We start from the raw sequence: 64,445 nt of genomic DNA, 5'->3' as shown, positions 1-64,445 counted from the left end.
GTCAAAAGAGGACAATGATGTTTGTGTCCTTCAAGGGAGAGGGAAACTTTAATAAACAATGTTCTTTGGCATACACAGGAAGGGCCCTTCCGGGATATCAGTGCAATTTCCAGCTTGACAGATTTTAAACAATTTAACTTTCCACTATTTTCCCACTTGGGATGATTGGGTGGGTGCAAACAGTTTCACAGAGTGGTTAAAAGTAACCTAAGCCATGCTTTGAGAAAGCATGAATGTGTCCCTCTTAGAAGTGCAGCAAAATACCGGACTAACAGAGTTGGCAGGGACTTTGGAGGTCTTCTAGTCCAGCTCCCTGCTCAGGCAGGAAAAACTATACTATTTCTGACAAATGATTATCCAACATCTTCTTAAAAACTTCCAGTGTTGCAGCATTCGCAACTTCTGGAGGCAAGTTGTTCCACTGATTCATTGTTCTCACTGTCAGGAAATTTCTCCTTAATTCCAGGTTGCTTCTCTCCTTGACTAGTTTCCATCCGCTGCTTCTTGTTCTGCCTTTGGGTGCTTTGGAGAATAAGTTGACCCCTTCTCCTTTGTGACAGCCCCTCAAATACTGGAAGACTGCTATCATGTGACCCTTAATCCTTCTTTTTTCTAGACTAGACATACTCAATTGCTGCAACCATTCTTCATATGTTTTGGCCTCCCTAATCATCCTAGTTGCTCTTCTCTGCACTCTTTTAGAAGACCTCACTTCTAAAAGCATCTCCTTTGAGGATTCTTGTTAAGAGAATGAAATGTACTATTTTTAAAAAACATCTTGGTCAGACATTGCATTTATGAGCTAGGCAGGCCTATCAATCAATTCAAATTAATAAATGCATCAATCAATAAATTTGGAAGAGGCACATGCATGTGATAGCTGCCTGACATGGGAAACACACAAACAAGCTATAAATTGAGAAACGTGGTTCAGAAAAACAAACTCTCTTTACTGCTCCCCACAAAATGAGGATAAAATGCAAGCAGTCCTTGACATATGACTACAGGTAAGCCTTGACTTACAGCTGTTCATTTTGTGACCAAAGTTAGAATGGCACTGAAAAGAGGGACAGATGACCATTTTTCACACTTACGACCATTGCAGCATCCCTGGGGTCATGTGATCAAAATTCGGATGCTCAGCAACTGATTCATATTAATGATGGTTGTAGCGTCCCCGGGGTCAACCTCCTGGCAAACAAAGTCAACGGGGAAATCAGATTCACTGAACAACCGTGGGACTAACGTAACAATTGCAGTGATTCACTTAACAACAGTGGCAAGAAAGATCATAAAGTGGGGCAAAACTCATTTAACAACTGTCTTGCTTAGCCACAAAAATTTGGGGCACAATTGTAACTGTAAGTCGAGGACTACCTGTATATCAGTCTTCATTCAAGAAACAACAGAGGGAAACTGATCAAGGAGAGAAGCAACCTGGAATTAAGGAGAAACTCCCCGACAGTGAGGACAATTGACCAGTGGAACTACCTGCCACCAGAAGTTGTAAGTGTTTCATTACTGGAGGTTTTTTAAGGAGAGACTGGACAGCTTCTTGTCTGAAATGGAATAGGGTCTCCTGATTGAGCAGGGGGCTAGACTAGAAGACCTCCAAGGTTCCTTCCAGCATTATTCTGATTGATTTTGCTACCAAATATCTATACAATAGGAGCTTCAATGCAGTAAGCAGAGCCTTACAGTTTTGATGTTCTTCCTCTGCTTCCTCTGATCTTCTTCCTCTGGTGATGATAGGATTTTATTTCCAATGCAGGGAATTTAAGCCCAGTTCTGACACCGGACAAAGGGTCCTAATCCCTCCGTGATGGCAGTGAGATTCTTCTACTTACTTCTACATGGCTGGGTCAGAAAATGCCTAGAAATTTGGGGGGATTAGTAGAACATTCAGAGATAATTCAAAGTGTCAGTGAATGCAACGGAAAATAATCTATTGGCCAAAGCCGAAACCATTGACCAAGTCAGAATATTCAGGGTCACCATTTGGTATTTGTCTCTGAAATAACTCCACTTGCAAATAGTTCCACAAAACTGAATGGGGCTATCGGCTCGCAAAGCAAGGATTCAAAATCCGGGTAGCCCTGGATTTACGACTCCAACTGAGTCCAGAGTTTTCTAACCAAGATGGTTGTTAAGTGAGTTTGGACCCATTTTACGACCTTTCTTGCCCTGCAGTTGTTAAGTGAGTAACCCGGTTGTGAAGTGAACCCAGCTTCTTTGTCAACTTTGCTTGTCAGAAGGGGATCACGTGACCCCCCCAGGGGACATTGTAACTGTCATAAATAGGAGCCAGTTGCCAAGCGCCCAAATTTTGATCATGTGACCATGGGAATGTCATAATGGTCGTTAAGTGTGAAAAACAGCCATAAATCACTTTTTTTCAGTGCCGTTGCAACTTCAAATGGACACTAAACGAACTGTTGTATGTCAAGGATAGCCTGTGGTTTACAAATTAAAAACATTTGCAGTAGAGATGCATCTTTGCCATTTTCTCCAATTCCGGATTAGTGGAAGCCAAAAGCCCCTTCTTAGGAGAGGATTCCCCAAATTGGGAACCCCACCGAGAAGGGTTAAGTAGCTAAGTTTTGGCAAGCTGTCTATTTTTTCAGATCAGCTCTCCTGCTGACCTAAGCAACCCAGGAATATCCTCAGTGTGAATCCAATATCTCCAATCAACTGGGCTGCAGATGTCCCAAGCGTTGCCATATGCTTAGCCAATGACCCCTCTGCAAAATGGTCACACCCCTCCCCCCAAATCATGGACGTTTGCAGTTCTCAACTGAATAAATAAATCCACCCCACTGCTTCCCCCCCCCCCCCGCCTCTGCTCCTGTTGGTGGCAAAAACAACATGGAAGTGAGATAATCATGAACCAAAGAGGTGTGTTCCTCTCCAGCCAATTACTCGGGGAATAAACCCTGCTTGGGAGGTGGGAGGAAATGGAAAGAAACGGTTGGACTGCTTCTCGCCAAACATTCCTGGGGGGCGAGGTTTCGAGTCCAAGAATTGTTTGACATCAGATTTATTTCAGTGCTTTGCTGCCGGACCCGTTTCACTTTTCACCCCGGCTGTTTCTTCCTCCATCAGTCAAAGCTTCTGCATTCCAATTGGACATTTATGGCCCAAGCAGATGCCGAACTACTGTGGCATTTTACTTAGGAAGGATCTTTGACAGGAGAGGAAGGAGATCTATGTCTATGGAGACTCTCAGCCAATGGTGCTTTTTCAAGGCAACTGGGCTTGCTTGGTTTTTCCTTGAAAACAGTTGGCTTCTCATCCAAGAAGAACTGAAGAAGCTTCTTGGATGAGAAGCAAAATGACTTCAAGGGAAAAATCAAGAAAGTCCAGTTGCCTCTTGAAAAAAAAGCACCTTTGAGACAACTATGACCTGAATAGAATAGAATAGAATTCTTTATTGACCAAGTGTGATTGGACACACAAAGAATTTGTCTTGGTGCATACACTCTCAGTGTACATAAAAGAAAAGATACACTCATCAAGAATCATAAGGTACAACACTTAATGATAGTCATAGGGTACAAATAAGCAATCAAAACCTATTAGGAAACAGTCAATATAAATTGTAAGGATACCAGCAACAAGGTTACAGTCATACAGTCATACACTTATGGGTGGTGGGAACGATGAGAAGATTAATAGTAGTGGAGACTTAGTAAATAGTTCAACAGTGTTAAGGGAATTATTTGTTTAGCAGAGTGATGGCGTTTGGGAAAAAACTGTGCTTGTATCTAGTTGTTCTGGTGTGCAGTGCTCTATAGCATCGTTTTGAGGGTAGGAGTTGAAACAGTTTATGTTTTTGCTCTTTTTCCAAAGTCTCAACATCTTTTTTTGTATTGTTGTGGCCAGAACTGGATGCAGTATTCCAAGTATTAAGGCTTTGAAAAGTGGTACTAGAACTTCATTCTGTGATCTTGATTCTATCCCTCTGTTAATGCAGCCTAGGACTGCATTGGCTTTTTTGGCAGCTGCAGCACGTTGCTGGCTCATACTTAAGTGATTGTCCACTAGGACAATTTCCCCCAATCTTTTGGGCACCAGGGACCAGTTCCATGGAGAGAGGTTTTTCCGTGGACTGGAGGGGGTGAAAGATATCTTGCAAGCTTTTCAACATGAATTAAATAATATGCTGAATGAACATGAAATCATTTCAGGTTTTTCCACTTTTGCTTCTCTTTGGAAAGGGAGGCACATTCCAGACCCATCTTGTCTGGTCTCCTGTGATACTAGATGTGATTTAATCCTTTTCTTCATGATAAGTATCTGGGAAAAGTTACAAGGGCCTCGATTGGACAGAGAAAATGTTACGAGGTAGGGTTGAATTTCTGCGGAATGCAGTCAAACTGAATTTTTAAGGTAGGAGTTTGTCATTTTTCTCTGGACCCTGAGTCACTCTGGAGTAGAAGTTGTGATCAGAGCATAAAATAAATTAAATATCCCTGTCTTTGTCTTTCCTAAGTGCAACTAGGCACCTTAGCACTTAGAAATGTTAGAGTCCCCATTCAATTGAATTTCAGTGACAGCCCCAAAGCTGCCCAAAAGGTTACAAATAAATTCTAAACCTGGCATTAATTAAAAATTGCTATTCCTTTCCATCAGTGTCCCTTAGGTGAGCTTTCAGTGATGTTGAAAAGTCAGAATAAAAGTTATATGTCAATAGAAGAGAATATTTGTAGCATAAAGTTGAATTATGGTGTTCTTGTTGCTCTCTGAGTTTGGTGGTTTTCTTGCAGATGTTTTATTATTCAACTAGGGAACATCATCAGTGCTAGAAGGGAGGGGGGTTGTGGATTGGAAGAAGGAGAAGAGGAGGAGGACAAGGAAGAGGAGAAGGGGAAAGGAGGAAGAGGAGGAGAAGAATCAGAATAGAGCTGGAAGTGACTTTGGAGGTCTTCTAGTCCAGCCCCCTGCTCAAGCAGGACATTCTATACCATTTCAGACAAGTGACTGTCCAGTGTCTTCTTAAAAACCTCCAGTGATGAAGGAAGAGGAGGAGGAGGACTGTGGGGTCCTTGGTGCTCCCTGAACTTGGCTGTTTCCTTGCAGACATTTCGTGGCCCAACTAGGTAACGTCATCAGTGCTAAAAGGGAGTGGAGTTGTATAAATCGTTAATAAAACCATTTGGCTTATCTGAATTCTCTTTGCCCTGTATTTCCTAATTTCCTAAGATTTATGAATGCATTCGTTTGTAGCTTGGGTTTTCCTCCCTTTGGGTTTGCCAAAAAGGGCAAATTCGTGAGAGGGACGTTTGGAGGAAAACTAATCCAGACAACATTCGAATCGTGCTCTTCTACTGCATCTGCTCCTTGGAATTAAAACCAGAGACCTTCATATTCTAAACTCTGTCAAAGTGAGAAAGAAACACACGACTCCCTAACTTCAGGGCCATCCCATCTTGCGTCCCTAAAACCTACACACCCAGATCCTTGAACTTTGCGCTGCCCCACTTGGGCCGTCCGTGATTTTGCAGCTCAGTTTTCCCCAGTTGCATCAGCCGGGCGCCTTAAACGAAAAAGAACCAAGCCATTAGCTCCATTTAATCCGGATCCTTATACAAACACAACACAAACTCGCGGACCTGAGGGTGGCGAGAGAGAGCAGGATTCCTTCCTCACTTTTCGCCCTCCTCCAAGGAGGGGAGGGGGGGGCTGTTCGGAGCTTGGCCGCATCCTTGCTCCTTTAACAAAAAAAAAAATCCCTCCCGGGGGCAGAGACAGGAGCGCAAGGCTGGGCGAAATTTTGGTGCCAGGGGAACGCTCGGCTGCCGCTTGCTTTTTTTTCCTCTTCTCCCCCACGCGTGGCCTGCTTCCCCCTCATCCTGCCAGGGAATGGGCTCTTCCGTGCTCCTCACATGATGAGCGAGGCACTTTCGCTTTTCCATATATAGAGGCCAGGCGGCGTGACAGCTCCCGAGAGGGAGAAAGCAGGCGAAGGTGGTTGCGACGCGCTTTTACGCAGCCAGCTGGAACCTGGAAGACTCTGCGCCTCTAGCCAAGAGACCGCGCCGCTCGCCTGCTCTGCCTTGAGAGCGGGAAATCGCCCACCTCCCCGAGAGTTTCTTTTCTCCGAGAACCAGCCGCCTCTCCCCCCCCCTCCTGCCCCAAAGAAATTCGTCCGAATCCATCATGAACGGGACTTTAGATTGCCTGCAGGACCATACGCTGAACGAAGAACAAGGGGCGTTCATGTTCACGTCGGAATCAGTCGGAGAAGGACATCCAGGTAAGGCTTGGACAAGGGCCCCGTTGGAAGTCGTTCCAGGTAGATCCGAGGAAGTCAGAGATCCTGCGGCTTCTCGTTCCCGCAAGTAAAACTCCTTCTCTGGAGCTTTTTAAATAAGGTTTTAAACAACCCTGGAGTTCTTTTTTTTTTCCAGAAGAGAGAGGACAACCGTTTGCCTGAAATGTTGCAGGGTTTTCTGCTTGAGCAGGGGGTCGGACTGGAAGACCTTCAGGGTCTCTTCCAACCCTGTTATTCCACGTTTATGATCCTCTCCTGTCAGTCATAGGATTTATTTCTTGCCCTTAGTTTTTGGCGGACGGGCCTTGAACCCTTGGTAGTAGGGCGCCTTCCGAGCACCAGACCTGGAGAAGGTGGACAAGAGCCAAGAACAGTTACACCTCCTACCTTAGAGGGCAGGTTTATCTGAGAGAACAAGCCTTGTAGAAAACAGTGGGTCTAAGTTCAGCATAGAGAATTGTAGTCAGTCTCCAATCCTGTGCATTCCTTTTGGTTGATTTCAATGGCACTTATTCTCCGAAGATATGTAGAACATTGTGCCCAAGTCAATACCTTAATAAGGGTTGGCTCTGTTTATGGTATATCCTAGAGCCCAATTAAGAGGAGGGGGCAAAAACATGAAAGAAATCTATTTTTCTCAAATGTTTGGGTGGGGGTCATGGAAGAGAACAACCTGTGCTTCCTCCTTCCTCACCATATATCTGAAGGGGTTTTTCTTTTGGCTCCTCATATTTTTAGTGAAGGATCCCTTGAACATTTCCACATTGTTAAAAGAAAGTCAGGAAGAAAAGGAAAGAGAAAGGCACACATCTTCTCCTGAACTTGGCCCCATGGATTTTGTCCACATGGAACCTCTGTCATGAAACAGCCATGCCCAAAGCAGCCACACTACATATTACTCCCAATTCCGCCTGTCCTTTTAATCACCCATTGGTTCGAGACAGGAAACAAAGGGATCGGTGGCTCGCCTCATTTTTTTCTCCTGAATTGTCAAAACCAACCTGATGGTTTGCTTACTACTAGTAGTACTATGACAAGATTCCTTGAGCAGGCCGCAGAAGGCAGTTTGCCAAACTCCATGTTCTAATACTGCAATCCAGGTTTATTTTCTCTGCTGGGCATGGCGGAGACAAGTACATGCTTACAGCGGATGGAAATAGCTCAACGTTCTTCTGCAGAAGGGCAGACTATATCAGAGCTCTTATACTTAGATACATGTTCAGGATTGCGAGCTCCCAACATAATTTAGGGATTTCCTTTCAAGTACGTGAATACCCGCTCTTCTTTTTTTTAAATTAGCATCGTCTAACAGTTTTGGGGCGGAGATTATCATTCTGTGGTCCTTGACAGGGTGTCCTGTAAATTTAGAGTTTAGAGTTTATTGGATTTCTATACCGCCCTTCTCCCAGGGGATTCAGGGCGGTGTACAGCCACATTAAAACACATGAATTTATAAAATTTAAAACCAATTAAAACAAATATATACAATTTGGCCCTCAATTAAAACACACATACACCCATTTAAAATTCATATTAGGTCAGTCCGGCTTGCTGAAACAGGAAGGTCTTTAGGGCACGGTGAAAAGTACGCAGGTCGGGGCTAAGACGAAGCTCTAGGGGCAGCTCATTCCAAAGGGCTGGTGCCCACACAGAGAAGGCTCTCCCCCTGGGTGTTGCCAGTCAGCATTGTTTGGCTGATGGCACCCTGAGGAGCCCCTCTCTATGGGAGCGTATTGGCCGGTGGGAGGTTGTTGATGGCAGAAGGCGGTCTCGTATGTATCCCGGTCCTAAGCCATGGAGCGCTTTAAAGGTGGTGACCAACACCTTGAATTGCACTCGGAAGACCAACAGGAGCCAGTGCAACTCATGCAGGAGGGGGGTCACATGGGAGTGCCACGTGACTCCCTTAATCACCCGCGTGGCCGCATTCTGGACCAGCTGGAGCCTCCAAGTGCTCTTCAAGGGGAGCCCCATGTAGAGAGCGTTGCAGTAGTCCAGACGGGATGAGATGAGGGCATGAGTGACTGTGCACAGGACATCCCGGTCCAGAAAGGGATGCAACTGGTGCATCAGTTGAACCCGATAGAAAGCTCTCCTGGCCACGGCTGTCATGTGCTCTTCCAAAGACAGCCGTGCATCCAGGAGAACACCCAAGTTGCGAGCCCTCTCTGTGGGGGCCAAGATCTCACCCCCAATAGTCAGCGATGGCGCCAGCTGACTATACTGGGACGCCAGAAGCCACAGCCACTCAGTCTTGGAGGGTTGAGTTTGAGCCTGTTTCTCCCCATCCAGATCTGCACGGCCTCCAAGCACCAGGACATCACATCAAGGGCATCATTGGGGTGGTTCGGAGTGGAGATGTACAGCTGAGTGTCGTCAGCATACTGATGGAATCTCACTCCAAAACCACGGATGATCTCGCCCAGCGGCTTCACATAAATGTTGAACAGAAGAGGCGAGAGGACAGACCCTTGCGGCACCCCACACACAAGGCGCCTCGAGGTCGACCTCTGCCCCCCTGCCAACACAAACCGCGTATGGTTGGAGAGGAAGGAGGAGAACCACTGCAACATGGTTCCCCCCACTCCTAACCCCTCCAATCGTCGCAGCATGATACCATGGTCGATGGTATTAAAAGCCGCTGAGAGATCTAATAGGACCAGGACAGAGGAACAACCCCTGTCCCGAGCCCTCCAGAGATCATCAACCAATGTGACCAATGCCATTTCCGTGCTGTGCCCTGGCCTGAAGCCCGACTGGAACGGGTCTAGATAATCGGCTTCATCCAGGTACTGGGGCAGTTGTCGCGCTACCACACTCTCAACAACCTTCGCCACGAAGTGAAGGTTGGAGACTGGGCGATAATTCGCTAATGTAGCCAGGTCCAGGGAAGGCTTCTTGAGGAGAGGCCTCACCACCGCCTCTTTCAAAGAGGGGGGGAAGTAACCCTCACTCAAAGAAGCGTTAATAATCCCCTGGAGTCAGCCTCGTGTAACCTCCCGGGAGGCCAGCACCAACCAGGAGGGACATGGATCCAACAAACGTGGCAGCGCTAAGCCTCCCCAGAATCCTGTCCACGTCCTCGGGAGTCACAGGGTCAAACCCCTCCCAGATAACATTCTGAAGATTCCCGTCCATCACTCCATCCAGATCTATCCAATCAGAGTCCAGACCTTCCGGAATCTGAGTGACTTTGTCATGCAGGAATTGCACAAAATCCTCAGTGCCACCCTGCAAGGGGTCTTCCCTCGCTCCCAGGTGAAGGAGGGAGCGGGTCACCCTAAACAGGGCTGCTGGGAGGTTCTCTGCAGACCCGATAAGAGCGGAAAAATAGTTAAATTTTGCCGCTTTTATCGCCACTAGGTAGATCTTAATATGAGACCTCACCAGTGTTCGGTCAGATTCGGAGCGACTGGCCCTCCAATCACTCTCCAGGCATCTTTTCCGACACTTCATCTCTCTCAGCCCCTCAGAGAACCAGGGAGCCAATTGAGATCGGCACCGGGTCAGAGGCCGCAAAGGCACAACACGATCCAAAGCTCCGGCGGCCGCCCTATCCCAGGCGGCCACCAGCTCTTCAGTAGTGCCATGAGCCAGAGTCTCAGGGAATGGCCCAAGCTCCATCAGGAACCTATCCGGGTCCATCAGGCGCCTGGGATGGAACCACCTGGTCGGTTCCGTCTCTCTGCGGCGAGGTGTAGCGGTTCGAAAGTCCATGCGAAGGAGGGAGTGATCAGACCATGACAAGGGTTCGATGACTAAATCCCCTCTTTCCAGATCACTCTGCCACTGACCAGAGACAAAAATCAAGTCCAGAGTGTGTCCCCCCATGTGAGTAGGGCCTTGAACTACTTGGGTCAGGTCCAAGGCCGTCATGGAAGCCAAGAACTCCCGAGCTGCCATAGACGTTTCACCGACAGATGGCAGGTTGAAATCCCCCATAACCATAAGCCTGGGGGTATCAACCGCCATCCCGGCTATCACGTCAGGCAGCTTGGACAGGGCCGCTGCCACGCAGCAGGGAGCCAAGTACGTAATCAGCAGGCCCATCTGCACCCCACGACCCCACTTCACAAGGAGGGACTCACATCCGGCTATCTGAGGTACAGTGGTCTCCCTCAGACATAGACCTTCTTTAATAATAACCGCCACCCCCCCCCCGCCCCTACCCTGGACCCTCGGCTGATGAAACGCCTGGAAACCCGGTGGGCATATTTCAGTCAGGGACAACCCCCCTTCTGGGCCCAACCAGGTCTCTGTAATACCCGCCAGATCCGCTCCCCCCTCCTGAATAAGGTCGTAAATGAGGGGGGCCTTATTTACCACGGATCTGGCATTGCACAACATCAGCCGAAGGCCCAGACCCTGAGAGTCTGTGCTTCCTGGGGAATGAGTAAAGCCTTGGGGACCGGAGTGCGTAATCGCACGAAAAGAAGTAAGAATAGAATAGAAGTAAGAATAGAATATGGAATATGAATAGAATAGAATAGAATAGAATAGAATAGAATAGAATAGAATAGAATAGAATAGAATAGAATAGAATAGCTGGAAGGGATCTTGGAGGTCTTCTAGTCCAACCCCCTGCTTAGACAGGAAACCCTATACCATGTCCGACAAATGGTTGTCCAATTGCTAAGTAGAGTTTGTTGTTAAGCAGGAAGCTCTTAAGTGAGCTTCACCCAATTTTTACAAGCTTGCTCACCCAAATGCTTACGCGAATCACTGTGGTTGTTGAGTTAATAACGGGGTCTTTAAGGGAATCCCGCTTCCCCATCAACTTTGCTTGTCGGAAGGTCACCAAAGTGGGGATCACATGCACTGCATGTGCATGCACTGCAACCATCACAAATACAAGTCAGTTGTCGAGTGTCTGAATTTTGATCACATGACCAGGGGGAGGCTGCAACAGTTGTAAGTGTGGGAAAATGCTGATAAGACCATTTTTTCAGTGCCATTATAACTTGGAATGGTCATTAAATGAGCTGTTGTAAGTTGGGGACTGCCTGTATGTTCATGCTGTGTCAGAAGCAGCTGAGATAATGACATGAATTATCATGGAGGAGAGGCTTCTGCATTGAGGGAGCTCAACCAATCTCATTGTACATATGTTGTGCACTGACAATAAAGATTTGAAATTGAAATTCTCTTTCTGTTTTGGACCCAGATTTTTCAACGATCATAACCGTTTATCCGAAAGGAAATCGATGACGTTACTAACTGAAACTCCCTGGGATGTTTTCTGCTCTCCAAATTTAACTTTTTGTTTTTTCCCACACAAATGGGACCCTTTGAAACAGTACCAGGAGGTTAGAGAACCACAATTTATATCTTCTGAGTCTTATCCATGGTTGTTCTTGCTGACTCTAAAGGCCAATTTTCTTTGCAGCTTGGCTGCTTCTCGTTTCTACCCCTTTCATTAAACAAATATGTATGGAAATGTCCATGGATATGGATATTTCTTGCTCTTGATTTAAAATTTCAGATGTTAACATCTGTCTAATCATTAGACTCTAATGAACTGGATAAAATTGTCCTTTTCATTCTCATCCTCCATTGTCCTGCTTTGATGCCTTGTGTCGTCAGGTTAGTTTTCTTCCAGGATCCATGCTATCCATTTCAGGGTATGTTTGACCCACAATGGCCTCTCATTCGTACAACTCATCACATGATTAATGTAAAGTTATTTATTTCTAGATTTCAAAACGGCTTCTCGGGCCCTTTGAAGACAAAGTCCACTTTTGAACGAAAGTGAGGCGCAAACCTCTTTAAACAAGAAGCATAAAACAGTGACAGAGATTGTAGTGCATAATACAATCCGATTTAAAGAAGGACATTTAAACACTAATAATAATAATGAGGAAAGCTCATGAATGCTATAACGGTGGGACTTCTTTCAAGTCAATCTTGCTAGAGGTGCCTTGAACAGACAGATTTTAATGATGGACCAAGTCAGATGCTCAATTCTAGGAGCTATGCATAATTTTTTTTATCAATTCTGTTCACCAAGAGGTAGAATGCTCATTTATAATGAAAGAGGAGTAGAGTAAATTCTACATTTTGAGTGGCTTTTCCCAATCCATAATTCTGGAAGGACTTGAAGCTGGCAAGGCAAACACCAGCATTGTTTTGCAACTACTATAGGAAAAGATTCAACCAGTTGTTGTTTTTTCACTTCCTTAATTGGGATGAACTATTTTATGGAATAGTCAGACCAAAACTGGCCACCACATCGGACTTGATGGAAACGGGTGGCACAGTTCACAAAATATCATTTTAAAACTCAGAATAGATTCCCTGAGGTTCTTATATGATAGGCAATGTTGGGTTGGTGGGGGTTTTATTTTTTGAGACCCAAGGCAAAAACCAAGCAGATACAACCCAAACTGAGAGAATATGAGAGAATATAGAGTATAACGAGAGAGGCACTTTGGTGTAGTGGTGAAAGCATTAGGCTAGACAATGGGGTGTGTGAGTTGTAGTCCCACTTAAAGCACAACACCAGCTGGGTGGCTTAGGGTTTCTCAGCCCTAAGAAGGAGGTAATGGCAAATCATTTCTGAAAAAAACCTTACCAACAAAACTGCAGGCATTTGTCCAGGCTGTCTCCAGGAATCAAAAACAAAGAAGGAGGGAGGAATAAAGAGAAGGAAAGGAAGGAAGGGAGGAAGGGAGGCAGAAAGAAAGAAAGAAAGAAAGAAAGAAAGAAAGAAAGAGAAAGAAAGTAGGTGCATGCTTCTTACTTTGAACTGTCTAGTTTCCCAATCCAAAAGCTGTTTGAAGTTCTATTGAGAAAGCATTTAAAAGGCTTAATTGCAATCTGATAGAGGTATCAAAAAAACTATTTTAAGGGAAATGTGAACCACTGATTCTTGCTATATTTCAAAAGGCTGTTCATGGGCTTGTCCAAGTCCATCATCCTTTAATGTCTAAAACTGGCAAAGCAGGAATAAACACAGCTCAGACCAGCCAGACAGGTACAGTGCGAAGAAGGATATTTTGCAATTATGACAATTGTTAGCAATTTTTTCTCCTTTTTGGCATTCTCATTGGTTAGTTTCATTGAGTTTAAAAAGATTTAAAAGACACCGGGAAGTGTAAGAGTCAAGACCTTTTGGGGAGTGGCTTCATATTCCCAAAATAAGTTTTGGGAGAAACTTTGATGGATCTGCTGCTTTCACTAGAAGACTGAGCAGCTAAAAGCAGTTTGAAAGGGATTTTAAAGAAATGAAATATTTCAACACTGACATAATGATCAATGTATAAATAATGTATAATCATGAACCTTTAGTATACAGATAGTAGGCTGAACACTTGGAGGCTATCACGTTGGGCAAGAGTACAGTGTGAGTTCTCTTTCAGTGTTACCCAAGATAAGGGATAAGGTTGTGCACCCACCTCCCTTCCAACAAGGCAGTTGAATTTTGCTTGAATATGGTGGAACAGCATTTTCTGCCATTTCTTAAGTCAGCTGGGACTTAAGAAATGTTCTATGGGACATAGAACATGTTGTAACACCAACATCATCTTTTGAAGTTCCATCATCTGTTGGCCTTGCTAGACCTGCTAGGAACTGAGATCTCAATCATACTTTGTCTAATGGGTCCACCTCTAGTTGTGTTGCAGGGAAATAAATTCATACACACTGGGCTCACTCCTGAGTAGACATGCATAGGATTGCATAGGAAGGCCTCTTGATTAGGTTCGGTTCCATGCTCTTCAAAATGCATCCAAGTTTCAGTCATTAGAAAAAATGAGGTTAATAGTTCATATAATGACCAGAATCTCTTCATTTGTGTAAAACATGACATCTCCTTTGAGCCAAGCTCAACTCCTAAGTTCACGGATATATCCATGTGGTCTTTTTGGCCAAGATAGAAATTTGGTTTCTATCATGGTTTGCTCAGCTTCCCATGAGCCTATAGCTGAGTACTGATCAGATGTGATCCAGTTTACCTCATTTAACCTAGATTGGCAAAGTTAAGCTCTCTTTGTTCAGGTTTATATTTATTGCAAGTGAATTCTAAGAGGCGCAGTGTCAACCTTCATTTATCCTTTTTTTTTGCTTTTGGTTATAGGTTGACCCACATATTTGAGGGTTTAACGTCAGAGAAGAGCACACAATGAGCTTGACAAACACATCAATTAGGGCAAATTGTTTTCCCTCAGTGAGTCTTTAACATCATTCTTCTTCGTTTGGGGACAATCGAATAAGGACATTCTAAAGTTTGCTGGCATAAAGTCAGGTTAAACACAACCTCTTCCACCAAGATTTCACATGTGAATTTCAACAGAAATGTCAATAGTTCCCCCTTGTGTAATCTGATTGCTGGAATTTCATTTGGTCTCCCCTGTAGGGACAAATGAATGTGCTTTGTTGGCACCAATGTATTGGCATACATATGAAATGAAATGGATAAACTGTTCTTTCTGATTTTCTTTCCACGATATTTCTCATTAAAAAAAATCTACAATAAGCAGGAAGCCACTGAGAGAATAAACTGGTAATACTGAACAAAAGAGATTTGGAGAATAACTCAGGACAAAAGATTATTGGAGCCTAGACAAATTAGACATTTAGACCATAGTTAGAATGGCCAGTTGAATGATCTTCCTTGTTATGATGTCCAGATGTAAGGAATGGATTCCACACAAGGAAGAAGAATGCAAATGTCCAGCTGTCTGCAAGGAGTATAAATCCTTCCATTCCCCACCATCCAATCAGAGCTGAAGAAGCTTCTTAGATGAGAAGCAAAACGTCTTCAAGGAAAAACCAGAAAGTCCAATTGCCTCTTGAAAAAGCACTTTTGGGGGACAACCATGACCTGGATGATAGAGAATCTCCATAGACACAAGGAAGAAGGTTAACTTTTTTTCAAAATACAGTATTGGAGAAGGATGATTTACATTGCTTTGACCAAAGAAAACCAACCATTCAATACTAGAAAAAAATGAAGCCCAATATCACTAGAAATGAGTGTTATGAAACAAAAGCCATTGTAGATAATAATATGAGATGGAAGGAGGAGGGGAGACACTGACCTTCCTTTCCTTTCCTTTCCTTTCCTTTCCTTTCCTTTCCTTTCCTTTCCTTTCCTTTCCTTTCCTTTCCTTTCCTTTCCTTTCCTTTCCTTTCCTTTCCTTCCCTTCCCTTCCCTTCCCTTCCCTTCCCTTCCCTTCCCTTCCCTTCCCTTCCCTTCCCTTCCCTTTCCTTTCCTTTCCTTTCCTTTCCTTTTGTCATCAGCTTTGTTGTCTAGGGATTATGGAATTTGAGTCCAATTGAACTGGAAGACGTGATCTCAGATTCCTTCCTCCCTCTCTCCCTCCCTCACTCACTCTCATCTCCTCTCGTCCCCTCCCCTCCCCTCACTCCCCTCTCTTTTCTTTTTCCTCATCAAAATGTCATCATCAAGTAAAAAGATACCTAGGTTTAGTAGCCACATAGAAAGCAGCATATGCAAGCTATGCTCCAAGCCTTGGCCAAACCCCATTACCTCCATCTGTTGGCTTAGATCAATGCCTGAATACTGTGGGTCACTTGTTAACAAGAGAGATGGCAGGAGTCACCACCAGTACACAAAATCAAACACCCTTAGCAACAGTCAAGTTTTAATCCGTTGGAATGGCATCAAATAAACTTTGTTTCTACTTCGTTTCTGCATCAGAAGAAGGACAAATCACTCATCTGAACCATCTTTTGGAGAGCAGCAGATTCAAAAGTGGTATATTTGAAAACTATGCCAAGAGCTTGTTTTGATGCAGAGATGTTTTTTCTTTGATCCTAATACCAGGTGTGACTGGAATACGTTGACGTTAGATTCCACCATTGCTTTCTGACTGGCAGAATTAAGTTCAGATACTGATTTCCCTATTGACTATTTTTTTTAAAAAAACAGCAGCTAAGTGATGCAGAATGAATGAATGGATTACTCTTTGTGCAGGTTAATGGGGCAAAAAGAGTCCCAATTTTCTGTGGTAGATATTTTCATTTCAAATATCCAACCCTGTTCTCTTTCAGACAAAATATGTGATCAGATCAGCGATGCCGTCCTTGATGCCCACTTGAAGCAAGATCCAGATGCCAAAGTTGCTTGTGGTAAGAGGTGGCTTCTCCTCCTTATCAAGACAAACATTCCACATTTAATGGCCATCAGAACATCTGAAGGTAGTACCATAGGTTGGGGGTACCCTTAGCAGAAGTGCCAAGTGTGGAGTTGCTATGTCCAAATCATTTCCCAGATTTCATCCAGTTGGAGAATCTTTGAGGTTGGCCTACACACCCTCTCACTGTAACACAACCTAATTTTAGTATTGGAGGCAGACACAAAAGAAAAGTGGGTGGGACAAGTGGGGTGGAGCATAGCATAGCCTCAGAGCATAGCAGCATGGTGACCTGGTGGTGGACACTTGGAAGGTTGAGAGTTCAATCCTAAGTAGCGACAGATATTTCTCCTAGGGTGCAAAGAAAAAAAAAATCTGTGAACTCCATGTAGGTGTCAGGAAGGGTATCTGGCCACTAAATGCTCAGCTCTGTTCAGTCACATTGACTCTACCCCGAATTAAGGGATTGTAAAAAGTGAGTTATTGTATCAGCAGAGCAAACAATTTGATAGGGTTATAACAAAATGTGTGGAGTGAGATTAGGATGATGATGTATTGGAATGAATATAATGCTTATTTGAGTTACACAAAGGAGTCTTAGAACACATGACAGCATAATTTCATTGATAAACAGGTGGTGGTTCTCACCTTTGCATTCAAGACATCCACAGCTTTGTACCAAAGCTTTCACTTTTCATCCAAGAAGCTTTCTCAGTTCAGTTCTGAAATGTTTTCAGAGGAAAAACCAAAAAGGTCCAGTTGCCTTTTGAAAAGCACCTTTGGGATAACCATGACCTGGATGATGGAGAACCTCCACAGATTCAGTCTTGTAGTTTATTACTGAGTATTTAAGACACTCTTCTGGTGTATCCAACTTGTTTTCTTTCACCTTTAGAGACAGTCTGTAAAACAGGAATGGTCCTCCTCTGTGGCGAGATCACCTCCAGGGCTGTTGTGGATTATCAGCAGATTGTGCGAGACACAATTATGAACATAGGCTATGATGATTCAGCTAAAGGTTGGTGGAACACTAAAAGAGCTTGACTATAGAAGCCCATCTTGATGAAGAAAAGGAAATCTGACTCTTATCTTGGTTTGCTTAGCTAGGATACCAAAAAGACTGGTGCAACTTGGTTGAGCAATGCTTGGGTTTTACTAGCAAGAGGTCTCCAGCTCTTTCCACAGGGAGATGAAAGCTATTTATGGGCCAGTCGAAGGTTATCTCAAGGTTGGATCACCCCTCACACACAAATCATTTCATCAGCATCCTTGCGTCACCGTTCTTGATTTGACATTTTCTAGCCTGCTTGGCTTGACCAACTGGCCTCAGGATTTCTAACAACTACCCGTGTTTTCCCAAAAATAAGACCAGGTCTTATTTTCTTTTGGGCCCCAAAATAGGCACTAGGGCTTATTTTTGGAGGCTATGGGGGGGGTTCCCCATGTACCTCCTGTATATGCCCACTTCTTCTGCTTGCTCACAGCGGGACAGGAGGCTGCTTGGCACATCAGTGCTGCGGAGGCAGGGGATGGAGCTGCCCCATGCACCCTGCATCAGCTTACCTAAGGATCCTGCAACCAGGCCACCCACACCCCGACACCTGCCTCACCTCGCGGTGGCGGCTCCAGTGTCCCGCTCAGCCTCCTGCTCCATGGGGGCTGTGAGCAAGCAGAAGTGTGCTAGTGGCCATGTGGGCTCCTGCTTCACATGGCTGCTGGTGCTGCCGCAGCAAGGCAGGTATCAGGGTGTGGATGGCTGCGGGGACCCTGAGGTAAGCTAGTGTGGGGCGCATGGGGCAGCTCCACCAGTACCCCCACCTCACCTCATGGCCATGGCACCATGAGCAACCAGACGGAATGGGTGAGTGGCCAGCTGCACAGGCTCTTAAGTAAGCCTTATTTTGGAGTAGGGCTTATATTAGGCACACACTTAAAAGCATGGTAGGTCTTATTTTTTGGATAGGTCTTATTTTTGGGGAAATGGGGTAGTCTATCAAAGCTGTTTGTGTTGACTTCCTGGGTAGTGTTGGGATCCTCCTTAAAACTCTACATTGCATAATCTGTTGAAGTTGTTTCTGTACGAGTAATGGAATTCTACTCTGTAGGCTTTGACTACAAGACCTGTAACGTTCTTGTGGCTTTGGAGCAACAGTCGCCTGATATCGCCCAGGGGGTTCATCTACACAGGAATGAAGAAGACGTTGGCGCTGGAGATCAGGTAAGACCTGTGCCATCACCTGAAGGTATAAAGTAGATCTTTTCTTGGTTGTGGATTCGGAACACAAACAAGCATCTTGGGGTTGAAATTCATAGTACAGCTTCAGAGATAGAACTCAGGAATGTAAAAAGCAATTATTCCAGGGGTCAAACTGTCACCTCTTCCTTCTCCCCCCAGTTGGCAAATCAGAGGAAAGGGTCAGGCATGCAGGAATTGATGGCTTACATATTAACATTTGCCATTAATTTACTCTGAGTAGTGGGATTTTAGCCTATAATTTGCTTTTTTTCCTCAAGCCCTTCTTGTAATACTTCTCATCTGTCAACCAAAGGTGTCTTACTGTAGAGATAAAGCATTCTTTGATATACATTTGACTTGTGCTGACTTTATAAATAAATTTAATAAATAAGTAGAAAGGCCTGCATACTTTACTTGGGGTAGGATAGAACTACTCTTGCCTTTTCCTTGGGCATGTTTACTTTTTACTTCCCAGTTCAACCTACAGCCTGGGATTTCCAAGTAGATCTGACCCTGCTTAACTTTTCCAAGGCTGCTTCTCTCCTTGATTAGTTTCCATCCATTGCTTCTTGTCTTGTCTTCTGGTGCTTTGGAAAATAGGTTGATCCCCTCTTCTTTGTGGCAGCCCCTCAAATATTGGAAGGCTGCTATCATGTCACCTCTAGTCCTTCTTTTTCACTAGACATACCCCATGATCAGTGAGATCACAGGAAAGTGCTTCTATGTCATGGATCATCCATCCAAGGCTCTGAAGATTTCAAACCATCTTGAGAGAAAGTGACTGTATCAAAAGTTGCTTAGAAGATTTCTTTTCCTTAAATGCAAACTACCATTTTGGGGAAGGAAGGAAGGAAGGAAGGAAGGAAGGAAGGAAGGAAGGAAGGAAGGAAGGAAGGAAGGAAGGGAGGGAAGAAGGGACTTCCGGTTTGGCATCGTGGCGATGCAGTCGGGGAAATAGCAGGCTCTGACGAGCCCTGCGAAAACCCCGACTGATGAACCGCCTCTGATGGGTCTTTGGACTGAACCCGTCTTGCAGGGATGGGGGAAGAAGAGGGGTGGCTTGGACGGCCAAGAGGAACAGGCAAGTTCCTCAGAGGCCAGAGGGAACCCTCTGTGTCGGCAGCGGCAGGGACAAAGCCGCAACAAACCGGGAAAAGAACCAGGAGGAAACAAGAAACAATGAGGTACTTCGAAGCCGGGTGAGTGACACCAACCCTGGCTGGAAACAACACTTGAGTATGGACTTTTACCAATAAGACCCCCAGCTTTAAATAGCAGCTGTAGATTTGTGGGGCATGAAGATCTGGCAAAGTAATAAAAGGAGACAAAGACCCATTAAGGAATCTGCCTTGGTACAGGCTGACTTGGTAGAATTGATTATTAATATACTAGAAAATTGGGTTTTTCTTTAAAATGGAATTGATTTGATCCTTGGAAAAAGCAAAAAGCAAAAAGCGATAACTATGGATTTAGCACCTTTAAAAGTTAAAAGAAGAGAGACAAACGGATGGTTACATAATGGATACAAAATGGAGATTGCTGTGACTAAGTGAAAGTGTGGATTGTAGAGACTCGCCTTCTGCTTGAAAAAGAAATATTCTGACTTGCTACTTGTTTTGGATTATTTTGAAAATAACTATGGACTTTTGGATTTTGGAGATTCCTATTCTGTCTATGGGTGATTTGATAAAGAAAGAAGAAATATAATGGAACTATTAAAATCGAAACTAACTGGCACAGGAACAAAAGATGTGGCGCAGGAACAAAAGAAGGAAAGCTGATGGATTTTATATGGAACAGATGTTACAAAAGAATTGAAATGACGTATAGAGTTTCAAATATGGAAACACGGATTTTGAAGTGGAATGCTTATGGACAGATAGGGAAATGAAGAAATAAAATAGATAAAATTAAAATGTAATGTTTAAATTGCAACCCTACTTGGATCAGGAGGCTCTCCTCACAGTCACTCATGCCCTTGTCACCTCACGGTTAGATTATTGCAACGCGCTCTACATGGGGCTACCCTTGAAAAGTGTTCGGAGACTACAGTTGGTCCAGAATGCAGCCGCGCGAGCTGTCGTGGGTGCACCTAGGTACACTCACATTACACCAATTCTCCGCAAGCTGCACTGGCTCCCTATTGGTCTCCGGTCACAATTCAAGGTATTGGTTATTACCTTTAAAGCCCTATATGGCTCAGGGCCAGGTTATCTCCGAGTCCACCTTCTACCGCATAGCTCCCAGTGACCGGTAAGATCCCACAGAGTTGGTCTCCTCCGGGTCCCGTCAGCTAAACAGTGCCGGCTGGTGGGCCCGCAGGGGAGGGCCTTCTCTGTGGCTGCCCCAGCTTTCTGGAACCAGTTACCTCTTGAGATCTGGACCATCCCCACCCTATTGGCCTTCCAAAAAGCAGTGAAGACCTGGCTTTTCCAGCAGGCCTGGGGCCGTTGATCTCGCTGTTGTGATCTGGTGAGATCCGGCCATGAATGATGTGAATGGGTTTTAATTGTTTTTAATGTTTTAATTTATATATTTTTATATATGGTTTTTAAATGCATTGTAAGCCGCCTTGAGTCTTTGGAGAAATAAATAAATGTTCAAATGTTTAAATGATTTTTAAATATTAACAGGAGGTGCTTATAGAATAATAAAGATGGAGAATAAAAGAAAGTAATTAAAATAGAAAATTGATGTAAAGGTGGTTATAAATGAGATCTTTATAAAAATAGAAGAGTATATACTAATATGAGTTAACCCTAAGAAAATTTATTAGATTATGAGAGAATAAGAAGAGAATATGCCTGATATAATATGTTTTAATTTTAAATTGTAAACAAAGTTGAGAATGATAAATATGATTAAATTTGATTGATTAATGTATTATTGGATGATAAAACAAGATATACAATTGTGGTTGAACTTATTGTATGCTGGAAATGATTAATATTAAGAAATATGTTGGGAGTCACCCAACATATTGGATGTTGGAAATAGTTAGGAAATAGTTAAATAATAGATTAAATATATTGAAAAGAAAACAGTTAAAATAAGATATGCTGGATATCAGCCAAACAAGAGTTGGAGAGGTGGAGGAGAATATGCTGGAAATCAGACAAAACAAAACATGCTGGAAATCAGCCAAATAATAGTTGGAGGTATGGAGGAGAATATGCTGGAAATCAGCCAAAACAAAATATGCTGGAAATCAGCCAAACAATAGTTGGAGGTATGGAGGAGAATATGCTGGAAATCAGCCAAAATAAACTATGCTGGAAATCAGCCAAAAAATAGGTGGATATACGGAGGAGATTATGCTGGATATCAGCTAAAATAAAATATGCTGGAAGCCAGCCAAACAAATAGTTGGAGATATAGAGGAGAATATGTTGGAAAATACCTAAAATAATACAGGGTGAAAAAGAATATGTTGGAAGACAACTAAAATGAAGCAAAACGAGTATGAGATGAATCTGTGTAAATTGAAATGTGTATTAGATGACAAATTTAAGAAAATTAAGTGTAATTGTTAAAGTTTAAGATTTAAAGATTTGATTAAATGGGTCTAGAGATTAAGGAATATAGATAAAATTTTGATTCATAAGTTGAAATAAAAATAGAGTTGTACATATTTGGGAACTAAGATTTGTGGTGATAAAATAGTAAGGTAAACATTTAGATCAAAATGTTAGAATATTTTTTAAAAATTGTGTTTTTGATTTTAATATTAAAAGATGCAAAGGAGGGAATTAAGCTAGATAGAATTTTGATTTATAATTGGATAGAAAAAACGAGTAGAGTTTATTTGGAAATTAAGATTTTGGTGATATAATAGACTGGTTTAGATTAAGATGTTAGAATTTGGGTTAAAAACATTTGTTTTGATTTTTAATTTTAAAAGATGTAACGGGGAAATTGGGAATAGAGCTTGTTAAAGGAATGTAAGCGATTGTACCTATCTATGACCGGATCAAGACTTCGTTCTTAAAAGATATATTTTATGTTTATGTTTAAAAAAAAATAAAAAAAATATTTTTCAAAAGAGAAAGAAAGAAAGAAAGAAAGAAAGAAGAAAGAAAGAAAGAAAGAAAGAAAGAAAGAAAGAAAGAAAGAAAGAAAGAAAGAAAGAAAGAAAGAATAGCCAGGAACTGCAAGGGGTTAATGAACGGGAAAGATCTATGATACTATAGAACAGTGGTCCCCAACCTTTTTATCGCCGCGGACCAATCAGCCTTTGATAATTTTACCGTGGCCCGCTGAGCGCGCGCAGGGGTGGAGGCTTTGGGCCACACGTGCGTACCTGCGCGGGGCTCTCTTCCCTGGAGCCTTTGTGCACGGCCCAGGAGCTTTTGCGCACGGCCCAGGAGCTTTTGCGCACGGCCCAGGAGCCTTTGCGCTGCAGCGTTCATGTCCCCCGGCCGCTGCGCGGCCCGGTGCCAGGTACTCCACGGCCCGGCACCGGTCCGCGGACCGGGGGTTGGGGACCACTGCTATAGAAGACCAAAAAAGTATCTTATGAACCATAGGTTGAGGTTCCTTTGCAATTTATTTTCTTTTTTTCTTTTCCTTTAATAAACTAGCAAAGTACTAAAGAATACTCCCATCTTCCTTCCATGTAGGGCCTGATGTTTGGCTACGCAACTGATGAAACGGAAGAATGCATGCCTCTAACCATTATCCTTGCTCACAAGCTGAATGCCAAAATGGCCGAGCTGAGACGCAATGGAGTCCTCCCTTGGCTTCGACCAGACTCCAAAACCCAGGTAGGTTCAGATCAACCCCAATGCCTCATTCTCTAGAGGCTTACAGCCAATCTGTCAGTCTCTGCTTTTTCATTGCTTGCTCGGCTGCCATGAAACGGGGGGAGGGGGGAAGCTATTGGAATTCTTGGGAGGGGGGAAGTGAGCTAGTGGAAGAGAAGAGAGAAACTTTGCTTCAGTGTTTCTTTGAAGCTGACAACAAGTCAAGGTCAACTGCCGTGGCATAGCAGGAGGATGGCACCACCAGACATTGCACCCACATGACCCCTGGGGAATTGTGGATTGGGTGATTTATGCTGGACAGTTGGGGGAAGGCTTTGGGGATGTTTTCTATATGTAATTTTTGCGCCTTTTGCTTCAGACCTTGCTTTTCTTTGGTTGCATTCAGTTCATACTCAGTAAAAGTACCTTTCTCTATGAAAATGGAGTCGGGGTTTTTCTTTCTTGAGTTTTGAAAGGAGGCATGCCTGACATTAAGCAAGGCCCTGGATGGGATAGCAGCTGAGTGGATGGTGGGACTCCACAATGAAAATTCCCCCTTGCTGAAGAATTATGATCAATTCACGGCAGCCCTCAGAACACATTTTGAGGACGCCTTAGCCGAGCGAAGGGCCAGAATTAGAATGAAGGCCATCCACCAGGGGCAGAGATCAGTGGTGGAGTACACCCAGGAGTTCCACGAGCTGGCACCCTACATGAGAGGGTGGTTAGAGGTGGCCCTACTGGAGAACTATAAAGATGGGCTAAATGAGGATGTTTACAAGGATTGTCATTCCTGAGAGGCTCCCAACGACCTGCAGAGCTGGTACATGTTGGCAGTGGACATGGAGATCGACTTGTCCTGGGGTAGTCTCTGTGGTGGGCGCACCTGGGATCAGCCATCCTCCTCATTCCGCAAGGGGGTGCCAAAGGCCGCAATGGGGACGGCAGGGTCCAAACCAAAATCCTCCGTGTGTTTCAAATTTGGGAAGGAAGGGCACCGAGCCGCTGAGTGTTTCTCCAAGCCAGCACCCAAGGCGACCTCTACCGGAGGAAAGAAAGCTGAGAAAACACCTGTGAGAGCCCACAAAACCGCCCTAAAGGGAGAAGTTGTTGAGTTCGCTCCCCTGAAATAGGGTGAGTTGGGAACTCCGACCATGGCCGACGACAGCAAAACCGAAACCGACTCCGACGACGACTTCCTGGTAAGTCAGAAAGGGGGCCCCATGGCCTTCCCAGTAGAACTAAAAGTACCATCCACCTGGGCCCACGGCCAGATGCCAGCCCTCCTAGATTCGGGATGCACCAAGTGTGTCATGTTGTAGAACAGATGGGCCTAAGACTAAAAACAATGAAAAGGCCCATCACATTCTGTCAGCTAGACGGATCGGTGACTGGAGGGGGCCCAGCCCATTTTATAATCAAGCCAATCAAGATGAGGATGGGGGATCACCTAGAACCCTGAGTTTTATTGTGGCCCCAGGCATGGAATGGCCCCTCCTACTTGGACTTCCTTGGCTCCATAAATGGAACCCGCACATAAACTGGAAGATGGGAGTATTGCACATCTGTTCCAAACAACCAGGGATGAAAGGGGAGGAACCCCATTGCGTGAGTGAAGTGGAGAACGAGGGGGCGGCGATGGTGACAGACCACATTGTGGGGGAGGAGAAGATCCCAAAAGAGTACTGGGACCTCCAGGAGGTGTTCAGCGAGAAGGCGTCAGATGTGCTGCCCCCCCCCCCCCGACCAATGGACTGTACCATTGAAATTCTCCCTGGGATAAAACTCCCTAAACCAAAAATCTATCCCATGACCCCCTGGGAGCTGGGGAAACTACGGGACTTTATTGATAAAAACTTAAAACGCGGGTTTATCCAACCGGCTAGGCCGCGGATGGCAGCACCAGTACTGTTCCGGGAAAAGGAGGATGGGTCCTTTCATCTAGTGGTCAATTATAGAAATTTAAACGTGATTTACATGAAAAATGTCTACCCCCTGCCTCTCATGAAGGACACATTAGCCCACCTAGGCAAAGGAAAGATTTTTACAAAGCTGGACTTATGGGAGGCATATTATAGAGTTCGAATCAGAGAAGGGGATGAATGGAAAACCGCTTTCAACTGGCCGCTGGGATGTTTCCAGTTTCGGGTGCTCCCTTTCGGACTGCAAGGAGCCCCTGCTGTGTTCATGCAGCTAATTAACGAAGTGCTGCATGAACACCTGTACAAGGAGGTGCTGGTCTACCTGGATGACATTCTTATCTACACCAAGACCATGGACGACCACGTAAAATTGGTGAGGGCTGTCCTGAAAAAACTTAGAGCGGCTGAACTATATGCCAAACTATCAAAATGCGAATTCCACCAAACTAAAATTGACTATCTGGGGTACTGCATCTCACATGAGGGGATAGAAATGGATCCAGAAAGCGTCCGGGCCATGTTGGAAAGGGCCCCCACACACACCCGCAAACAACTACAGAGTTTCCTGGGGTTTGCTAACTTCTATTGGCCATTCATCCCCTCGTTGGCAAAAATTGCATTACCTATTACTAATCTTTTGAAAATGAAAGGAGAAGAGAGGCCAAAGCCCTCCCGGCCTCTCAAGTGGACTATGGACTGTCAGGCAGCGTTTGAGAAACTAAAATGACTGTTTCCTGCCGAACCGGTCTTTAAACAGCCGGTCTTTAAAGAGCCTTGATAGTACAAGGGTTTAGTGCACCCTGTTATTAACACAGCTGCCTGCAATTTCTGCTGGTTCGAATCTCTCCAAGGCTCAAGGTTGACTCAGCCTTCCATCCTTTCTAAGGTAGGTGAAATGAGGACCCAGTTTGTGGGGGCAATAAGCTGACTTTGTATAAAATATACAAAAGAATGAAGGCTATTGCTTAAAGCATTGTAAGCCGCCCTGAGTCTCCGGAGAAGGGCGGCATATAAATCAAATTAAAAAAAAAAAAAAAAAAAACATCCTGACATGGAAGCCCCTTTTATTGTACAGGCTGACGCCAGCAATGTAGCCGTCAGGGTGGTGTTACTTCAAGCAAACACAGAAGGAAAGCTGCAACCCTGTGCCTATACCTCTTGGAAATTATTGGAGACTGAGAGGAGATGGGCCATATGGGAGAAAGAGGCTTTTGCTGTTCGTTGGGCACTGTTAATGTGGAGACATTTCCTTGAAGGGGCTAAGCAACCGTTAGAGGTTGGACTGACCACAAGAACTTAGAAGCTTTGAAAATGCCAGGAAAGCTGTCCCCAAAACAAGTCCGCTGGGCTCAGCATTTCAAACGATTCAATTTTTCCATGCGCTACCTTCCTGGAGGGAAGAACTTCATGGCAGATGCCCTTTCGAGACTGCCGCAATACAATATTGTTAGAGAGGAAATGATTCGTCCAATTATCCCCTCAAAACAGCTGGCAGCACCAGTAGTTACTAGAGCCCAGGCGAAAGCAAATCCAACTTTGTCGGGCGACTTGAGCAAGCAGCTAAGGGACGCTCTAAAAACCGAAGAGTGGTTTTTGGCCCATTCAAATGAGTGTATGCTTCGAGAAGGACTCGCCTGGATGGGAGCTAAGCTGTATGTTCCCGCCAGTCTAAGAGTGACAGTATTACAACACGCCCATGATGCCAAAGTTGCCAGCCATTTTGGGTTCATGAAGACATTACATTTAATTAAATGACAGTTCTGGTGGCCCACACTAAAGAAGGACATAGAAGCATACGTAGCAAGTTGTCCGGTATGTGCTTCTGCAAAGAGACCTCCTGGGAAGCCATCCAGGTTGCCAGACCGGGAGCCCCATGGAAGGAAATTTCCATGGATTTTATTGTTGAGTTACCCGAAAGTGGGGGGAATACAGTTATTTGGGTGGTTACTGATTTGTTCTCTAAACAAGTGCATTTTATCCCATGTCCCAAGATCTCTTCCGCTAAAACACTTGCAAAATTGTTTGTCCAACATGTATACCAACTACATGGGGCTCCAGAGCGGATAATCTCAGACAGAGGAGTTCAGTTCACCTCCCACTTTGGAAAGAGTTCCTAGGGTTGTTAGGCTCTGCCCAAGGGTTAAGCTCCGCCCACCACCCTCAGACCAATGGGACTTGTGAGGGAACCAATTCTGTGTTAGAACAATACCTGAGATGTTACATAAATTATCAACAAGATAACTGGGCAGATTTGCTGCCGTTTGCAGAGGTGGCCTATAATAACTCCATACCAGTAACTCCAGTACCGGGTTTACTCCTTTTAAGGTGGCCTCCGGCCAAGATTTCATACCCATTCTGGATTGCCTCAGGAGAACTCACAGATACCCTCCTTGGTTGAGTGGATTGAACAGTTATGTGACACTTGGTCAGTAACACGTAAGGCTCTGGATGAAGCCCATCGAGCTCATAAAACCCAAGCCGATAAGAAAAGGATTCAGGGTTGGAATTATAAAGTTGGTGATATGGTTTTCCTTTCCACCAAGTACTTGCAAACTACCCAAATGTTGAAAAAACTTGGACCCAAGTATGTGGGTCCTTTTCTGATAGTCCGCATCATTAACCCAGTCATGGTGCAATTGGGATTACCCAAAAACTTGCAGAGGATTCATCTGGTGTTTCATGTCAGTTTGCTAAAACCGGAGCGTTCGTCCACTTTACGTCCAGACCAAGAACCTCCCCTGCCCCAATACTAATTGAGAGGGAACAGCATTTTGAGGTCAAGGAAATATTGGACTCTAGAAAGCATCGTGGTAAGGTGCAGTATTTGATGGCCTGGAAACATTTTCCATTATCTAAAGCTGAATGGGTAAATAAGCGGGATGCTCGAGCTCCAAAACAACTGCAATTGTTTCACTCCAAATATCCTGATAAACCTTAATCTATTTCTTATTGTCATGCTTTTAATTCTGTAATTATCTGTTTTCTGTCATTTTGGTTTTCTTGTAGAAATAATGTCTCTTCTGCAGGAGTGCCGAATGTCAACCTCCGCTTTTTCATTGCTTGCTCGGCTGCCATGAAACGGGGGGAGGGGGGAGCTATTGGAATTCTTGGGAGGGGGGAAGTGAGCTGGTGGAGGAGAAGAGAGAAACTTTGCTTCAGCGTTTCTTTGAAGCTGATAACAAGTCAAGTTCAACTGCCATGGCATAGCAGGAGGATGGCACCACCAGACATTGCACCCACATGACCCCTGGGGAATTGTGGATTGGATGATTTATGCTGGACAGTTGGGGGAAGGCTTTGGGGGTGCTTTCTATATGTAATTTTTGCGCCTTTTGCTTCAGACCTTGCTTTTCTTTGGTTGCATTCAGTTCATACTTAGTAAAAGTACCTTTCTCTATGAAAATGGAGTCGGGGTTTTTCTTTCTTGAGTTTTGAAAGGAGGCATGCCTGACACAATCTGTGTGGCAAAACTAGAGGTTAGGATCATATGTGATAAGCTTGAGGAAAACAGAAAGGAAAACCAAGGATACTGGAGTTGGATTGGATCAAAGAGATGCTCTTGGAAGAGCGATGAGTTCATTCCTCAAGACAGGGACAGGTGAGAGGGCTGGGCTGGGATTTTGTCTATTACAGAATAACAGAGTTGGAAGGGACCTTGGCTGTTTTCTAGTCCAGCCCCCTGTTCAAGCAGGAGACCCCATACCATTTCAGACAAATAGCTGTTCAATCTCTTGGAAAATTCCAGTGATGGAGCACCCACAATTTCTGAAGGCAAGTTGTTCCACTGATTAATTGTTCTAACTGTCAAGAAATTTCTCCTTAGTTCTAGGTTGCTTCTCTCCTTGATGAGTTTCCATCCATTACTTCTTGTCCTGCCCTTAGGTGCCCCTCTCCGCCCTGAGTCTCCGGAGAGGGGCGGCATATAAATTTAATCAATCAATCAATAAATTTAATAAATAAATAGCTTGACTCCCTCTTCTTTCTGGCAACCCCTGAGATATTGGAAGACTACTATCATGTCACCCCAGTCCTTCTTTTCATTAAACTACAGATACCCAATTTTTGCAACCGTTTTTCATATGTTTTAGCCTCCAGTCCCCTAATCCTCTTTGTTGCTCTTGTCTGCACTTTTTCTAGAGTCTCAACATCTTTTTTATATTGTGGTGTCCAAAACTGGATGCAGTATTTCAAGTATGTGGTCTTACCAGGATATTATAAAGTGGTATTATCACTTCACGCGATTTTTTTAAAAAGTTTTTATTTATTTCTTTACAAACAAAGTATTTATTCACATACAGATCGCAACAGGAGCTTTACACAATATATTAACTTCAGTCAAAATATACAAATAAGATATAAAATCTACACTAACCTTATCTTCTTTTTATTCTATTATTCAACCAAGTATACCATTGGTTCCAGCATTGAAAATATGTGGAATCCTTTTGATCTCTCAAAATTTTTGTTAACCTGTTAGCTTCCACATATTCCATAATTTTTCCCAAAATCAAATATTCAGCCGGTAAGTCTTTCCCCTTCCAATATTGAGCAAAACATATTCTTGTTGCAGTTGTGATATATACAGTCAAACACCATGTATTCGTGCCTATCTTATCTGGCCTTATATTTAATAGACAGTATTCTGGTTTCAATTGTAATTTATATCCAGTGATTTCTAATATCCATCCCTGTATAAGTCTCCAAAGCTTAATTACCTTGGGGCAGGTCCACCATACGTGAAAATAAGTACCTATCTCCCCACATTTCCAACAGTTTGGGGAGAGTCCTGGGAACATTTTGCGATCAGGTTTCCCTTTCAGTACGGTGAAGTCATCGTTTTGGGGCCACCATGACTGGCGCCGTCTTTCCAGCCTGTGACAGGAGAGATTCGCCTTCGCGTGCCAGGTCACCAGGGCAGGAGGGAGATGCCATCTATACACCATCTTATACAAGTTTTCTTTGTAAGTGGTTGCCATCAGGAGTTTCAGTTGTTTCGTCCATATTTCTTCCCATTTTACCAACTCAATTGAGTAACCAATATTTCTCCCCCAGGCAATCATTGAATCTTTAACAATCTCATCCCCTATCCAGTAATTTATTAAGAGTTTATAAATCTTGGATAACATTCTTTCCTCCTTTCCTAATATAATATTATCTATTTCTTGCTGGGTCATATCTATGCCACCTTTTTCCTAGTCTTTCGTATGTTTAGAGCTGATCTAGGCATTATTATTATTATTATTATTATTATTATTATTATTATTATTATTATTATTATTATTATTATTTATTGAATTTGTATACCGCCCTACTCCCGAAGGACTCAGGGCGGTGAACAGCCAAATAAAATACATATAATACAAATGTTAAAAAACCATCCATCAACGAGAGGGAGGGGGGTGATCCACCCAAAGACTTTCCAGCAATCAGATACAAATCCTTTTCCACGATGTTTCTTTCGAAGATCTTTCTATCAACTCAGCTCAGTAGTGGTCAAAGAGTTCATGGTATAATAAACAAACAGCCACTTTCCCCGTCTCAGCTCCAATCGAAAGAATGGCACTCAAGTTAACTCTTTTTCTGCCACCACGAACACTCAAAATAGGGGGATCAAAGTAATCAAAGATCCATCTCAAAGTAAAATAATATAAATTAGAAAGGGACTCCTTGCCCACCTGCGATCAGGTTTCCCTTTCAGTACGGTGAAGTCATCGTTTTGGGGCCACCATGACTGGCGCCGTCTTTCCAGCCTGTGACAGGAGAGATTCGCCTTCGCGTGCCAGGTCACCACTCCACACTATTGCTCCTCTCTGCTTACGGCTGCCTCTCTGGGGCTGCCGCCGGCATAAAAGCCGCCCAGGCTAAGAAGTTTGCAAGAGTGAGGCAGGAGCAGTCTCCATGCTCATCTTGCTAGCACAGTGACGTCAACCGGAAACCACTTCACGTGATCTTGATTCTATCCCTCTGTTTATGCAGCCTAGAACTGTGTTGGCTTTTTTGGCACACTGCTGGCTCATTTTTACATGATTGTCTACTAGGTGTTGTGGCCCCGCCCTCTGAGCCTGTCCCATCGGAGGAAGAAAGCTCCGAGCATGAGGAAGAGGAGTCAGCCAGGCCTCCCTCTCCAGGCCCCTCCCCTCTGGCATTGTCTCAAGTGCCGGTCGAGGGAGAGGAGGCAGCTGATTCGAGTCAAAGTGATAATGAAACATCATTCCTGGACGCACGCCTCCGAAGGCGTGATAAACGTTTGCAGCAGCTTAGGAGGCGTGCTAGGGATTAGCACTGAGTCACTGGACCACACCCCAGAGACTATATAATAGAGGGTAGTGGTCAAAGGATCCTTGTGACGAACAAAGCAAAACCTTGGACAGTCACTAAAGCCTCGTCCGGAACTGCTGGGAGGAATATTATTTCTGTTTGGACTTTCTTGAATGTTCGTATCTTATCTGTCTGTTTGTGAAAATAAAGACCCTTGGCAGACGGTGTATCTATCGCTGCCAAGTCGGAGATAAGACCTGGGTGCGTTCCAAAGTGTTTCCTTAACCTTCGACTGGCTGTGTGGGTGTGTGTGTGGGTACGGGGACAGATCACTAGGACTCCAAACCAAGTTTCACCTAATCTGTACCTATACATTTGGTTTTTCTTGCTTAAGTGTAAAATTTTACTTTTCTCTGTGTTGAGTCAACTTTATAGCACGTGTCTGACAAGGTATATATCTACAGGATAAAATTAAAATCTTTCTCCCTACTAACTGAACAGATTTTTGCACGGATGTTCATAATTTGAGGATAATTCTCTTCCTGCTTCTGGGGTTGCACCTGTATTCCTTGTTACATTGCAATATCAGCTCATCTGGTGACAATTAACAACTTCTGTGCCTTCCATCCATGTGAGTCAAGGTTGTACATAACTCTCACTTATCCCATCAGATATTTGGAAACAATTTTGATATCAATGCCAGCCAGTTCTCTTGTTTATTTTTCTTTGTGCACACTTTTTAGAGTAGCAGGAGTTCACAGTATATATGAACAGAGAAGGACATTACTTTCCACTAGCTATTTATTAGCCAATCATCTATCCCACTCCACCTATAAGGACTTGTTTAGCCAGGCAGAAAACATTAAGGAGAGCCAACACAGCATATGATTGTAGCAGTGGGACATGATATAATCCCAACAAGAATTAGGTCACCACAGAGAAATCCCAAAGGTGATTTTTCAAGAAGCAACTGGACTTTCTGATTTTTTCTTTGAAGACATTTCATGAAGAAGCGAAACAACTCCAAAGAATCAGAGCTGAAGAAGCTTCTTGGATGAGAAGCAAAACATCTTCAAAGAAAAATCAGAAAGTCCCAGGTGTCTCTTGAGAAAAAGCACCTTTAGGACAACTGTGACCTGGCTGACAACAAATCTCCATAGACCAGAGAGAAATGTTTATTTGAATCTGAAGAGCGACGATCCTCCATCCTTTTAAACATCTTGCAAAGAACAAAGGTTTCTTACATTCCTTCCTCTTTCCAGCCCAGCCTAAATCTCCCTTTCATCATTTGTTTTCAGATCACAGTTCAATATGTCCAGGAAGATGGAGCAGTCATCCCTGTGCGGGTTCATACCATTGTCATCTCTGTGCAGCATGATGAAGGCATTTCCTTGGATTCCATGCGCAAGGCCTTGCAAGAAAACGTGATCAAAGCTGTGGTGCCAGCCCACTACTTGGATGACAATACCGTTTACCACCTTCAACCCAGCGGCCGTTTTGTCATTGGAGGGCCACAGGTGCGCCTTTCGCCTCACACCTTTCTGAACTGTCAAAGTCACCTTTTTATATTGGACAGGCAGTCCTCGACGTACAATCTCAATTGAGACCAAGATTTCTGCTGCTAAGTGAAACATTTGTTAAGTAAATTTTTCCCCATTTTACGACATTTCTCTCCCCAGTGGTTAAGTGAATCACTGCAATTGCTAATAGCAATAGCTCTAAGCCCTTAGTGCTTTTACAGCCCTCTCTAAGCAGTTTACAGAGTCAGCCTCTTGCCCCCAACAATTTGGGTCCTCATTTCACCGACCTGGGAAGGATGGAACGTTGAGTCAACCTTGAGCCTGGTGAGATTCGAACTGCTGAACTGCAGGCAGCTGGTAGTCTGCAGAAGTAGCCTGCAGGATTGCATTCTAATCACTGCGCCACTGCGTTAAATTAATATACACAGTTGTTAAGGGAATCTGGCTTCCCCATTGACTTGGCTTGTCAGAAGGCCACAAAAGGGGATCACCTCAGGATGCTGCAATTGTCATAAATATGAGTCAGTAGCCAGGCATGTGAATTTTGATCATGTGATCATGGGGATGCTGCAGTGTTTGTGTGAAGAACAGACATAAATCCCTTTTTTCAGTGCCATTGTAACTTTGAACGGTCACTAAATGAACTGTTGTAAATCAAGGATTACCTGTAGAGTCACCTGTTGTAGCAATGCGGGAGATGGGTGTCTCTAAATAGGATAAATAAATATTCCTGGATTCTTATTCTTTTTAACCAAAAACATGACTTCCCTCTGGATTAATGCTGGAGACCCATTTTAGAGCTTGGAGGCACCCCTTGTCCCAGGTATACTGACCCACACTATCTGATTTCAAGAAATCCAGGTTTATCTGCCTCTGAGCTCCTTTCTGATCCATCAAATTCTCCTGTGTTCTGTCAAATGTTATTTACCAAATTTCCTTGAACAAAGCAACATATAATGATAGAGTTATGAGTCAGTATTGTGTCCGATTTGGGGAAACCACGTTTTTATGAGGATCTGGAAAAACCAGAACAGGTTCAAAAGAACAGTGACCAGGATGGTAGACAACTAGAAACTGCACCCTAAATAGAGAGTTTTGAGGAAACTGGGAGGGTCTTAGAAGAAGGAGGAGATTGAGGAGGATGTGATAGGCCTCTGAAGATACCTGAGAAGATGTCAGCCAGAAGGCCAGATATCCTATTCCCTATCACTTTGGTACTGGACAGAAAATAACAGAGTTAAATGACAGACAAGTGGATTCTATATGAAAGTTAGGAAACCTTTTCTAATAGTAAGAACAGTCTGACAGTAGAATCTATTATTCAGGAGAGTTCAAGTTTGAATTAGATTAACAGAGTTGGAAGGGACCTTGTAGGTCATCTAGTCCAACACCCTGTCCAAGCAGGAGACCATACACCATTTCTGACAAATGGCTGTCCAATCTCTTCTTGAAAGTTTCCAGTGATGAAGCTCCCACAACTTCCGGAGGCAAGCTGTTCCATGGGTTGATTGTCCTCACTGCCAGAAAATCTCTCCTTATTTCCAGGTTGAATCTCTCCTTGTTCAGTTTCCATCCATTATTCCTTGTCCGGCCTTCGGGTGGCTTGGAAAATAGCTTGACCCCCTCCTCTCTGTGGCAGCCCCTCAAATATTGGAAGATGCTATTATGCCTCTCCTGGTCCTTCTCTTCATTAGACTAATCATGCCCAATTCATGTAACTATTCTTCATATGTTTTAGCCCCCAATCCCCTAATCATCCTGTTTGCTCTTCTCTGCACTTTTTCTACAGTAGTGCAGAAGAATTCTCTTCCCTTGATTGGTTTGACCAAAAGCATTATAATTCTGATCCTGCACTAAGAGACACATGCATAGTTGAATTTGTTTTGAGGGTTACTCAAAATTTCCTAAGCCAAATTTTGACAGGATTTCAATTTACGGTCTGGAGGCAAGTATTATTAGCTAAACAAAAGACATCTTCTTTCATCTTTGAAGGCTTTCTTTGGTCTTTTGGGGGGAGGGGGGCTATCATGAAACATTTTCCAAAACACTTGGTAAAAAACGATATTGGACATTTGGTCTTGCAATATTGCAGGGTGATGCAGGAGTTACTGGCCGGAAAATCATTGTGGATACTTACGGTGGATGGGGAGCCCATGGAGGTGGAGCTTTCTCGGGCAAGGACTACACAAAAGTGGACCGATCAGCGGCCTATGCAGCCCGGTGGGTGGCCAAATCTTTAGTGAAAGCAGGGCTGTGTCGTCGGGTTCTGGTTCAGGTAAGTGACATTTTATGACCAGTTTATTACAGCCATAAAACCAGATATCTACTGATAGAATTGCTACCTTTCTTTCTCTCCCTCCCCCCTCTCTCTTTCTCTCTCTCTCGTCTATCATCTATCTATCTATCTCTATCATCTCTATCATCTATCTATCTATCTATCTATCTATCTATCTATCTATCTATCTATCTATCTTGTATCATATTGGCACATCTGGGAAAACCTGAATCTGAAAGCTTCCAGGTTTTCCCCACCCAAAGGCAAGACCAAGTCCCTGCCCAGCACCCACATGAACATCCCATGGTCCAATCAAAGCACTGTCCCAACTGGAGATGCCTCCTAGTCACACCCCTCCAGCTGTAGGGCAAGATGTCCTTGACTCTCTGAGAAAGCAATGTTATTATGACTATAATGCTCCATACAATCCCCCCTTCCAGTTTCCCACAGCGCTAAATGTGCCAGGCCTGAAAGTCTAATGCAAAAGATGGCTTCCAGGCCTGACAGGCCACCCCTGCCATGCTAGTCATCAGAAGATTGTGTCCTGTAATAAGAGTAACACAGGGTGTTAATTCAAAAGACTAACCACCTCTCCCCTCCCCCAGGGGGACCCTTTGGCTTATCAGGATATTTATCATGGAATTGTTTCACTAGCCTGTCTGCTTTTACATCCCAGCTTTTAACCCAGGTAGCTTTAGACAAAGGGTACCCTTTCCAATGAACTAAATATTGCAATCAACCTCTCTACAATCTAGAGTCTAAAATCTTTTTAACTTCGTAATGGGTTTCTCCTTGCACCACCACAGTTGGGAGGTGGTCGAGTCTGCGGCAGTGGTGAAATGTAAAATTCGTTACTACCGGTTCTGTGGGAGTGGCTTGGTGGGGTGGGTGGGTAATATGACTGAATGGGCGTGGCCAACTTTTTTTTTTTACTTTTAAAACCATTTTTTCTACAGCCGAAGAGGTTGTAAAAAAAAAATGCTTTTAAAGCCTCTGACGATCCCAGCTGACTTGCCTGATCAGCAGAGGCTTTCTTTTTTTTTAAAGCCTCTGACAATCCCAGCTGACTTGCCTGATTGGCAGAAGCTTTTTTTCCTTTTAAAAATATTTTTTCTATAACCTCTTCAGCCGAAGAGGTAGAAAACATGGTTTTTAAAGCTTCTGTTGATCCCAGCTGAGCCGCACGATCATCAGAGGCTTTTTTTTTTTACTTTTAAAAGCATTTTTTTGGCCAAAGAGGTTGTAGAAAAAATGCTTTTAATTTTTTTTAAAAAAGCCTCTGATGATTGCGCGGCTCAGCTGGGCAATGGGGGGCAGGGATTTTTGCTACCGGTTCTCCGAACCACCCGCCTCCATCGCTACCGGATCGGGCGATCCAGTCTGAACCGGGAGCATTTCACCCCTGGTCTGCGGTCTTAAACTAGACCCGATGGCTGGCTTCAGCAGACTACAGTGGAAAACAGGATGCACTTTTCCTAGAATATGGGGGAGGTTAAGTTGAACTGTCACTGGGTTAATTACTTTCAGTATTGGGAATGGACCTAAAGACATAGGTCCCAGCTTTCTACTAGGCAGTTTTAGTTTTATGTATTTGGTTGATAGATAAACCTGATCTCCCACACAGAAGGGAGGCTGAAGAAATCAATGTTTGTCCAGTTGCTTTTTATATGCCTCAGCAGCTTCTGCTAGTACTTTTTTAGTGTTCTCCCAGCCCTTCCTCTGCAACTCCATCCACTCAGTCAGGGTCATGGAGGAGGGAGGTTCTCTGGGCAGTTCGGGCATGGGTACAAAGTCCATGCAGCTGGTGACCTTGAAGGGGCTTAATCCGGTGCTACTGTGCACAGCGTTGTTTTAAGCCACTTCTGCAAATGGCAGCAGGTCTGCCCAGTTCTCTTGTTCGTAATCCACATAACATCTTATATATTGTTCCACCATTGAGTTCACTCATTCCGCAGGTACGTTCGTACTCGGATGGAAAGCCGAGCTAAATCCTTGTGTGGATCTGACCAATCTCAGGAACTCTCTCCAAAATTTAGCTGTGAATTGGACTCCTTGGTCTGAGGAGTCTGTGCAGTCGGTAAATCTGTTTGATGAACATCTTTGCCAGCTTTTTCACTTATGGCAATCTTGAATAGGCTGTAAAGTGGGCTTGCTTTGAAAATAAGTCGATTACTGTCCAAATGACTGTATTTCCCCCACTCTCTGGGAGCTTGACTATAAAATCCATTGCAATTCCCTCCCAAGGTCAGCTGGAGCTAGCTACTTGCTGGAGGAGCCCAGGAGGTTTCCCTGGTCTCATCTTCATGGCCGCACAGGTGGCACAGCTTTTTATATAGTCCTCTACATCAGCTTTCATTTTTGGCCACCAAAATTGCCACCTGGCCAGGTGCAGGGTTTTCAAAAATACAAAAAGGCTGGCTAGTTGGGAATCATGGCTGCACTGTAGCATTTCCAGTCTCAAGCTGGTAGGGACATATAGTTTTGATCCCTTCCAAGCCAGTCCATCTCTCATGGTCAAGATGTCTCTATTATCTGAGCCATGGGTCAGTTGGAAGTGCTGTTTTCAGTGCCACTGTCAGTTTGCCCTGCCCGGGATTGGGTTGTCATCTGGTTTGGCCCCTGGTGGCCCCTTGTGCAGCTCATTGCAAGGGGGGAATGATGGTGTGAACAACTTCTTCCTTGTGGCTGTCGAATTGGGGTTTTCTCAATAGGGCATCAGCTAGCAGATTTTTTCCTGCTGGGATGTACTTCAGCTCAAATTTAAATAGTATGAAGTATTTTGTCCAGTGGATTTGTTTGGGAGATAGTTTTCTGGGTTTTTTTAGAGCATCAAGGTTTTTGTGATCAGTCCAGACCTCGAAGGGCACTTTACCCCCTTCCAGAAAATGCCTCCAGGAGAGGAGGGCCCAGCAGACAGTGTAGGCGTCTTTCTCCCAAATGGCCCACCTCCTTTTGGTGTTGGTGAGCTTCTTGGACACCCAGGCACAGGGTAGGAGCTGTCCTTGTGGGCCTTCTGTAGGAACACGGCTGCCATGGCTACATCACTGGTGTCTGCTTGGATGATGAACTGTCGTTCTGGGTCCAGGTGTTGGAGAATCGGCTCCTTGGCAAAGAGCCATTTTAATATCTCAAAGGCTCTTTGGCAGACCATTGACCAGGCAAGGGTTGGCTCAGCCATGGTTTCACAGGAAGAGACCACATTTTTAACAGTTCTGTTAGGGGCAGGGCAACTTCTGCGAATGCTGGGATAAATTGCCTGTAAAAGTTTGCAAACCCCAGGAAGCTTTGAAACTGTTTGTGGGTGCATGGGGGCTGTCAATCCAGCACCGCTTTCATTTTTACTGGATCCATTTCCACCCCTCCAATGGATATTCGGTAGCCTAGATAATCTAGGGAGGTGTGATGGAATTCACATTTTGACAGCTTTGCCTAGAGCTTCATGGTGAGGAGTTTTTTCAGTACTTGCCACACTAGCTTTACATGTTCCTCGAGAGTTTAGCTGAATATAAGAATGTTGTTCAGGTAAACTAGGTCCCCTTTTTGTAGGACCTTATGCAGCATTTCATTAATTAATTGCATGAAGACTGCTGGGGCTCCCTGCAGACCAAACAGTATGACTTTGAATTGGAAGCTGCCAAGCGGACAGTTAAAGGCTGTCTTTCATTCATCTCCTTCTTTGATTCTTATGTGATAGTAGGCTTCTCTGAAGGACAGTTTGGTGACCACCTTGCCCTTGGCTAAGGGGCTTAGTATGTCCTTCATGAGGGGGAGGGGGTAGGTGTTCTCCATGCACACAGCATTAATTTCACAAAAATCAATGCAAAGCCTCATCCCCCCATCTTTTTTTTTCTTTAAATAGTACTAGGACTGCTACTCTGGATTTTGCGGGCTGGATGAAGCCTCACGCTAGGTTGGCAAGCTTGGGCAGCTTGGCTCCTGGCACGAATTCACTGTTTAGCGGTGAGAGGGGAGGAAGTTGTAGTCTTCCTCGCTAAAGACTCCTGACAGGTCTCGGTACTCTCTTGGCACCTGCGGACTGCTGGGCAGTCTCCTATAGCTGTCTTCCCACATGATGGTTGGTTCCCATTTGTCTAGCCACGTGAGGCCTCAGTCATTTTTGGAGCTATGACAAATCAGATGAGTTCTTGGTGGTGGCCCATTTCTAGTCTGACAAGTTCTATGACTAGCATGGCAGGGGCTCCACCTATTAGCGTCCCATTGACCTGTTCAAAGCGAATGGGGCATGCTAGGGGTCTTGTGCATATGCCTAGCTGTTCAACTATGGGGAGAGTGATTGGGCATCTGGTGCAACTAGTGTCTGTGACAGCTTCTGCTTCCCCTTGGGCCCTCATTTCTGGCACTATTATCTGAGTCTTGATAGTGAAAGGGTGGATGACTTCACTTACCATCGGGTCATCATTGCCGCTGCTCCCTTCAGCAGAGCCTGGAGGAGATTCTCTGGCTGGAGTTCTCTTGACTTTGTTTGGAAGGAGCAAAACCTCCACAGCCTGCTTGGTGATTTCCCCTTTATCCAGCAGCTTCCACAGGTCCTTCTTATCCAGGATGTGGGTAGTCCAGGCTTGGGGGACCAGGGATGGAGCCAAGCATTCAGATGCTCGGTGACCATGCTGACCACACCGGTAGCATTTGATAGTCCTGGATGGTGTGGGTTGCAGTATTTCGGGCAATTTAGCTGGGGTTCGGTGACCCAGGGGTCTTCTAGTTGGTTTCTCTGTAGATGGCTTCCTATGGGGGTGGATCTCCAGATCCATGGCCACTGCTGTGCTATACCATGCTTGTATATGTTCCAGTATTCCCTTGATGCCACAAGCTTGTCGGAGGTCTGGGTTGAGGGCCTCTGTGAAGTGGTAGACAAGGAGGTGCTCCAGCCAGTCCCTCAGTTTCCTGGCCAGTCTTTGAAACTCCCACACTAATTTCTTGGGAGGCCAGCCCACTTGTTTCAATGCCTTGATCTGAGCCTCGGCTTCTACTCAGTGGTGGCCTTTGAACTGCCTTCGGAGCAGCTGGACAAATTCATCAGCAACTTCTAGCTCCGGGCCTTCCTCATCATCTAGCTCAGCTATCCACCACTCCACCATTTATGGCATCCACAATCACTGAAATCAAGTCTCGATCGGTTGGGTATTGATCCCCATAATGGTCGATGTAAACCCAGACTCGATTGAGGAAGTAAGCTAGCCTTCCTGGGGTCCCATCAAATGCTCTAAATCGCAGAGGGGGAGCAGCTGGCGGGGCCGACTGCAGAGCTGGCATGGGCTGCTGGGCTGGTGCTGGCTGATGGGGGGGGTATCAGCGGTAGGGTCACGACCGGTGGCTGGAATTACAGCAGTGGCTGAACCAGTACCAGTGGAGAGGCCATGATCGGTGGCTGGAATTGCTCTGGTTGTTGGACTGGTGTGGGGCAGGTGTCTTTTTTATTATTATTATTATTATTATTATCTTTTTGGGTTTTTTTGGTTTTTTTGTTTTTTTTTAATTGAAAAAGTTTTTCAAATACAGATTTTTCCCCCTTTTTTCCCCCCTCCTCCCTAACCCCCCGTCCCCCTCCCCTCCCCCTATGGCTTCTCCAAAATAAAACCCGAATTAGTAACAGATTATATAATACTTTACCATCCTTTTTACTCCACCCCCCATATGCTGACCCTTTCTTTCTAACAATATTATTATATCCCCCTTATACTATACATTTCAAAGCAACATTCAGCTGTAAAATTATATAATAAATCCTGATTTAGCAATTTCTACTCATAATCTATCCATTTCCTCCTCCCCCATGCATATATCTCTTAATTCAAATCTTTTACGTATATTAATATAACATAACATCCCTTTTCCTAAACTAAACAATCAATAAGCTAACCTATCTCCTCCCACTTTCCTACAGGTCTACCATACATAATATTTTCAATATCTTTGTTCTTCTGCCCACACCACTAAAAAAAAATAAGCAGATTTTTTTTCCCTTTAAAGAAGAAAACTTCTCTCCAAACAATATCAATATCAAGTCCCTAAGAAGGAAGAAGCATAAAATAGGAATTTTTCTCTTCACTTCTAGCCAGCGCTGTTGTCTCAATTACTTTGTAACATATTGAACTAGTCAAACGGAAGGACTTTCGCTTTCGGCTTTCTTCTCAAGCCTCAGCCAGTCGCCATTTTAAACTTTCTTTTTTCCCCCCCTTCCACTCTTCTTTACTTTTAAAGTCAGTCTTAGGGTTATTGGAAATACTTACAATTTAGGGTCCCAGGTCCGGATTTCATCCTACTTGTTCAGAGAATCTGTTAGTTTTCGTTAGTTGGTCTGGTCCCATCGCCTGGCTCTGCAAAGCGCAGAGTTCTCCCGAAGCCCGGAGCAGCGGCGAGCGAAAATAGGGAGCCTCATCCTGCTTCCTCCCCAGAGACAAAAAAAGAACTCTGGGGACTTCGCAGAGGGCTCTACCTGCCTTCACCGGCTCTGTCTCTCGTTTCCTTACGGAAACGGAGTTTTTCGAGCCGCCTTTCAGCTGTAAAGGCGGCTCTTTAGGGGCGACAGGGCTGGCGGTCTCAAGGGACCGTCGGGCAGGTGTCCGATTGGCTAGGGATGTGTGTATTGCACACATCGCTAGCCAGGGTAGAATGCCAATCCAGGAGAGATCTGATCGGCTGGAGGCAGTCTGAGGACCAGTTGCTGGGGTGGAATACTAGGTCCCAACAGCCCCAGTTGTGGTCCCTGTAGCACCGGACTGGACTGGCTCAAAGAGCTTTGCTGCTGCACCATTCTGATTCTAGTGATGGCTGTCACTTCAGTAGACTGGGCCCAACGTGGGTGGTTATGGTACAACCCACTTCATGCTGAGTGAAAGGAGGCAGACGTTCCACTCAGTGGTGCTGCAGCTTCATGGCTCGGGAAAGGTGAATGTGGGCTGAACCAGTTCCCATCTGGGCTGCCCAGCCCCAAGAAGCTGAGCTGTGCTGCCCATGCTAAATTGGCTGAACTGCTCCAGGAGGCCCGCTAGTGACTGGCTACATAACGGCAGCGGGAATCCCCACTCTTGGGAGTGCCTGCAGCATGTCTGTCCCAATACCCTCCACTTGAGGGCTGGGTCTGCTTTGCTCTGCTTCCACCTATCCCCTGGTTCGGCACCTTCACCCCAGCCATCATCTCCTGGAGCAGCGCAACTCCTGTGGCTTCGCCCCACAGAGTAAGCTCCGGTTGCGCGGCTTGTTTGGGCGCTGGCTCTTTGGGCCAGGCACCCAGCAGGTGCTCTGCTCCTGTGGCCTCCTCCACTCCCACCATGGCTTGGGAAGGGGAGTAGATGGTCTTGACATAAATTGCCGAACCAGCCCCTGTGGCTTTCTGGATCGGGACTCCCTACACACAGTCACTCATGCCCTCGTCACCTCCTGCCTAGACTATTGAAGAGCACCTGGAAACTCCAACTGGTGCAGAGTGCGGCCGCACGGGTGGTTATGGGAGCAACATGGTGCTCCCGTGTGACACCTCTCCTGTGCGAGCTGCACTGGCTCCCGGTGGTCTTCCGGGTGCGCTTCAAAGTTTTGGTTACTACCTTTAGAGCGCTCCATGGCTTAGGACCTGGTTATTTACGGGACTGCCTACTACCACAAACAGCCTCCCACCGGCCGGTACGCTCTCATAGAGAGGGGCTCCTCCGGGTGCCATCAGCCAAGCAGTGTTGACTGGCGGCCCCCAGGGGGAGGACCTTCTCTGTGGGGGCACCCACTATCTGGAACGAGCTCCCCCCGGAGATACGGAGGATCCCGGATCTGCGCACTTTCCACCATGCTCTTAAGACTCTCCTATTCCAGCAAGCCGGCCTGGCCTAATTTTCTCCCCTTTCTTTTAAATTTTTAAACTGAAATTTTAATTTGTTTTAAATTATTGGGATTTTTAATTGTCTTGGGCTAAATTATTTAATTTGGTTTTAAATTGTTTCTAACTTTTGTATTTCTGTATTTTATCCTGTGCCTGTTCACCGCCCTGAGTCCTTCAGGAGTAGGGCGGTATACAAATTTAATAAAACTAAAACTAAACTAAACTAAATTGGTCCTCTGTTCTTTCTGATTAATGCCATTCTTTATTTGAATCTTTGGACAATCATGGACAGTTTTCTCCCTCCTTCTCAAAACCTGGACCTCCCCTTTTTACTGACTAAAGGAGTGGCCACCAAATGAATCTGTGGATGACATGCACAAAGCCAGACTCAAAGTGTCTCCTTCTTGCCACCTAGGTTGCCTACGCTATTGGAGTGGCTGAGCCGCTGTCCATCTCCTTGTTCACCTATGGTACCTCTGCCTACACTGAGCAAGAGCTACTCAACATTGTCCACCAAAATTTTGACCTTCGACCCGGAGCCATTGTCAAGTGAGTATTTCGCTTTGGAGCAGTGTAGAAACAAATGGTGGAAACTGTTGCTTTTCTAGTCCTGGAAACTGAATGAAAATCTGAACTTCCTTCCATTCCATTTCGAGTTTTTCCAAAAGAATCAGGCTCTGACTGGGAAGTATTTATGGTGTGCTCTCCCATCCTTGGGAGTATGATACTCCTGGTGTGTGGGTGTGGGTGTGTGTGTGTGTGTGTGTGTGAGAGAGAGAGAGAGAGAGAGAGAGAGAGAACCATTTCAAATATGTCACTCTGGGAGGGTTCCAGTTTCATACTCAACATGGAGTCCCTCTTCAAATAGTTCTTGCTACAATTTGGCCAAGTGGGAAAAGAGTCTTGGTTTCAAATGTTAGACAGTTCCAGGGCTTAAAACCTGACCTCTGACAAGGGGCAGATTTATAGGTGTGCCAGCAGTTCTGTCAGTAAAGGGCTAATTATCCAAGCGAGAGCCTGGAGTTTTTTGAGTGAAAAGATTGACTCGTCTGTAGGACAAAATGTTCCAGAGATTTTCAGTGAATGTCACAAGGAAAAATTGGCCTTCAAAAAAGCTCATGTTTTCTTCTGGCCCAGATTGATCCAGAAGTGAAATGGATGTATATAAATTCCTTTATTAAAATGACCATGGTTGCTGCTTTTTTTTTTTTAATGTAACCTTGACTAGTAGCTCATTCCACGTACACCTGGACCTTTTAAAGCAGTTTGTTGTGGCACTGGCTTGTGGTATCTCCTTTCATAACAAGTACCTTGCTGGATCAACCAAGAGGCCTATTGAGGTCAGTGTTCTGGTCTGGAATGGTCATCAAGATACCAATGAAAAGTCTGCTTGTTCAAAACTTTTGCCTCATAGCTTATCAGATAAGTATGTGTGGGGCAGGGAAACTCATCATTTATTGGAGATCAATGGCTGCCTTATCTGGTTTCCCCGTTGACTTTGCTTGTCAAGAAGGTCGCAAAAGGGGATCACATGACCCTGGGACACTGCAACCATCATAAATGTGAGTTATTTACCAAGTGTCTGAATTTCAATCCTGTGATGTTGCAAAGGTTGTAAGTGTGATAAACAGTCCTAAGTCACTTTTCCTAAGTCATTTTTTTCAGTGCCATCCTAACTTCAAACGGCCATTAAATGAATTCTTGTAAGTCGAGGAATACCAGTGTAGCCCGCATCCAACGGGTGGGGGAAGCAGTGGTGGGTTCCTACCGGTTTGCACCAGTTCGGGCGATCCGGTACCGATAATTCGCCAAACCAGTAAAGATGGCTGGCTGGCCACGCCCCCGAACTGGTCACCACTTGCCCCGCCCACTTGCCCCACCTCCTGGGCAGCAGAGCAGACTGTGTGGCACTTGTGCATGCGCACAGTCTGCTCTGCGGCTTGCCTGCCTAAACTGCCTTCCCATGCAGTGCCTGCCCTGTACCCCAGCTGAGTTGCCTCCTCAGGTAAGCATGCAAGTCGTGCTAGCCTCCCATCCCTGTCGCTTGCCATGGCCCCTCCCACTGTCTCCACCGGGCTCGCGTGCCTGGCTAAGCTGCCACGGCCCAGCCCGGCTCCATTCCAGACCATGCTGCCTGTGGCCTAGCTTGCTGCGCCCCCCCCCACCCATCCCCGCCGGGCTCGTGATCTTACCTCCTTCCTCCCATGGCTGGTGGTAGAAGGGAAGGCAAATCAGCACCATTGAGGAACCACTCCTCAGCCCCAGCCATGTGTTTTCACTAGCACTAGCTTTTCATTCCAAGCAGCCCGAGCTTGAAAACACATGGCTGGGGCCAAGGAGCGGTTTCTCGTGGGCGCTGAAAGTACTGGCCTTCAACCTGGCTGTTTCTCTGTGCCAGGCTTTCCGGATGGGTCCCCAAAACACAGTGCTGCAAACAACTCTCTCTCTCTCTCTCCCAGCAAGAGAGCAGGGGAGAGAAAACAGCTTGCCGGAGAACACGTGAAGGACTCCATGTGGTCTCCAAGTCAGTGGCTGCTGCTTCTGTCCCCTGCTGCTTCTTGCCTGGGTGAGAAAATTTTTCACAGCATTAAACAAAGGTAAAAGGGAAGCAGGGGGAGGGGGGAGAGAAGGAGAGAAAGAGGCTTTAATTTGCTTCGCATTGGAGGCTGGAGGCTTTTTGTTTTCATTCGCTCCGTGTTCCTCCTTCATGCAAAAAAAAAAAAAAAAAAAAGCCTGATCTGATCTGGAACCGAATGTCATTAGAAGCAATGCTGTCAGCTTGGAGCATTTCATTTCAGTCTTTAACCGGGCAATGAATTGAACCTCCTCCGTAAAACAGATGCGATGTGGGTTGTTTGTCTAGGGCAGGGGTCTCCAACCTTGGCAACTTTAAGATTTGTGGACTTCAACTCCCAGAGTTCCTCAGCCAGTCTAAAAGTTGCCAAGGTTGGAGACCTCTGCCCTAGACCACTTTAGGAGCAAAGTGGTGGGTTTTGCTGGCATTTAAGGAGGAAAGGAAAGGAGGGAGGAAGAGAGAGAGAGAGAGAAAAGAGAGAGAAAGAAAGAAAGAGAAAGAAAGAGAAAGAAAGAAGAGGAAGGAAGGAAGGACCACAAACCCTGGCACTAGATGTGGCTTAAGAAGACGCTTTGAAACAGGATAGCACTCTAGGGCTGGAAGGGACGTTGGAGGCCATCTAGTCCAACCCCCTGCTCCAGCAGGAAACCTTATATCGTCTAGATTGTTTTGGTGCCTCCAACAGAGGAAAATTGCCAGAAAGGAAAAGGAGTTTACTAGGACAAGGCTGCCATGATAGGCAAGATAGTCCTTGACTTATGACCACAATTGAGCCCAAAATTTTGGTTGCTAAACAAGAGCGTTGTTAAGTGAGTTTCACCACATTTTACTCAATCCATGACCTCTCCTGGCTCTAACAGTCATGTGCAAGCTAGGTAGGGAAGAATATCTGAAGGTGTATGTAATGTTCTAAATGTATAGAAGTTATAGTTAAGTGTGTGGTAGAAAGTGGATTCTGGGTGTGTTTTTCCAAATGTAGTAAGTGAGGTTGAATGTGTATAGTTTTAAAAGAGCTCTCTCTGTGTGTACATACACATACAGTATATATAGTAGATAATGTATCTTTTTGTGTGCCTATATACACTCTATACTATGTAATATGTATGTACACATATGGCATATATACATAGGATTAAATAGTATATTTTGGATGTTCAGTAGTAGTAAATAGACAGGGAAATTGTATCTCGTTGAGGCCTTTGAGGTGAGGAGAGGCCAGGCACCTTAACCCTAACCCTTGACGTGAGTGATGTCAAGTTGGCCACGCCCACACAGTCGTATGACCACCAAACCACGCCCAGTCATATGACCACCAAACCACGCCCATCCAGTCACATGACTACCAAACTACACCCACCTAGTCACATGACCACTAAGCCACACCCACCAAACAAGCCACGCCCACAGAACCAGCAGTAAAAAAATTTGGAACCCACCCCTGGGGGGAAGCAACTTTAATAACTTTTTTTTTTTGTTTACACTTAGGGATCTGGATTTAAAGAAGCCCATTTATCAGAAAACGGCTTGTTACGGTCATTTTGGAAGAAGTGAATTTTCTTGGGAAGTTCCGAAAAAGCTCGCCTTCTAACTTTCTTGGGCCAACCTCTCTCCACTTCGAAGGAACAGTATTTTACTACCCCGAGTGCTTCCATTGACCATTGTCAGTGCTGAAGAAAAATAATAATGGAGAAATATTCCCTCTTTGCTTTCTCTACGTATCAGTCCATGCAGACTTGGATAAATTCGGGGCAGACGGATGCCATTTTAATTTTGTCTAATGCTGCTATTTTGGGGTAGGGGAGAAAATTCCATTGGAGAAGACAAGAAGGGACTTAAGCCTACAATCAAACAATGGACTTTTTTCCCCCAATCCAGCAGACCTACTACATCTTTCTAAACTACTAATAGGAAGAAACCTTTTTCTCAGATTTGGTATGATTTCTCGATGTTTTGCAACAGGACCATTCGAAGTTCTGGCATCCTGCTTCCATGTGCTATAAGGAGTAGCTACTCTTGGAGTAAAACAGAACATTTCCCCTAGATTGGAGATCTTTTTCAAGAGAAGTTCTGCCACATTTTACTAATTCTGTTCCAACTGTCCAATCCATGTTTAATTCTTTCTTGCTCTTTCCTCTCTTGACTGCCTTACAGATAGTCCTTCACGGATGACCATAAAGGAGTCTGCCTGTTCTGGTCGCATGTCATAACAGTCATGAAAGCTGTAGTCATATAGTGAATGTGGCAGTTGTTAAGCAGAGGCCACTGTCATTAAGTGAACCCATGGTTCCCTTGGGGGAAATTTTTGCCCCCAAAATGGAAATATCCGTTTTCAGCAAAACCCTTGCAGTCATGCGACTGAGGGACACTACGAATAACTGTAAATATGGCGAGATGTTCCCAACCCCTGATGCCCGCAAGGTGGGTCCAACACTCAAAATTTCAAATCTGGTTTTGAGTCCCCTTTTTGAAATCAGTCGTGACTTCAATGGGTCACAAAGCGAATGATCGTATGTCAAGGACTACCTGTAAAAGCAAACATTTTAGACGCATGCTTGGTGCCTTTTATCAATACACATAAATGTTGCTGACATTTCTGGAGCCTGTTCCAGACAGTTTTTAGATACAAAAGGGTTTAAAAAAAGATTGCCAGAATAGTGGTGTAGAAGCCGCACGTTTCGGCCAATGGTTGAGTTGGCGTGACTGAACGGTAAGCTCAAGACATTCACGTGAGTTGGAGAGAAATTGTCAAGAGTAGAATAAATCCAGCAAGAGGTGAAGGAGGACATACGACGGAGGAGATAGACGTAGCAGCAACTTATAAAGCAAGGAAATGGAGAAAGAATGACTCTTGAGAGCTGTTGGAGAGGAGTAGGAGAACAAGAACCATTTCCCCAGTATTTTAATTTAAAATATCACCACTGTGTACTGACCCAAAAAGTCAGGATAGATGTTTGCTTCAATCAGAATAATATCTTGGGCCAGTAATAAAAGAGAGAGCCAGTCTGATCTAGTAGTGAAGGCATTAGGCTAAAAACCAGGAGGCTGTGAGTTCTAGTCCTGCCTTAGGCATGAAAATGAGCTGGGTGACTTTGAACCAATCAACAGGAGACCATGAGTTCTGGTCCCACCTTAGGCATGAAAGCCAGCTGGATGACTTTGGGCCAGTTCCTCTCTCTCAGCCAAACTCACCTCACAGGGTTGTTGTTGTGGGGAAAACAGGAAGAAGAAGGAATATTAGACCTGTTCCCCACCTTGAGTTACATCTAAAAATAGTAAAGGTGGGATAAAAATATTTTTTTAAAAAAAGGCAGAAAGAGGAACGTTTCTCATGACCTAGAGAAATGGTTCTGCAGAAGCAAATTGGTTTCAGGTCCCATTTGATGCTTCTTAGTTCAACTGGGACAAGAATACAGATGTGTAGTTCTGCCTTATAGGCTGTGTTTCTTGAAATATGAATGTTGCATCAAAGGAAAGCTTCCCTTGCTTGGGGTCAGGAGGGAAGGAAGCCCTCTGTGCAAGGATCTTTGACACTTCTGTGCATCGTCTCATCAGAATTCAAATTCAGTATTTTACTTTACTGTGTTAAGCATCACATATGCTCAATGGTGCTATATCAATTGCTATTATTAAGAAATGACAGGCTGGTGTCATAATAATCACAATTCTGTCTCAGGATTACAAGCATATTTTGTTCCCATCCCTGGAAAAATCCTATCAGTGCCTTGGTAGATCTTTTGTTTTTAAAATTTGGGGTAGGCTTTGCCCTCCTTCCTACATGTCTCACTTTTTCCCACTTCTCTTGTGTGTGGCTTGCAAATCTCTCTTGGCGTTGATGGTTTTCTGTTTCTGATGTTTAGGTCATTTCTTGCATCGCCACCATCAAAGCTGTCTGGCAGGGGGAGATTTTCAAAAATGGGGGGAAGGGATGCAAAGTACACTTTTACAATGTATTTAAAGTGCATAATTTTAATTACATTTCAATAAAGTTTCAATTTAAGGGGACGGTAGATCACTTACCCTCTTGAATTCAGCCACTGCAGAAGGAGAGTTGGGAATCTGGTACAAGCTTTCCTGCTAACAAATGTAAAAGGCACCAAGGTTTGGGAGCTCCTTCTCATTTCATCTGTGCTTCTGATGAAATGAAGTGCGTCTCTGCTCCAAAGCGGATGACTTTTAATACAATTTGTTGCAAAACCAGCTATGCTCATGATGTTTGGCCATTAGATGGCAGCATAACCCAGCTTGGTTTAGTGTTTACCTGGTTAAATTATTAACAGAATAAGACAACAGAGTTGGAAGGAAACTTTGGAGATCTTCTAGTCCAACCCCCTACTCAAGCAGGAGAGACCCTGCTTGATTTGCTCTTCCTGTCTGATGACAACCCAAAAGTTTTAAAATAACACAGGAAGTTTAGACTACAACCTGCAAAACTGCTTGAGCAATTCTAGGAAGGACAGTTGCTTTTCAGTAGGATTGGATCAAACTAAACGTGTTCTTTTAAAAAAAGCATCTAAGCAGACCTTGTCTGATTTCAGAGGGGGCTAAGCCTGTTGTATACCTGAGTAAAAGGTGGTCGGGGATTCCCGTAAGGATATCAACTGCTAACTGTGATGGTGAAAATGTTACAAAATGGACATTGTGGTGTCAGGATGCAAACTCTGCCCTTTTGTACTTGTTCTCCGACCTTGGATGCGAATATCTGAGTCACAAAGTTTGTGTTGTGGTTGCATGTTTTTGTCCCTTAATGGAAGGTGATGGCTAGATTGAAATGCACAATTCATCAGCGGAATGACTTGCCTCCAGAAGTTGTGGGTGCTCCATCACTGGAGGTTTTTAAGAAGAGATTAGACAGCCTCTTTTCCAGAATGGTATAGGGTCTCCTGCTTGAGCAAGGGGCTGGACTAGAAGCGTTCCAAGGTCCCTTCCAACTCTGTTAATCTATTCTCTTGGCCTTGGAAAAAGCTAAGCAGGGTCAGTTCTACTTGAGGTAACAGTTGGAGACCCCAGGCTGTAGGTTGAACTGGGAAGTAAAAAGTAAACATGCCCAAGGAAGAGGCAAGAGTAGACCTACCCTACCCTAAGTAAAGTATGCAGGCTTCTCTATTATTACATTTATTTATAAAGTCAGCAGAAGTTGAACATAGGTCAAAGAATGCTTTATATTTACAACACAAATCTTTACATCTTTGTTGACAGATGAGAAATATGACAGGAAGGGCTTGAAGAAGAAAACCAAATTACAGGCTAAAATCCCACTAGGAGTAAATTAGTGGCAAATGTAAACCATCAATTCCTGCATGCCTGATCCTTACCTCTGATTTGCCAACTGTTGAAGAAACATCTTAGAACGAGGGAGTTGAAGACCACTTCCATTTTTTTATTGCCCATGATAACTATGTGAAGATAACCATGAAGTTGCCTGCAGCCGAGGTCAGACTGAAGGCTTAAAGACCTATTCAGGGCCACAGGGAACTGAATATGTTTGGTTCTGTTAGTATGTGAATATGAGATCACCAGACCAAATTAGGACCGCAGAATAGGTGGGCTAGTGTTAGAAAAAAAAATCTCAGAAAACTTCAGTCACAATCCATTTCAGTATCGTCAAGTAAAATGAACAGTTATGTCCATGTAAACTCTCATCTTGGGAATATCGTGGTCTTTGATTAGTTTTTAGTCATCCGCCAGGGTGAATATTTCTGATAATCCTAAAAATCTATAATCCTGTAATCTAAAGATAACAATGCTGAAATGATAAAACTGGAGGAAATTTTAATAGCCCTCAATAGAAATAAGGGAAAAATCCAGAAGGCAATGCCAGGCCACTTCCGTATTGTTGTCATGTAAACATCATGGACATGACTATCATCAAACTGTTGTCACTCATTATGTGATAGGAAGACAGAGTGAAGATCTGAAACCATCGAAGTTCATTGCAACCTCTTCTCTTTCTTCTGTTTTTTTTTTCCAATTGCAAAAGTTTCATATTTACATTGAATTTTTGGGGGGGAGACGTGGTTTCTCCTGCATTAAATCTACATTATCCATCTCTATATAATCTATATGCTCAGACACAAACACAATATTTATAGCTTCCGTTAGGAAGGATTTGATTCCCCTCAGCCATTCTCTATCAAGACAGCATGTGAAGATAGACACAAATAAAAAAAGGGCATTTGAGAATTTGGTGAGCATCTCAAATGCTGCTTGCAGAAGACTCTTTGCTAATAATACCTTTAGTGTGGGAGATGTTGGTGGTTAAAACTAAGGGAGGCAACCATCTTAATTTCCCTATAAATAGGTGGGTTGCAAATCTAACAAATAAATAATTGTGTCCTCTTTTCTAAAAGGGGGGGGTATTAACAAATCCTTGGAGATGAAAAAAAAATAGTGTTAATTTTCAGCTATAAATGAAGTCAAGTAATCTGACCTGCAGGTCATGGGTTTCAAATTCAGTTTAACAGGCTGATAATATCTGACTTTATTTTGAATGAAGGCAAACCCAACATCATGTTTACTTGCCATGGGATAAGAACAGAAGTTCAAGGTTACAAAAATAAGAACAGTAAGTTGACAGCCACAAAACAAATAGTTGAGAAAATGCAATTATCTACTTAAGGAATCTCAAATAACAGAGGCTGAATTGCATTACAAATTGGTCTGATCTCCATGTCTCTCTGTTAATAAGTTATTGATATATGTTTGAGAGATCTAGCTGGTAGTTTGTGCATTCATTTGTCTTAGCATGTGCTGTTTACAAGGAAATTATATTTAACTAACAGGACCCCTTTGACAGACTCTCATTAAATGAGCTCAATGCAAAGAAAGAGTATGGTAAGTCCAGGGTATCAAGTTCTGTTTCTGTTTTTTCTTTTAATGGCAGACTGTGCTGCCCCACTCACTCACACACACACACTCACACACACACACACACACACACACACACACACACACACACACATATACACCAGCAGTTCCCTTCACCTGGCCTCAGAACTATCCCAAATAAAGCTAGCCACAAGCAGGCCAAGGCAATGGCCACTAGTCCATAATTTAATTAATTTAATTAAATTTAATTAATCATATTTCTATGCTGTCCAACTCCCAAGGGACTCTGGGCGGCTTACAACAGAAATAATACAAATAGTGAACATAATTTTTTTTAAAAAAAAAAACATTATAAAAGCATTTTAAAAACATTAAAAACACATGCACACCATCCATGGCTGGATCTCACAAGATTGAACAGCGAGATCAATGGCCCCAGGCCTGCCAGAAAAGCCAGGTCTTCACCGCTTTCCAGAAGGCCAATAGGGTGGGGGAAAGTTGCTTCAACAAATAAGTCCATCAAACGAACTTAAATCCACCAGGTCAAACTGAAATACACCCACAAGAGTTCACTTGGCAAGAGGAGTTCAGAGTCTCAACGGTAGGAAGCACCAGGAACAAACACACACAGCCATAAACCAAACACAGAGAGACGTGCTGCATTCCCAGCAATGCCTCTCTTTGCCTGCTGTGATAAATAGCTTTCTGGTGCAGCCCATCAAGATGGGTGAGGCCTTCTCCTGAGTAATCTGGCAGATCTCCATTGCCATTGTTTTTTCTTTGCTCTGTGTGCTCTCGGATCCACCATGGAAGGTAGCTCCTCCTCTTCACTGACCTGCAAACTATCCCCAGTCGAAGCCATTCATAAATCTCTTTTGGCCAGCTGTTCAGAGTCATTAATTTACCCAGTACCTGATGTGCCAGGAATTAGCTCATCCACCCTCAAGCCGGCCTCCGAGGAAGAGTCAGAGGAGTTGTCCAAGGGAGATATCACACAGATTTGGAGATTGCTTCCTCTTCCTGGTCTTGATTCCTAAGCAGCCCAAAGCATCTAAAATCACCCAGCACTGTGTAAAGAGGCAGGTTAGACATTTCCATCTAAAGAGATCTGTGACAAAGACCTCATCCTCAAGAGCAATACCACAGCAGGAAGGAGAAACATCAGGATAGTCATGATTAGCACTGCAGCAAGGATCACCAAGACAATTGTCCAAGTTTCTAGGATGGTTTCCACCATGGCTTCCTTTGTCTTTGGGTTCCAGAATCTGTAAGAAGGGGGAAAGCTTCAGAAAAAGTCCAATGATGTTATCACTCATACCTGACTGGGGAATTGTCAGAATGTTTTCTTCTTGGTTGAATCATCAAGGGTGCCTTCTCCACAGAGATGATTTTCAAATGTCCTGGACTGCAAATCCCATAACCTGCATAGCCAGGAAATTAGACTAAAATCTGAGTCCTATGAAGAGAAATTGGTGGGACTGAGATTAGCCTCAACAAGCTAACTGGGGATATGATTACACATTCCAAAGCCAGGTAATCCTTGATTTATCACCCAACTGAGTCCAATATTTCTGTTCCTAAGTGAGACAGTTGTTAAGTGAGTTTTACCCCATTTCTTGCCACAACACCACAGTTGTTAAATAAATAACACAACTGTAAGTGGACCTGGCTTTCCCATTGACGTTGCTGATCAGGTTACAAAAAGTGATCACATGCCCCAACTCCAGGATATTGCCACCATCATCAATACAAGCCAGTGGCCAAATGTCCAAATTTTGATCATGACCATGAGGACATGGCAACGGTCATAAGTCATTTTTCCCCATGCCATTGTAACTTCAAACAGCTGCTTGAATAAATAGTTGTAAGTTGAAGACTTACTGAACTGAAACTGGAAGGTTATTTAGACCTGTCCTCCATAATTCCAAGAATGCAAGATACAGATGCCTGGGGTGGCTACAGGAAGGCAGATTCTAACAGTGTTGGGATGGTGGATGTGAAGCTTCCTAAACAGTGACCCAGAGATCTGCTGATCTCCCCTTGATTGGAAGTATTTAAGGAGAAGGTATATAACCATCTAACTGAAGGATTCTAATCCAGTTCTTGACCCAAGTGGTGGGATTCAGCTGGTCCTGTCCGGTTCTCCCAAACCGGTAGCACTGCACACCCAGCCACACCCCTTGCCCATCCCAGCCATGCCGGCACTTCTTCTTGTAGCACTGAGCTGCTTGCTTTTTTAAATTCAGCTCTGCTTCTCCGGCTGCTGAGCCCAAGCACTCTTGAAATCCAAGAGTGCTGGATTTCAAAATAAAAGCCAAGGAGCTCAGTGCTACAAGGAGAAGAAGTTCCAGGAAGCCACTGTTGCTGGAGCTGAACGGCTGGGCTTTAAAGCATTTTAAAGTAGCCTAGAGCAAGAATCCCTTCCATCCCATTTGGAAGATATTGAGTTTTGCTATTGCTGACTACCTGTTCCATGCTTCTTAAATGAGGTAGATCGAGTGGCTGGTATGTGTGGGTGTGAAATTAAGTCTCCTTCCTACAAAATCCATTCAGAAAACACAAAGGAGCAGATATGGTTTAATTCTGCTTCAGCCCAGATTGAGGGAGAGAAAATAGCTTAAAATTATTATTTAATTGACCAATTCATTGGAAATTGCTGTGTTATGGCTTTTCATTTGATGTAGTGCTTATGATCAGGTGATTCTCAGCCTTAAAATTATGTTACAGAGGTAGAAAGGCTATTAGATTTGCTGGCCTTCCTAGGTATGATTTTCAGTATACTACTAATATAATTAAACCAAATACCTATCTTTAAATTTAAGACAGCATTAACCCTAGAACATTTTAATGGACTAGGAACAGCCATCCTGGAGGAGATATTTAGGGGAAAAAAACATTTACTCTTTCTCTACAGCTAAATAGGGAGCTGACAGAGTCAATTGCGTTTTTGGAAATGGAGAAAGCTTCGTATTTTTACAGTTTCAAAATATTGTGGAAGAAAAAGATGAAGAGTTGGGAGAAAAGATGGTAGAGATCTGTGCAAGTATTGCAAAGAGATAAGGCAGAAGTAAGAGGACAGATAGATGAAATTTACCGTGTGCACACAAATTATGCACGAAGACACCGATTGGTGAAGGAGGTACATATAAGATTTACCAAATGAACAGCGAGGGATGAAATATATAAAAAGTCAAGAGAAGAATCAATAACATATAAGGGCAAGGAAATTATAATTCGGAAGCAGATATCATGAAGGATACAGAACCAAACACTGCAATATCAATTCTTAACAAATCAATTAACAAGATATAAAGTGATGTTTAGATGGCTGATACCAGATGGCATACTGATAACCTGGCAAGAGAAAAAATACAAGGTGGACACAGTACAGAAAGCGCAAGAATTCTATAAATTGCATTTTACACAGCAAAAAGAACAAGAAAGTAGGGAAGAATCAGAGAATAAAAGCCAAGATGAAGATCAAATAGAGAAAATAGAACAAGAAAGAGAAATAAGAAAGACAAAAGAAAAAGAATGAGAAGAAAGAGAGAGCGTGAAAGGAAGAGTATGAAGGGAGACAAGAGACACAAAAAAACTCCAGTAAGAAATGGAAGAGGCAATCAAACTCTTCTCTGTAAATATAAACGGTTTAAATTCACCAAGAAAAAGAACACAAGTCAAGGATTAGATTACCACAGACTTTTTTTGACATGAAAGAAGATTTGGAATTAAAAGATATTTGGAGAATACATAACCCAAAAGAATTGGACTTTACTTTTTTTTCAGATAGACACAGATCCTTTTCTAGGATTGATTTTATTTTACTATCAGCTGACTTACTTGTAAAAACAAAAAGAACAAAGATTTTTCCAAGGACTTTAACTGACCATAGCCCGGTATGGATAGAAATTGAGATGGGAACGAATGAGAGAAGATCATGGAGATTAAATGAAAATCTGTTTAGATATGAAAAGAATATAACAGAACTTAAAAAGCAGATGAAAGAATTTTTTGAAATGAATTTGAATAAGGGTACCCCTATTGAAATTGTGTGGGATGTAAAGCGTATATGAGAGGGGTACTCATCCATATGAACTCTAAACACAAATTAAACCGACAAAAGAAAAGAGCTGAATTGGAAGCAGAAATAAAGAATAAAGAACAGTTACTTATAAAAAAATCCAACAGATGAAAAAATATGAGGAGCTATAAAACTTCTGAAAGATCAATTTCAAATGCTTATGGCGGAGCAAACAGCAACAAATTTACAATTTGCGAAACACAACACATTTTGCAACGCTAATAAACCGGGCAGATGGTTGGCTTATACATTAAGGAAGAAAAAGAGTACACGGATTATTGATAGTATTGATATTGGAGGGAAGGAAATCTCTCAACAAAAATTAATTAAAGACGTTTTTGTAGATTATTATACTAAATTATATGCCAAAGACGATACACAGAATGGATTTATAGAGAAATATAAGGCAAGAAGATTACAGAATAAGGGCATTTGCAGATGATCTGGTTGTTACCCTTACACAGCCGATGGAATCAATAATCCAGATGAAAGACATTATAAAAGACTATGGTACAGTATCAGGATTTAGATTGAACCAGAAAAAAATTAAGATGATAGTTAAAAATATGACACAAGATCGAAAACAGGAACTTGAAAGCAAGGCAGGTTTTGAGATAGTACCAAAGGTTAAATATCTAGGAGTTCAGGTTGCAGAATCAAATATGAAACTGTTTCAAAATAATTATGAGGTGTTGTGGCGAGATGTACAGAAAGATATGGAGACCTGGAAAAAACTGCAGCTGTCTTTACTTGGGAGAATAGCAGCAGTTAAGATGAATATTTTGCCAAGATTTCTTTTTTTGTTTCAAATAATTCCGGTCCTTAAAAGTGATAAACAATTGAAAGAATGGCAAAGTGGACTGAATAAGTTTGTCTGGAACGAGAAAAAACCGAGAGTGAAACTGAAAATTATGCAAGATGTTCCAGAAAGGGGAGGTCTTAAACTTCCAAACCTACAATTATATTATGAAGCAGCAGCTTTGACCCAAGCAAGTGATTGGTTTGGAAGGAAAAAGACTGGAATATTGAATATAGAAAGCTTTGATCTTGAATTTGGTTGGCATGCTTACTTATTTTATGAGAACAAAGTGGATAAAGTATTTAAAAGCCACATACTTAGAGACTCCTTGATGAGAGTTTGGAAGAAGCACCGACTCAAATGGGATTACAAAATACCGCTATGGCTGGATCTTGATCATATCATGTGGAATACAAATATAATGTCACTTGGGGGGGGGTTTATATAAAGAAGTTCTTTTTGCAGGTGCGGGCAGATGGCAACTGAAGACTTCAGAAACGCTGTTGGAAGAAGGGATTAATTTAACTTGGTTTCAGTATAATCAACTTCAATTGAGATGGAAAGAGGACCAAAAAATTGGTATAATGATGCATGAGGAAGAATTGGTTAGACATATAAAAGATAAAGGTCCAATGCATATTAAAAGGCTTTATAATGTTTTGTTAGAAAGGGATTCAGAAACTGAATTGGTTAAAGACTGCATGATTAAGTGGGCAGAAAATTTTACAGAACCAGTGATGTTGGAAACATGGGAAAAAATATGGGTTCAGAATGTTAAATTTACACAGTCGCAGAATTTGAGGGAAAATTTTTATAAAATGTTTTATAGATGGCATTTAGATCCTAAGAAATTGTTGTGCATGTACCCTAATGTTCAACCAAAATGTTGGAGATGTGATTGCTTAGATGCCACATATTATCATGTGTGGTGGACTTGTAAGAAAGTTAAGGCTTTTTGGATAAAAATTTGGTGGGTTATGCAGAATGTTTTGAAGAAAAAAATTCAGTTTTCTCCACAATTGTTTTTATTGGGTATAGTTAAGGGTTTTACATTGGGTGAAACAAAGTTGATATTGTATATGATAACAGCAGCGAGATTATTGATAGGTCAATACTGGAAAAATGAAGCTACAGTCAGGTCCAGAAATATTGGGACATCGACACAATTCTAACATCTTTGGCTCTATACACCACCACAATGGAGTTGGAATGAAACAAACACAATGTGCGTTAACTGCAGATTGTCAGCTTTAATTTGAGGGTATGTACATCCAACTCAGGTGAACAGTGTAGGACTTACAGCAGTTTGTATATGTGCCTCCCACTTGTTAAGGGACCAAAAGTAATGGGACAATTGGCTTCTCAACTGTTTTATGGCCTGGTGTGTGATATTCCCTCATTACCCCAATTACAATGTGCAGATAAAAGGCCCAGAGTTCATTTCAAGTGTGCTATTTGCATTTGGAATCTGTTGCTGTCAACTCTCAAGATGAGATCCAAAGAGCTGTCACTATCAGTGAAGCAAGCCATCATTAGGCTGAAGAAACAAAACAAACCCATCAGAGAGATAGCAAGAACATTAGGCATGGCCAAAACAACTGTTTGAAACATTCTCAAAAAGAAGGAATGCACTGGTGAGCTCAGCAACACCAAAAGACCTGGGAGACCATGGAAAACAAGTGTGGTGGATGACCGAAGAATTCTTTCCCTGGTGAAGAAAACACCCTTCACAACAGTTGGCCAGATCAAGAACACTCTCCAGGAGGTAGGTGTATGTGTGTCAAAGTCAACAATCAAGAGAAGATTTCACCAGAGTGAATAGAGAGGGTTCACCACAAGATGTAAACCATTGGTGAGCTTCAAAAACAGGAAGGCCAGATTAGAGTTTGCCAAACAACATCTAACAAAGCCTTCACAGTTCTGGAACAAGATCCTATGGACAGATGAGACCAAGATCAACTTGTACCAGAGTGATGGGAAGAGAAGAGTATGGAGAAGGAAAGGAATTGCTCATGATCCTAAGCATACCACCTCATCAGTGAAGCATGGTGGTGGTAGTGTCATGGCGTTGGCATGTATGGCTGCCAATGGAACTGGTTCTCTTGTATTTATTGATGATGTGACTGCTGACAAAAGCAGCAGGATGAATTCTGAAGTGTTTTGGGCAATATTATCTGCGCACATTCAGCCAAATGCTGCAGAACTCATTGGACGGAACTTCACAGTGCAGATGGACAATGACCCAAAGCATACTGCAAAAGCAACCAAAGAGTTTTTGAAGGGACAGAAGTGGAATGTTATGCAATGGCCAAGTCAATCACCTGACCTGAATCCCATTGAGCGTGCATTTCACTTGCTGAAGACAAAACTTCAAGAAAATGCCCCAAGAACAAGCAGGAACTAAAGACAGTTGCAGTAGAGGCCTGGCAGAGCATCACCAGGGATGAAACCCAGCGTCTGGTGATGTCTATGCGTTCCAGACTTCAGGCTGTGATTGACTGCAAAGGATTTGCAACCAAGTATTAAGAAGGGAAAGTTTGATTTATGATTATTATTCTGTCCCATTACTTTTGGTCCCTTAACAAATGGGAGGCACAAATGCAAACTGCTGTAAGTCCTACACCGTTCACCTGAGTTGGATGTACATACCCTCAAATTAAAGCTGACAGTCTGCAGTTAACGCACATTGTGTTTGTTTCATTCCAACTCCATTGTGGTGGTGTATAGAGCCAACGATGTTAGAATTGTGTTGATGTCCCAATATTTCTGGACCTGACTGTATGCCCACTATTGAGGAATGGACTTTGAAGATGGCCAGCTTTGCAGAGATGGCGAAGATTTCAGCATATCTAAAAGATTGTATGGGAGTAGAAAAAGTGGATAGATTATGTGCAGAATAAATATCAAACTAGGAAGTATCAGATAGCTTTTAACTGAAAGTATTATATAAAGATAGAAATATTTGAATATTGTGAAGATGTGAGAAATATACAGGGGGTGGAGGGGTTCATGTTTTATAAAAAGGGGATTTTGATTTGGATTATATTCTGTGGAAGTCCGGGGGGGAGGGGAGGGTTAGGGGGGGTTAGGGAGGTTAGGGAGGGTTGGGGGGGGGAAATGGGGAGAAAATGTAATTGTAAAACTTTTCCAATAAAAAAAAAAAAGAAAAAAAATTACTAGTCAACAAAAGGAGAGAATGAATCATCTTATAACAGTTGAGGAGATTATTGCCGCAATTAAACAATTGAAAACAGCTAAAGCTCCTGGGACGGATGGTTTAACTGCAGTGTATTATAAAACCTTACAAGCAGAAATGATTGAACATCTTAAAGATCTATTTTTAACAAGGGGGTAAAATACCCCAAATCATGAAAACAGCTTATATTTCATTGATACCGAAAGAGCAAATAGGTCCTAAAAAACCTGAGAATTTTAGACCAATATCTCTTCTGAATAATGACTATAAAATATTTGCAAAACTATAAGCCAACAGGTTGATGCCAGTTATTCAAGAGGTGATTAATTGTGATCAAGCGGGATTTATAGAAGGCAGATACATGAAGGATAATGTAAGGCAAGTTATAGATTTATTGGAATATTCTTGAGAAGAATAAACAGATCCCTGCAGTGTTGGTCTTCTTGGATGCGGAGAAGGCCTTTGATAGAGTGGATTGGAACTTTCTTTTAAAGACTTTAAAAAAGATGGACTTTGGGGATCAATTTATACAGGCGGTTTCAGCAATTTATCAAGAACAAAAGGCACAGATTATTATTAATGGAAGTTTGACAACAGACTTTAATATTGAAAAAGGAACAAGACAGGGTTGTCCGTTATCCCCATTGTTATTTATTTTAACATTAGAAGTCTTGTTGAATATAATACGGGACTCGAGCACTTTGAAAGGAATAGTGATAAGGCAAAAGGATTACAGAATAAGGGCATTTGCAGATGATCTGGTAGTTACCCTAACACAGCCGATGGAATCAATAATCCAGATGAAAGACATTATAGAACAATATGGTACAGTATCAGGATTTAGATTGAATCAGACAAAAACTAAGATGATAGTTAAAAATATGACACAAGATCGAAAACAGGAACTTGAAAGCAAGGCAGGTTTTGAGATAGTACCAAAGGTCAAATATCTAGGAGTTCAAGTTCAAGTTATGATTTGAGGACCCAGTTTGTGGGGGCAATTAAGCTGACTTTGTATAAATATACAAAAGTATGAAGGCTATTGCTTAACGCATTGTAAGACGCCCTGAGTCTCCAGAGAAGGGCGGCATATAAATCAAATTATAAAAAAAAAAAAAAAAAAAAAGTTGCAGAATCAAATATGAAATTGTTCCAAAATAATTATGAGGTGTTGTGGCGAGATGTACAGAAAGATATGGAGACCTGGAAAAAACTGCAGCTGTCTTTACTTGGAAGAATAGCAGCAGTTAAGATGAACATTTTGCCAAGATTTCTTTTTTTGTTTCAAATGATTCCGGTGCTTAAAAGTGATAAACAACTGAGAGAATGGCAAAGAGGACTGAATAAGTTTGTCTGGAATGAGAAAAAGCTGAGAGTTAAACTGAAAATTATGCAAGATGTTCCAGAAAGGGGAGGCCTTAAACTTCCAAACCTACAATTAGATTATGAAGCAGCAGCTTTGACGCAAGCAAGTGATTGGTTTGGAAGGAAAAAGACTGGAATATTGAATATAGAAAGTTTTGATCTTGAATTTGGTTGGCATGCTTACTTATTTTATGAGAACAAAGTGGATAAAGTATTTAAAAGCCACATACTTAGAGAGTCTTTGATGAGAGCTTGGAAGAAGCACCGACTCAAATGGGATTACAAAATACCGTTATGGTTGGATCTTGGTCATATCATGTGGAATAAAAATATAATGTCACTCGGGGGGGGGTTTATATAAAGAAGTTCTTTTTGCAGATGCGGGCAGATGGCAACTGAAGACTTTAGAAACGCTGTTGGAAGAAGGGATTAATTTAACTTGGTTACAGTATAATCGACTTCAATTGAGATGGAAAGAGGACCAAAAAACTGGTATAATGATGCACGAGGAAGAATTGGTTAGACATATAAAAGATGCAATATTTTGCATCCAATGCAATGCATCCAATGCATATTAAAAGGCTTTATAATGTTTTGTTAGAAAGGGATTCAGAAACTGAATTGGTTAAAGATTGCATGATAAAGTGGGCACAAAATTTTGCAGAACCAGTGATGTTGGAAACATGGGAAAAAATATGGGTTCAGAATGTTAAATTTACACAGTCGCAGAATTTGAGGGAAAATTTTTATAAAATGTTTTATAGATGGCATTTAGATCCTAAGAAATTGTCGTGCATGTACCCTAATGTTCAACCAAAATGCTGGAGATGTGATTGCCTAGATGCCACATATTATCATGTGTGGTGGACTTGTAAGAAAGTGAAGGCTTTTTGGATAAAAATTTGGTGGGTTATGCAGAATGTTTTGAAGAAAAAAATTCAGTTTTCTCCACAATTGTTTTTATTGGGTATAGTTAAGGGTTTTACATTGGGTGAAACAAAGTTGATATTGTATATGATAACAGCAGCGAGATTACTGATAGGTCAATATTGGAAAAATGAAGCTATCCCTACTATTGAAGAATGGACTTTGAAGATGGCCAGCTTTGCAGAGATGGCGAAGATTTCAGCATATCTAAAAGATTGTATGGGAGTGGAAAAAGTGGATAGATTATGTGCAGAATAAATATCAAACTAGGAAATATCAGATAGCTTTTAACTGAAAGTATTATATAGAGATAGAATATTTAAATTTTGTGAAGATGCGAAAAATATACAGGGGTGGAGGGGTTCAAGTTTTATAAAAAGGGGATTTTGATTTGGATTATATTTTGTGGAAGTCTGGGGGGAGGGGCTGGCTAGGCGGGGTTAGGGAGGGTTAGGGAGGTCAGGGAGGGTTGGGGGGGGAACTGGGGAGAAAATGTAATTGTAAAACTTTTTCAATTAAAAAAAAAGAAAAAAAAAGAACACAAACATTTACAAAACTTTGAAAACTTGAAGCAGATGTGATACGTCTACAATAAGTACACATTAAAAAGGGATACCAAAAGTTATTAAAGATTTTAATTGGTTTTAAATGGGATTTTAAATTTGGGGTTTTATAATTGGGCCTATTATTTAATAATTTTAATTATTTTTAAATTTTGTCTGTCTTTGTGTTTTTAATTAGGCTGTACACCGACCTGAGTCCTTCAGGAGAAGGGCGGTATAGAAATAAAATAAATAAATAAATAAATAAATAATAAAGAACCCAAAGTTAGGGATATTATATACATCATTAATACAAAAAAAGAACAGAGGAATTGCTATATATGTAAAAGAAAGAATAAAATCAAAATTAAGTTATTTGGACAAAAAAGGTAGAATTTTTAGAACTAGAAGTTGAACAAAACTTTACTAACAGTAATATATGCACCCAACAAAAACCAACACGAATTCTTCAAAGAGGTACATAACAAAATAATAGAATTAGAATACAATAATATTTGCCTAATTGGGGACTATAACGCAATAGCGGATGTTAAAGATTATAAGAGTAACAAGAAAAATAAAAAGAAGAAAGATACATTACCAAAAGAATTGTTTGATATGGCAACAGAATTAAAACTTAGAGATGTATGGAGAGAAACACATAGCGTAGACAATCAATACACATTTTATTCGCACCCACATCAATCCTGGTCCAGGATTGATATGGCCTGGATGACAGCAGAAATTTGAACAGGACTAGAAGAAGTAGAGTTAATGACTGGGCAGATCATCATCTAATAATTATAAAATGGAAAGGACAAAAACGATTTAAGAGATGGACAATGATTCAAAGTATAGACAGAGACAAAGAATGCAGACTGATGCTAGAGAAAGAGCTGACGCTATTTTTTACTGTAAATAAAAAAAAGGATACCTCAATTCAAAACCTGTGGGACATAGTAAAAGCATATATCGGTGGA

The 64,445-nt window shown here is 43.1% G+C and overlaps 1 protein-coding gene across 4 annotated transcripts; it reads left to right on the top strand.

Moving 5' to 3' along the window:
* Positions 1-5,821: 5,821 nt before the first annotated feature.
* On the top strand, positions 5,822-49,732 carry MAT1A (methionine adenosyltransferase 1A). Of its 4 annotated transcripts, none has more exons than XM_070945910.1 (10): positions 5,822-6,256; positions 16,289-16,366; positions 17,267-17,389; positions 18,477-18,589; positions 23,227-23,370; positions 32,828-33,046; positions 35,142-35,324; positions 43,571-43,704; positions 45,615-45,721; positions 47,216-47,320. In XM_070945910.1, exons 1-10 carry the CDS (start codon positions 6,160-6,162, stop codon positions 47,227-47,229), a joined length of 1,212 nt encoding a protein of 403 aa, XP_070802011.1. In that variant the 5' UTR covers positions 5,822-6,159; the 3' UTR covers positions 47,230-47,320. The 4 variants fall into 4 exon arrangements, with proteins under 4 accessions (XP_070802011.1, XP_070802010.1, XP_070802012.1 ...); XM_070945912.1 differs by adding an exon at positions 11,439-11,580 and having other exon boundaries at positions 6,168-6,256; positions 45,615-47,308; XM_070945909.1 differs by having other exon boundaries at positions 5,823-6,256; positions 45,615-47,308.
* Positions 49,733-64,445: the final 14,713 nt, after the last annotated feature.

This window comes from Pituophis catenifer, unplaced genomic scaffold (assembly GCF_029215685.1).
Source record: "Pituophis catenifer annectens isolate HBS135680 unplaced genomic scaffold, rPitCat1.0.hap2 SCAF_6, whole genome shotgun sequence".
NCBI classification, from domain to species: domain Eukaryota; kingdom Metazoa; phylum Chordata; class Lepidosauria; order Squamata; family Colubridae; genus Pituophis; species Pituophis catenifer.
Note: the sequence above shows the minus strand (reverse complement) of the source record. Positions and strands in the feature narration are given on the sequence as shown.

Bases quoted from the DNA above. Each gene is read 5' to 3' on its own strand.
- MAT1A (XM_070945909.1), top strand. From the start codon at position 6,160: ATGAACGGGACTTTAGATTGCCTGCAGGACCATACGCTGAACGAAGAA. The intron at 33,047-35,141 runs GTGCGCCTTTCG...GCAATATTGCAG, and splicing joins TTGTCATTGGAGGGCCACAG to GGTGATGCAGGAGTTACTGG. The intron at 35,325-43,570 runs GTAAGTGACATT...CTTGCCACCTAG, and splicing joins GTCGTCGGGTTCTGGTTCAG to GTTGCCTACGCTATTGGAGT.